Source organism: Tamandua tetradactyla, chromosome 21, assembly GCF_023851605.1.
Source record: "Tamandua tetradactyla isolate mTamTet1 chromosome 21, mTamTet1.pri, whole genome shotgun sequence".
Lineage (NCBI taxonomy): Eukaryota > Metazoa > Chordata > Mammalia > Pilosa > Myrmecophagidae > Tamandua > Tamandua tetradactyla.
Window position 1 is genome coordinate 12,632,303 of NC_135347.1, and position 60,948 is coordinate 12,693,250.

The following is a 60,948-nucleotide window of genomic DNA, read 5'->3' on the forward strand; positions in this document are numbered from 1 at the left end:
GCTTTAGGACTTCCTGTCTTCGTTTCTGATTTCCAAACTAGGGATTCACCATCGAGCATGATGTTTGTGTAGGATTTCTTTCCTTTATTAAAATGAAGATATTTTCATTGTAATTTCCATTTTGTTAGCTTTTTTTTGTTTAATTTATCAACATTCTTTCTAAATCTATCAAGAGGATGTTATGATTTTTCCCCTCTTCATTTCTGATCAAATGAGTTACATCAATAGATTTCTTAATGTTGATGTATCCTGGCATTCCAAGGCTAATCTCAACCTAGTTAAGACATATTATTCGTTTAATATACAAGTGAATTTAATTTGCTAATGTTTGGTTTAGGATTTTTGTACTTTTGTTCATAATCGAGGTTGATCTACAGTTTTCCTTCCACGCGATCCTTTGTTTAGTTTTGGTATATGGTTACACAATCCTCATTGATGAGCTGGGAAGCTTCCAAATGAATGGGTGTTCTGAAAGTTGCTATATAACCCACCAAAGTATCTGTTCTTTGGGGAGCTTGAGTTTCATGACTAACTTTGACTAACTTTTCAATGTTCCTGTAATTATTTCTCCTCAGTCAATATTAGAATTTATATTTACCTAGAAAATCACCCATTTTTTAAATCTAGAATTTCTAATTTGTTGTAATGAAATTGAACATGGTGCATCTTTATGTTTTAAATCGGCTGACAAGATATGTCTCCTTTTTATGTCTAGTTTTATCTCGTGAATTTCCTCATTTTCATAATTGGAGTTGCAAAGCCTTGATCAATTTTTTATTTTCACTTTTACTTCATTAACATCTGCATTTTAACATGATCAATAATTCTTTCTTTTTACTTTTTTTAGGGTTTACCTCATTATTTGTTATCTAGCTCCTTGAATCATAAGCTAAGTTCATGTACCTAAATAGTTCTCATTGTTTAATTAGGACATTTAAAATTCTATAATGATTCTGAGTATCATTTTGCATGTATCCCATAGATTTTTTTTGGCCTAATACTGTATTCATCTTTTCATTTATTCTCAAGCTATTTGTAATTTCAGTAAGATTTCCTCTTTAACCCAGAAGTTATTTAGAAATCTGGGTTAAAATTCCCTGGCAATATTTCTCCAAAGAAGATATATAAATAGCCAAAAAGCACATGAAAAGATGCTCAACATCATTAGCTATTAGGGAAATGTAAATCAAAACCATAATGAGATGCCCTTTCATTCCCACCAGAATGGTTACTATTTTAAAACATGGAAAATTACAAGTGTAAAATAAGTGCTAGAGAGGATGTGGAGAAAAAGGAATACAATTATTGCTGGTGGCAATGTAAAATAGTGCAGCTGCTATTGAAGACAGTTTGGCAATACCTCAGAAAATAAACTATAGAATTAACAAATGACCCCATATAGGTATATACCCAAAAGAATTGGTAGCAGGAACTTAAGCAGTTATATTTGCTCACTGCTTTTCATAGGAGCATTATTCAAAATTGCCAAAAGATGGAAGCAACCCTATTGTCCATCAACCTATGAATGGACAAACAAAATGTGATACATGCACACAATAGAATATTATTTAGCTGTAAAAAGGAATTAAATTCTGATACATGTGACAACATGGGTGAACCTTGAAGACATTGTGTTGAGTGAAATAAACCAGACACAAACGGACAGATATAGTGTGCTCTCACTGAAATGAAAGAATTAGAATAAGCAAACATGGAGTCAGAATCTAGAATACCTGGGGACAGGTTGGGGGTGGGGAATAGGGAGTTAAAGTTTAAAAACATAGAGAGTTTCTATTTGGGACAATGGAAAAGTTTTGGTAGTGATGGTAGCACAACATCATGAACATAATTAACAGCACTGAATTGTATATTTGAATGTTGTTACAAAGGGAAATTTTAGGTTATATATATGTTCTAGAATAATTTTTTTTTAAATCCATGGAATTTCACAACACAAACAATGAACCCTAAGTTAAACTGTGGGCTGCAGTTACTAGTACAATTATAAAAATGTGCTGTGACCAATTGTAACAAATGTACTACATCCATGCAAGGTGTTAAAATAGGGTGATATATGGCAACTGTAATTTATGCATGATTTTTCTATAAACACAATTTTTCTAATAACAAAAAATTCCTGGTAGATATGTCTGGAATATATAAAGAGCTTCTACAAATCAATAATGAAAAGACAAATAACCTATGATAAAATGTACAAAAATTTGAACAGGCACTTCACAAAAGATATTTGAATGGCCAATATTTGAATGTAAAAAGGTGTTCAACATTGCTAGTCATTGGGGAGATGCCAGATAAAACCATAATGAGATACCATTTGACACCCACCAAAGTGGCTGCCCTTTAAAAAATGGACGACATCAAATGTTAGCCAAGAAGTAGAGCAAAAGTACCCCTATACCCTCATTGCTGATGAAAGTTGTAAAGTGAAACAACTACTTTGGAAAATAGCTTGGCAGTGTATTTGAGCTACTGTGACAAATTCACACAAATTTGGTAGCTTAAAATAACAGAAATTTTATTTTTACAGTTTTGTAAGCTAGGAGTAAACCAAGGAGTTAGTAAGGCCATACTCCCAATGAGACCTGAAGGGGAGAAACTTTTTTTGCCTCTTCTAACTTCTTTGATGTTCCTTGGTTTACAGAACTTCCAAGTCCGCCTCAGCTGTGACATGGCTTTCTTTTCCCTGTGTCTGCCTGCATCTCTTTCCCCGTCTTATGAGGACACAGTCATATTGGATTAAAGGCCCATCCTATTCCAGTATGACCTTATTTTTTTTTATAGATTTGATTTTTTTATTTTAATTTTTATTTATTAATTAAAAAATTAACAACAAACAAAAACATTAACATATCATTCTATTCTACATATATAATCAGTAATTCTTAATATCATCACATAGTTGCATATTCATCATTTCTTAAAACATTTGCATCGATTTAGAAAAAGAAATAAAAAGACAACAGAAAAAGAAATAAAACAATAACAGAAAAAAAAAGATTATACATACCATACCCCTTACCCCTCGCTTTTATTTATCACTAGCATTTCAAACTAAATTTATTTTAACATTTGTTCCCCCTATTATTTATTTTTATTTCACATGTTCTACTCATCTGTTGATATGGTAGATAAAAGGAGTATCAGACACAAGGTTTTCACATTCACAGAGTCACATTGTGAAAGCTATATCATTGTTCAACCATCATCAAGAAACATGGCCACTGGAACACAGCTCTACACCTCCAGGCAGTTCCCTCCAGCCTCTCTATTACATCCTGGATAACAAGGTGATATCTACTTAATGCGCAAGAATAACCTCCAGGATAACCTCTCAACTCTGTTTGGAATCTCTCAGCCATTGACACTTAATCTCATTTCACTCTTCCCCCTTTTGAGTATGACCTTATTTTGATTTAACTAATTTGATCTGCTATGACCTTATTTCCAAATAAGGTCCAATTCACAGATACCAGGGATTAAGACTTCAATATATCTTTTGGGGGAACTCAGTTCAACCCATAACATGCAATTCCTAATTAAGATTAAACATTCTCCTACCTTACAACCTAGCAAGTCTATTACTAGGTGTGAACCCAAGAAAAAGGAATGCATATTTCCAGATAATCCTTGTACATAAATTGTTTATATTTGCTCTGTTTACAATAGCCCCAAACTTAAAACCATTCAAATGCCCACCAACATTTAGTTACCAAGTGGTAGTATATCCATTCAAAGAGCTACTATTCAGCAAATGAATGAATGAATGAATGCATGAATAAAGAAACTACTGCTACCCACAACAAATAGCATGGATGTATCTCAATACAATATGCTGAGCAAAAGAAGCCAGAAACAAAAGAGTGCAGCCTGTATAATGCCATTTATATAATGTTCAAGAACAGATAAAAGTGATCTGTGGTGATGGAAGACAGAATAGTGGTTGTCTCTGGTTGAAAGGGCTGGCTGGAAAGGCATGGAAGGAGGTTTTTTGGGGTGATGGGAATGTTCTAGATCTTGATCTGAGTGATGGTTACACAGGGGTGTACATCTGCCAAGATTCATTGAGTTGTATATCGAATGCTTGTGCGTTTAACTATGTAAATTATATCTTAAAGAAGAAACATAAATGTGTTCTCTGTCCTCCTTTTGTTGTTAATTTATACTGATATTGCTTTACGGCCCATAAATGTGTCTAAGTACATTGAGGATCTTAGACTTTATTAAATGTTTTTTGAATTCTAGTAGACATTGCATTTTTGTTACTGATCCACAAATGTTTGAAGGAATATATGGTATCCTGTTAGAAATAATTTTAAACATTTGTTTTAAATCCAGTGGGTAGTTTGCTACTGAAATATAGCATTCCTCTTCTCTTTTTTTTTCCCCATAATCTTTCTATTTTTGAGAAAACCATGCTAGAATTATGGATTTTTCATTCATTTCATTCTATAAGCATTGATTAAGCACCTATCTTTTGACAAAATACACATTAGGTGTTCATAGCGGACAGTGTGGAGCAGGACATCTTGATTTGAATCCTGGCTCTGACACCGATTGGCTGTGTGACAACAAAGATGGTATTGAACCTCTTTGTGCCCCAGTTTATGTCTCTAAACTGTCAATAAAAATGGTACTGACCTCATGTGTTTGTTTTGGGTAGTAAATGAGCTAATACTTGAAAGCCCTAGAACAATGCCTTCATGGACTAAGAACTTAATAAATGGTAGCTATTTATATGACAGATACTATGTTAAGTCCTAGACATATGATGATGAGAAAGAGAATAAACAAGATCTGAGACCTCATGGAGTTTATCTTCTAGGGGAGGAGCTAGACATTTCTTCAAATAATTACACAGGTAAGCATATCATTATAGCTGTGACAAGTGCAATAAAAGAGAGAACACAGTATCATAACAGCAAATATCATCAGGGATCTGATCTATTTTAAGAGGTTCAAGGTTTCCGGGAGGAAGTAACATTTGGGCTGATGATAGAAGAGAACTTTTAAACAAGATCCAGCAAATATAATCCAAAAAATTTGACTGTATTAAATTTTAACACTTCTGAAGTTCAAAAATGCTATTAACGAAATGGAAAAACAAATCAAAGATTGGAAGATGATGTTTATGATACATATGGAATGCAAAAAGTTACTATCAAAACATATAAAGGTATTCCAAAAATCAATAAGAATAAGCCAAAAATTTATCGATGTTTGGAAAGATGACATGACTAAATAATTCACACAATAAACTGGAATGACCAATACACGCATGTACAGATGCGTGTACATGCATCTAACCTAATTAGTGTACATGTACTAACCTAATTAGTAATCAGGGAAACACAAAATTAAATAGCAATTAAATAATAGCTTACATTAGTTCTATTGGCAAAAACTTTAAAGTCTAACAGTATCAAGAACTAACAATGGAAGCTCTGACACACATCAGTGTGAAGGTAAATTGATACAATTGACCTAGTAAAACCAAAGATACACACAAGCTTTGACTCAGAAATTCTTTTTATTCCTATGTATATACCCTAGAACTGGTGCTTCCTAGCTTTTTCACATCATGGCTGGCTCTGGATTTTAGCATCATACCCAATCTATGACTATCTACCTTTTAGTAGGGAAATTGAACTCATTTACATATATTGTGATTACTTTATGGTTGGATGCATTTCCACAGTCTTATTTTTTGTTTTCCATTTATCTCACTTTGTTTATCTTTGTTAATTTTTCTTTACTTCTTTTTTCCCCTCCATTTATTTAATTGATTTTAAGTTCTTTGAACATTTTTCCTCAATAGTTTGGACATTATGCATCCTACTTCTATTTTTCCGGAGACCATCTTTAAATTTTAACACATATTTAAACATAGATTTTTCTATGAATAGGTAGTAGTCATAATATCTTAATGCTTCCCCTGAAAAGTTATCTATTGATTTGCTACAATTCCAGCCCTAACCTGCTTTCAATCTCCCTTTATTCTGCTTATCCTGAAACTACTGTGGTAAGATCATCAGATCAGCTTTCTAGATTTAACTATTAATTTTACGAGTTTATTGGGTCATCACCTTCTCATTTAGCATTTAAGCTCATTTTACTTTCTGCTAGAAATACTTGACGATGTTTGCCGAGAGAGACTCTGTGGGTGGTAATCTTTCGAGTCCTTGCATGCCAGCGATTTTTGTGTTGCCCTTCAATGCTAGTTCGCCTTAGCATAAACTTGGAGTTCTCTTGCCGCCATTCTTTCCCCACAGTTGAAATCCAATGAATTCTCCTACATTGCTACCTTTCTGGTTATGCTTTTCCTTAGATTTCAATCTAACAAATACTTGCTGAGTCACCACTGTGCCCGAGCACGTCTCTAGGCACTGGGGATGCAAGGGTAACTAAGACACAGGCCTGTGCTCAGTTTGCTGAGTTCACTTCCAACGCATGGACCTGTTATTCCTGTGCTTCACCCCAGCGACTGGTCACAGGGCCACCACCCTCAAGGGTGACCAGTGGCTAGGCTGGTCAATGACAAATGGGGTGGGCTAATGTAAAAACAAAATAGGCAGATTATATTTTTCTTCTTATGTATCTATGAAGGAAAGCCCAAAGAATCCTGCTGCCCACTCTTTGGCCATCTGCCCACAGAGCTTAGGATGTCAGTTCCCTTCTGATAAATGTTCTGACCCAGCTCTGCCTGACAGACCACTTCTCACTATCACTTTCTGAGCAATGACATTTGAAGGAGGAAGGACAAGCTTCTTGGCAAAGCCATTCTCTGAAGAAAAAAATATGGCTGGTGGGGGGAAGAGACATTTATTAAATCCCCTGGGGAACTTTTTCTCAAAAATATACATCTCTGGGTCCTTACCCTCAGAAAATGGGATGATCTCTTGGGAAGGGGCAAATATGCATGTTTCAAAAAAGTGCTTCAGAAAATTTTTCATGGACTTCATGCATGGCCACCTTGACATGTCAGAGCTGAGAAACACGGATATTATCCAATCCTTTCATTTTATAGAGGGAGAAACCATGGGCCAGAGAGGAAAAGTGATTGATTTGTCTAAGGTCATGCAGTTAGTTAAAAGGAAAGCTGTAATGAGACTCAAGGACACCAGATTCTTACTTAGACTAGTGTTTCTTCTGGCATTTACCATAATTATCATCATCATTACGCCCTTTGCAGAACATTCTACGAGCCACATTACCTAACATTATTTATGATATTTGCAATAATCATCCAGGGCAAGAATGATCTCCATTTTCTCATTTCCTGTTCATGTCCCTAGACTTAACATTCTGTACCCAAAGACTCAGGATCTGTTTTCATCGAGTCCCCTGTGTTCTAGTTTGCAAGCTGTGGAGATGCATAATACCAGAAACAGAATGGTTTTTAAAAAGGAGAATTTATTATGTTGCTAGTTTACAGTTCAAAGATGTGAAAATGTCAAAAATTAAAACATGGCTATAGAAATGTCCAATCTAAGGTATCCAGGGAAAGATGTCTTGGTTCAAGAAGGCCGATGACATTCAGGGTTTCTCTCTCAATTGGAAAGACACATGGCAAACATGGTGATGTCTGCTAGCTTTCGCTCCAGGCTTCTTGTTTCATGAAGCTCCTCTGGGGGCATTTTCCTTCATCCTCAAAGGTTTCTGGTTGCGTGGGCACTCATGGTTCTCATGGCTCTGAAGTTTTTTCCAAAATATTTCCTCTTTTGAAGGATTCCTGTAAAACAATTAAGACTCACCTGGAATGGGTGCGGTCACATTCCCCTCTAACCAAAAAGGTTAATACCCATAATTGGGTGAGTCATATCTCCATGGGGATATTCTACTCAAATTTCCAACCTACAGTACTGAATAGGGATTAAAAGAAACAGCTGCCTTCATAAAATGGATCAGGATTAAAACATGACTTTTCTAGGGTACATCATCCTTTCAAACCAGCAACCTTATATGTTTTGCCTTTTTCTGTAGGCTCTCTTGACCTTGCAGAAATCTGTCTGTCCCCTGCAGATACCACTTTGCCAGTAACCACTCAAATAATCCCTTTCTTCCATCCATATTCTTCTCACATCAGAGGACCTGAGGTGGGGTAAATTTCCTATGGTACTTTCCATTTAATTCTCTCAATTCCTCTTTTAAGAAACCCATAGCTTTTGAAATTCATGCCATCGGACTTTACCACCTGCCAACCCTACTTGCTATTGTAATCTACCAACCTACTCTCCTTCATTCATCCATGTCTCTTCACCTCTGCTCCAGCCAGTATGCTTGGTGACTTCAATGACTTTGTAGAATAGAGACCTACCTAGCATCTGCTTTCTCAGTTCATTGACCTCCTCTTCAATTTCTGCTTCTCATGCTCATGCTGGTGCCTCCAACCCTACCATCATCAATAACTGTGTCACTTCCAACATATGAATTTTAATCATCCCACTCTCCAATATCAATCCATTGACCCTACCATCTTTTCACTATTTAGTCTTCCCTAATATCCTCATCTGCCCTTTTATTCTGCTAAATTCCATGGTCCACCATTATAATAACAACGTTGTGAATTCTCTTATTTCTCCTGCCTTTCTCTCTTTCCATCAATCTCATCCGGGAAAACCCCATTCAGGATTAAATCCAGATTGACATCTTTTGGGGAGGCTGAATGTTGTGGCAGAAAGCACCAAGGTGTTTTGCCGTAAACAAGTTATTTGCACACTGCAAAGTGAGCACCCAGCACACCCGGAAGTTTTACAATACTTTCCTAAATATGCTCACTTTTCCCTTCTGTGAAAAGATTGTTTCATACCTCTCCCCCCTCCTCAAACCTTATACATGACTGCCTTAACTGAGGTCCCCCTAAATACTTCATCTGAAACAGGCTTACCAATAGGGTAGTTTATATGGGAAGTATATGAGTCAAGATTCTCCAGAGAAACAAACACAGCAGTACAAACTGTACATATGCAGATATGTACAGTTCTCCCTTCCAAATCACAGTGTCAAGGTTGCGGCACCCCCACAATCCAGAAAATCCACATAATACTTTTTTGACCATCCCTTCATACCAAGGAAGAAGTCTGATGTTTTTCCTTTTTTCCTTCATGGTATGTTTACAGCACCTTATTGTAAAAGTTGGGTTAAATATTTGGTCATAGGCTACATGTAGGTCAATGTTAAGTAAAAACACTCCATCAAAAAGAAATTAAGAAAATAAAAAATAAATATGAAAATTAAAAAAGAAATTGTGTATATTTATGGTATTAAAATATAAAATATGTTGATGTTATACAATATTGTACATATGTATATTTTATGCATTTCTGACTTTTTCTATGTCATCTGTGGTTTCCACAAAACTCCCTCCAAATTTCCCATTTAATTTCTCATGGCAATCTATGACATATTGAAACTGTAAAGGGGAAAGTCGTGATGTGGGAGGGATAACTGTAAATATTAACAGACTTTTATTGTACATGGTTTATACAACTGTAGGGATTGGCAAATTCAAATTCTGGAGGGCAGGCCACAAGCTGGAAACTCCTTTGAAGGTGATGCTGAATTCCCCAGGAGAAGCAGGCTGGCTGCAGTAGAGATAGAAATTCTTCTTTTTGACTGCTGAAATTTTCTTTCTTTTTTTTGGTAAACCTTAACAAACAAACAAACATTCTTGGCATACAAACATGGTGTACAATCAGTGGCTCACAATATCATCAAATAGCTGTGTATTCATTACCATGTCATTTTTTTGAGCATTTGCATTACTCCAGAAAAAGAAAGAAAAAACTTGTATATACCATACCCCTTACCCCTCTCTCTCATTGACCACTAGTATTTCCATCTACTCAATTTATTTTAACCTTTGTTCCCCCTATTATTTGTTTATTTTTGTCCATACTTTTTACTCATCTGTCCATACCATAGATAAAAGGAGCATCAGACACAAGGTTTTCACAATCACACAGTCACACTGTAAAAATTTTATCGTTATATAATCATCTTCAAGAAACATGGCTCCTGGAAAACAGCTCTACAGTTTCAGGTACTTCCCTCCAGCCATTCTAATACACCATAAACTAAAAAGGGATATCTATACAATGCATAATAATAACCTATAGGATAACCTCTCGACTCTGTTTGGAATCTCTCAGCCACTGACACTTTATTTTGTCTCATTTCTCTCTTCCCCCTTTTGATCAGAAGTTTTTCTCAATCCCTTGATGCTGGGTCCTGGCTCATCCCAGGATTTTTGCCCCACATTGCCAGAGAGATTTACACCCCTGGGAGTCATGTCCCATGTAGGGGGTGGGGGGAGGGCCGTAGGTTCACCTGCTGGGTCTGGTAGCTGAAATCTTAGTTCTCACTTTAAGGACTCCAACTGCTAGGCTGAGGAGACTTCTCTCAGCTGAAGGCAATCTCCTTAGCAAATGCAACCAATTTACTGATGATTTAAATCCACAATCTACCTTCACAGTAACAACCAGGCCCCTGCTTGCCTGACCAAACAACTGGACATCATAACCTAGCCAAGCTGACACATGAACTTAACCATCACAGGAGGGGATTCCAGGGATTGAAAGAGAGAACTGAAGGAGTGAGATGGGAAAAGTAGGAGATGATCACTTCTGTGGAAACTTCTGCATAGCCTGATGGGCTGCATCTCAGATTTCTTCACATAGGGCATGAAATGGGCAAACATTTACCCATAGACTTCCATCCTCCATTGCTCAGAGATGGTCCCTCAGCACTCCAGGTTGTGTTTGGTGTCTAATGCGTTCTAAGGACATTCCACAAAACAGCACCAGAAATCCTCTAGGGCAGGCCCTGTCACATTTGCTAAGCAAAGTTGGTCTGAAGTTGTGCTGGTTTGAAATTGTTATGTGCCTCCCAGAAAAGTCATGCTCTTTTAATCCAATCTTGTGAGTGCAGACTTATTGTGGGTGGGACCTTTTGATTAAGTTGTTTCCATGGGGATGTGATTCCACCCATTCAAGGTGGGTCTTAATCTGCTTGCTGGAGCCCTTTAAGGGAGAGATATTTTGGAGAGAGCGCAGAGCTGAGGGAAGCTGAGAGAAAGAAAATGCCCCAGGAAGAGCCAGAAGGACCCACAGGATCACAGAGAGCAATTTTGAAACCAGAAGCCAGGAGAGAAAAACAAGCAGACGTCACCATGTGCCTCCCCATGGGACAGAGGAACCTCGGATGCCAGCTGCCTTTCCTCCAAGAAAGTATCTTCCTCTTGATGTCTTAATTTGGACATTTTCATGGCCTTAAAACTGTAAATTTGTAACCTATTAAATCCCCATTGAAAAACCCAACCTATTTCTGGTACATTGCATCCTGGTAGCTTTAACAAACCAAAACAAGCCTACATGGAAGTGGTCACTGCAACAGTTCGTAGAACAGGGAGTGAGGCTGAGAGGATTTGAATTGGGTCACAAGAGATGTCCCTTGTACCTCGCATATCTGTCACGACTCCTCTCTTAGGAAATCCCCTTCAAGGCTGCAAACTTTCATGGGACTTAATGCAAGAGGGAAGTGCAATAAGCTCTGCAGATTCCAAGACCATAATGGATTTTTATCATCTCCCTTTTCTATCACCCATTCTCCATTTCCCTCATCCTCAGACAACCCTTGGCTGGTCAAAGTTGCTTGCTTTGTGACAAAGATCTTTATCCCCCAAAAGGGGTCTGGTCTCTTGTTTGCCTTGCCTTTATCACCTCATGGCAGCCAAATTGTCCATACACTATCATTATTGGGCAAGAAAGCTCGGAGAGTCACTCTTATAGGTCCTTACTGGCTGGCCAGCTGGAACCCAGCCCCTCATGGTAACCGCAGCCTGAGGCAACAGGGGGAGTCTGAGGGCACTGGCCCTGGGGGGAGGGGGGGCGAGGGTAAGAGAGATGGTCCAAGTTTTGAGAGTGGAAGGGGTGCCTAGGACCTTCTCTGGTAGCTTCACCGAGAAGGGCCTATCATTTATTGAGTACCTACTATGTGCTGGGTAGCTTAGGTGACTCTTCCTGCTTTCTTGAGAGAATGGTATTGCTATCTCCGTTTTTGTAAGGGGAAACTGAAGTGTGGAGAAGAAAACGAAGCTGCTGAGTCAAAGCCCTTCTTCTCAGCCCTAGACAAGCTGCTTCCACCTGGGGACAGCGAGGCCCATGAGAGAACCTGCGAGAACACTCCTTGCCAGATCCAGGTAGCGCAACCTGTTTAGACTTGGGCATAAAATGCATAAAGGACTGTGTACAAAGACATCCTCAGGGAATGAGGTAGGCGAAGGCCAACCGCAGCCATGCCCCCTGCAGCCTCTCTCCCTCCCTCATGCCCTCCTTTCTTTCGTTTTCAAGTCCGTTTCTTTCCACACTTTCCTTCTGGAGTGGGGTCTGTGGGGCAGACCCATAAGTGTGATTCTTCCAAATCCCTCCAGTAAGCACACCCTTTTCCTTCGCGTCCCTGCACGATCCCCTCTCTTTCCACTCGATTCCCAGTCCACCCTCATGAACCCAGCACCCAGGGAGGTGGCCTTTCCCCAGAGCGACTGGAGTCACGGGCGGGGACGGCGGCGGCGCAGCCCTGCCCTGGGCGCTGAGCCCCGAGCAAGCGAGAGCTGTGGCTGCCTCCTTCCTCTCCGGAAACCTCGGGCCTCTACTGGAAGCAGAGACACCACGGGAGTGACAGTGTAAAGCGGGGGTGGGGTGGAGGAAGGGACCAAAATTAGAGACTCGGGCTCCCATCAAGGAGAGGCAGGATGTCTGCCAAGTCCCAGGAGTGCGCCGCTCCCACTTGAAAGCACCGGGCGGCTGTGGGAAGAGCAATCGGACGGATGAGACCTAAATCTGGAGACGTTTAGAGAAGGCAGCGGCACGCCACAAGGGCATGCTGTCGGGTCTGATCGCGCCAGCGCCTTAGAAATAGACTGAGCGGATTTCAGGGGCGCCCCCGCGGGGAGGCCTGTGTGCGGCGGCCCCGGGGTTCCCGCTGCCCCGTGCTCCTGCACGCGCGCCTCCGCGCCCCTTCCCTGACTCCGCCTCTCCTCGCGCCTCATTCCTGTACTCGTCTTGCTGGTCCCCAAGGTCACTGTCCTTCCAGGTGGGAGCCAGAATATCTCCCTGACCAGCTCTGGCATCCTTGAGGAGGTAAGAGTAAAATAGCGTGGGCCTTCTCTGCCCAGGCATGGCGCCAGGAGAGAAGTTTCTCATGGTTTGGCGAGAAGCAGGAAACACAGGGTTCCGAGGCCAGCCTCTGGACCCGGCTGATGACGTCCTGGGCTCCAGGGTTGGCTCTGCCGCTTACCAGCTGTGAGACTGTGGGCAAGTCACTGGATTTCCCTCTCTGCTCAGTTTCCTCATCCACGGAACTGGGAGGTATGTTGAGGGTGGGGACGATGATCTTTCCTTTCTCCTGCTAGGGTTGTTGTGTGGATCAAATGAAGTAATAAGTGGGGAGTCCATGGGGAGCCCTGTGCAGAGGTGCTTGGGGCAAACTTGATGTGTGTTTTGCATCATTTTCGTTTACTTCTCAGCACAATATGTTGATTTGCCAAGTTTTATAGATGGGAAAAGCTGAGGCTCCAAAGTGAACAAATGCTTGCCACATCTGGCGGGGGGTTGGGGAAGGGGGAGCTGAGATTTAGAGCCTAAACGGTGTGACCCCAAGGCCCATTCTCTTTTCCATCTCTCAGAGTCAAGGGCACAGACAGAGAGGCGGGCAGGTAAGCGGGCAGGATATCCATGTGTGGTGCTACTGCTGAGCTGGCTGTGGAACCCTGCCAGAAATGGGGATTCCAAGTGGTGCTGCTTTACTTTTACATCTACTCAGCATCCTGGAACCAGACCAGGGTCTGCAGCCAAAATTCTTACTACAGAATGAGGGGCCTGACTCTGAATTAGATGGGTGCAAGAAGAGAGACACAGGTGATTTCCTAGCCTTTCCCTTCTCACCTCTTCACAATCAGAGTCTCAGTATCCTCTGGCCATCTGCCGAGAAGCCACGGGCCTGTGGCAGAAAGATTCTTGTTCCCCTCCTGTGGTGTGGGGCACCGTGTGGCTTATACTGAAGCAGGAGCTGCAACCTAATTTCAAAATCATATCACCATCCTTCCCTCTTTCTTCCTTTGGCTGCTGAGATAACAATCTCTATCTTGGCCCTCTCACAGCTGTTTCTGGACAGAAACCAAGATGGGGTATGGAGGTTGTGGGGTTTGGACTCTGTGCAAAAACTCCAATCCCACTCTCCAAGTCCTTCCAAGTCCTTCCTGTTCTCCTCAGTTTACTTCTTGCAGCCCTGTGCCAAGCATTCAATTAACTGCCGTGCTCCTGCCCCCTCCTCACCCAAATGGGTACCAGATGCACCATGTAGGCCTTGGACAAAGTGGAAAAGAAAAACTTTACTCAGACAAATCAGCAGAGAAAATACAATTAGGCAAAGCAGACAGAACTGAGGGTGCAGAAGGCAAGCCAACTGTCCAGAAGCTCTCCTGTAACACATTTCCAGGAGCTCCTCAGAAAGCCATCCCCTTCTAACATGGGCCATATGGAAGCGCCTTTCCAGCATAAGGACACTCTGAGCGTAGCAAATCAAGACAGCCAACATGCCAGGGGCTGGGGAACTGGTAAGAGGTAAGTTTGCTTGTGTTCTACCCAACAGTCTCCAGGAAGGATGCAGGGCCTGTGACTGCTGTAAAAACAGGAGAGCTTAGTGCCAAGAAGCAACCAGAAAATTGGCCTGGCTTCTTCCTTATCTTAAAATCTAAAACTCTGGCCAGAGCTAGGAATCGCAATCACCGGAAGAGGGAAGGGCAAAGACCAGGTTTGCAATAACTTTCATTGGGAGACCTGTTCAGATCAGTGGCCTGGAAATTGCAGCAGCCTCCCTGGGGGCTTTTGCCCACAGACATGCACCACAGGCTGTCAACAGTTTGGTTCTGCCTCTCTCTGAGTAGAGCATCTAAGATGTGGTATTCATTCACTCCTCTTATCATCAGTGATACTAACGTGATAATCGAAAAGCCCCCTCTTTCCTCACAGAGCAGTGCAGTGCCAGGAGGGAATGCTGAGGGTACAACCTTTGGGATCAGACAGACATAACCTCAAATTCCTGTTCAACCACTTATAAGCTCTGTGACCTTGAACAAGTTACTGAACTTCTCTGGGTCTGTACCCTCCTTTGTAACGGGGAGATAGTACATCTTAAGTTGCTAGAGGAATGAAGTGAGATGTATGCATGTTTGGTGCTGACACACAGGCAGGCAGTGCTCAATAAATGACAGGAGCGTTGTGCTGAGCTGATCGGAAGGACTGAAACACCTATGGAAATGGGGAGGTGGGGAAGAGAGGAGTGAATATGAAGAATAAAGCTGTAGCTGAGAGGTGTGAGGAGATGAAAAAGCTACAGTTGAAAAAAACACAGCCAAGTGTCAATAGAACTACGTCATCCACACCCTCTTATAAAAGAGCAGAACTCTGTTACTTTATTAGCAAGGGAAATGTCCTATTTTAAAAACCAGTCTAGCCCCAAGTACTGCAGCTACATGATGAAAATTATCATCCAGCTCTGTTTCTTTTCCTTCTCTAAGGCCTGGCATGAAACATGAACTTCGCTTTCCCCCACTTCCCAAGCCTTTCACCCACAAGGGCTGCCTTTCTTTTTGCCTCCCTCCCTCCCTTTGTTGCAGAGCTGATGCCAGATGAAAGTGGTGAGTTCCAACTGGAAAGAAAGGTGTCCCAGGGTCCTGCAGGAGACACAGCTTTGTGATTCAGTCCCAGGAGCTCGCCTTGACAGCTCAGAGGTGTGGCTGACCTCCACAGTTGGAGCAGGGGTCACCACCTTTGCCCATGGGTTTGACACCCCCTGTTTTAGTTTCCTCGACTGCTCAGGCAAATACCACGCAATGGGTTGGCTTAAACAATGGAGATTTATTAGCGCATGGTTTTGAGGCTAGGAAAACGTCCAAATCAAGGCATCATCAAGGCATTGCTTTCTTCCTGAGAGTGGTGTGCTGGGACTGGCTACTGGAGATCCTTGGTCCCGGGCTCCTCTGTCACATGGCAGTGCACATAGCAACCTCTCTTGGCCTCTCTTCTCTTTGGTGCTCCGTTGACTTTCAACTTGCTTCCCTTGACTTTTTCTCTCTTTAAAGGACCACGGTAATAGGATTAATATTCATTCTGATTGAGTTGGGCCACATCTTAACTGAAGTAGCCTCCTCAAAAAAGTCCTACTTACAATGTGTTCATGTCCACAGGAAAGAATTACGTTTAATAGTATGTTTTGCTGGGGGATGCAGTATCTTAAAATAATTCTTTAATCACTTTAGGCAAAGGACAGCCTTTATCTCCAGTGGCTTTTCCTTTCTGCCCTACAAAAACGCCTGGACACAGAAATATTAAGGCCCTCACTCCCTGCTACCAAGGTCGGGGTGGTGGTGGGGAGAGCAGAGAATAAATACAGGGGATACACACAAACCAAACTCTCAATAAATTATCTTATCTCAGCATTTATGGAACTTTTTACTGGGTATGACCCAGTATGGTGTGGGAGAAAACAGGCTCAAACCAGGAAGTACTTGGGCTGTCTTGAGCTTCCAAAGAGGCACATTGAAGGGTGTGGGTTTGCAGGACTGGCCCAGTGGCAGGGGTGGCAGTTTATTAATTTCCCAGGGAGGTTCAAGGCAGGGAGCCAGGCAAATCCTCCTGGTTCTCACTTTGCTCATAATTCTTATAATCTGTTGTTTTGAGGAATCTAGGGCCTTTGTCCTTGGTGGGAGCTTTTCCAGGTAGATAGTGTAGAAGTGAGATACATGAATAAAAATCATAGTTAAGCCCTGCCCCTCCTCCTCTTTGACCTGTCCCTGGGGACGTATGCCTGAGATTGATATTAGGAACAAAATTCTCTCTCCCTCTGTTGCTCTCTTTCTCTGTCTGGGTCTTTATCTTTTCCTCCTTTTTGTCCTCTCTTTTTTTCTCTTGCAATCTCTCTCCTGCTCATCAACAAGTCTTCAAATTTATAGTTCCATGCCTTCAGGAAACTTGCTTAAACTTTTCACCAATCTGCTGTGCACTTAAATGATCCCATGTGGTAGTCACAGGGCAAGGGAATGGGGAGATCAAGTGAGTCGCGTGGAGGATACAAGGAGATGAGTTAAATATCAACTGGAAGCAAAGGACCAACCCCTGAGTGACAGAAGGGCAGCAGGGAGTCCAGTCTGTGTCCTTTGTATCCAAGGACAGCATCACTGGTGTGGCTGAGTGCTGGACAAAAAACAATGGCCTCTTCCTACCAAAAGAGCCCTCGTTTTGGAGTTAGCAGGCCTGAGTTTGAATTTGGGGCTAGCATCTAGTGGCTGTGTGACTTCAGGAAAGGAGCACAATTTCTTTGGCTTTCTCCCCATACTGCTAACCCAGAGGTTTCCTGTGAGGTTTAGGTGGCATAAAGTATGCAGAGCTGAGTAGAGTCTGCCTCAAGAAGGATGAGTTCTCTTGCCCTTTGGTTTGGGTCCGAAGTCCAAGCTTGCAGGGTCTAGCCATACTTGTGCTGCCTCTTCATTCCTCAAGGCCCCTTAGACGCAGTCCCTGGCCCACCCCACCAACACAAGCACACACTCAGCCCCTGCCTCTGCCCACAAATGCCTCTCTGTGGTTCCCCTGCTGTTCTAGTTTGCTAGCTGCCAGAATGTAATACTCCAGAAACGAATGGCTTTTTAAAAGGGGAATTTACTAAGTTGCTAGTTTACAGTTCTAAGGCTGTGAAATTGTCCTAAATGAAAACAAGCCTATAGAAACGTCCAACCTAAGGCATCCAAGGAAAGACACCTTGGTTCAAGAAGCTGATGAAGTGCAGCGTTTCTCTCTCAGCTGGAAGGTCACATGGAGAACAAGGCGGCATCTACTAGCTTTCTCTCCAGAATTCTTGTTTCATGAAGCTCCCTGGGAGGCATTTTCCTTCTTCATCTCTAAAAGTTGCTGGCTGGTGGTGGTTCCCTTGTCCGTCTGTGGTGGTTCTGCGGCTCTCTCCTTGTTCTCAAAAGGTCACTGGCTGGTGGATTCTCTGCTTCATGGTTCTGTGGTGTTCTCTGCTTTCTCAAAACCTCCAGCATTTGACTGTGAGAATGATAGAGGAAGGAGGCCTGGGAGCACATCTGAAACCAGAAGGAAAGAGAGATGATAAAGACTGAGACAGTATAATGTAGGAATGCTTACAGTGTACAATGATAGTGACTAAATGTACAAATTAAAAAATGTTTTTATGTGAGAAAAATATTGCAGGGTGTTGAAAATAGATGGTAATTCATATTTTAAAACTTTAATTTATGTGTGAGACTAAAGAAAAAAATGTTTATTTGGTATAAAATTTATATTTTGACTAGTGTATTTCCTAATTAACTTGTATGAACAGTTTAATTGAACACCATAAGTACATGGAACCTTGAGTAGTACTGAGATTTTGTAGGTTTGTTCAGAGTGATGCCCCGATAAATCCCAGAGTGATTTAACAGTGAATAAAAGTGTTTGCACTTTAACAGTGAATAAAAAAGTGTTTGCAAAGAAAATTCAGCTTTCCCATTTGGAGAATTCCTGATATTCTCACAAGCAGTGGGGACAACCAAATCAATAGACTGAGCCCTCAATCTTGAGGTTTGTTCATCTGAAACTTAACCCTGCAAAGGATAGACTAAGCCTACTTAAAATTAGGCCTAAGAGTCACCCCCCAGAGAACCTCTTTTGTTGCTCAGTTGTGGCCTCTCTCTCAGCCAACATGACAAGCAAACTTATGCCCTCCCCCTCTCTACGTGGGACATGACTCCCATGAACTGGGACTCAGCATCAAGGGAGTGAGAAAACCTTCTCAGCCAAAAAGGGGAAGAGAGAAGTGAGACAACATAAAGTGTCAGTGGCTGAGAGATTTCAAACAGAGTTGAGAAGTTATCCTGGAGGTTATTCTTACACATTTTATAGATAACCCCTTTTTAGTTTAAGGTGCATTAGAGAGGCTAGAAGGAAGTGCCTGAAACTGTAGAGCTGGGTTCCAGGAGCCACGTTTCTTTTTTTTTTTTTTTTGCTTATTTTTTTTTTATTAATTAAAGAAAAAAAGAAATTAACACAGCATTTAGAAAGCATTCCATTCTACATATGCAATCGGAGCCACGTTTCTTAAATATGAATGTATAATGATATAGCTTTTGCAATGTGACTGTGTGATTGCAAACCTTGTGTCTGATGTTCCTTTTATCTACTGTGTTGACAGATGAGTAAAAAATACAGATTAAAAATAAAATAAATAATAAGGGGAACAAATGTGAAAATGAATTGAGTAGATTGAAATACTAGTGAACAATGAAAGGGAGTGGTAAGGGGTGTAGAAAAAAATAGGAAAAAAAAAAGTACATGTGAATATATAGGTATCATTTAGGCCTTACCTAAGCAATGCCTGGATTATAGAAATGCAAATATGGAATTGATGGAATCAGAATCTTCAAGCAATTTACATATATTGAAAATACAATTTTGTAATAAATTTGATTTTAAATAATCACTTTTAAAAAAATCTCCAGCTTTCTCAAAAATATTTCCTGTAAACTAATCAAGATCCACCTGGAATGGGTGGAGACAAGTCTCTGCCTAATCAAGTTTAATACCCACACTTGATTGAGTCACGTCTCCATGGAGATAACCCAATTAAAGCTTCCAACATGTGGTACAGAATGGAGATGAGAAGAAATGGCTGCCTTTACAAAATGGGACTAGGATTAAAACATGGCTTTTCTAGGGTACATGCATCCTTTTAAACCAGCACACCTGTGTTCCGCAGCAATGATGCCACCGAACTGAGCTCCAGTGGATAGCCCTGATAGCTTTTCCCCTCTTCATCCCATCCCGTGTGACCCAGCAGCAGCTAACTAGGAATTAGGAAGAGAATATCTCCCGGGCAGCAGCAAAAATGTCAGAGCAATAATCTTTTTCTACAAGATGGACACGAGAGAAAAAGAGTAACATGCTGCTTTTCAGGAAGTCTCAAACATCAAACCACTCGGAGACCCAATATGGACTTCAGATCTGCCAGGCAATGACTCAGATTCAATAGGAAAGAAAGCTGAAAGGATAAATCTGCAAAGAAATGCAAGATGGCTTTTCTGATGAGCAAAAAATCCTGTGGCTCTGGCGCACTTGTTTTCTGTTTTTGCATGTCCACTCCCAGGGGCCAAGGGGGAAGACACATACTAACCTGTAGAAAAGATTTCTGCATTGGGCAAAATATGGTCCTAAATCACCCTCAGGCTCTACCATGTGTTACTTGCATTAAATTGACTGGACAGAGCACACTCCCATTTGTGGTTTCGGCTAGAACATCTATCCATATCCTTAACTTACTCTCATGCTCACAGAAGAGTTTTACCAAACTTCCTGTGAAGGCTGCCACTGTTTCAGTGCCATGGCTGATGCAAACAAGCCCCATGACAGCAGTGAGCAATTGTGTCTTGTCTAGGATCTGATCTCCTCTTTCTGCCCCAATGCCTGGCACCTAGTAGGTGCTCAGTAAGTGTTTATGAAATTGATCCAGACTCCTCTGGCTAGTGGATCTGATGTGAGTCTAACAGTTCCAAGAAAAGAGACATCACAGGTAGAGATTTTTAGCTCTGTTCCATGGGGATTCGAACCCCAGGATGACAGAGCTGTGTACAGGAAAGTAAGCAGATATAAAGGATTGCTAAAGAACAAGGAATGGAGAAGAGAACCGAGCTACTAGAGTATTCATTTATTTAGATAAGGAGAAATGCTTGAAAGCCCTATATGGGGACTTAAAAAACAAAAAGAAATAGTCATGCTTCAGACAGTGGGTTGTGAATTCTTTTCACGCAGTTGACTTTCAAAAGGGGGAAGAAGGAACACTGACTTTGAGAATTTCCAGTAGAATTACTTATTAATCCAGCCTATCAATCCAGCCTATCCTGGCCCTTCCAATCTAGCTGCTCACAACAAAGAACAGCTGCTGGCCACTTCAATACTGCCCAACACGCCATCTCCTGGGTCCTGAGAGAAAGCAGCACCCTGATACATAATGTGGCAGCCAACCCTACCCTGCTGGATATATAGCAAAGCTTCCCAACTGGCCCTCCACTTCAGTTTCTGATTTGGGCTCTAATTCTCTGATGAACAGAAATCAGCTTGGGTTCCTCCTTCATCCTTAGAATAACTGGCATTAGGACATGAGTTTGACAACAAATAGCAGAATGTGTTACAAGATGATTCTCTCTAACTAGAAACTGTAAGGTGGAATACCTTTGTTCTTTCTTTTTTTTTCAGTCTAAAACCATTGATTTATCATTATATTTCATGCATTTGCATTTTATATTCTGTAAGGAATATATGGTGAAGCTACAAACCAAAAAAAATACTGTAGTGCTGGTATATATGTTTACACATGCCATTATCCTCACTGGAGATCTTGATTTCTTCATGTGGCTTCAGTCTGTTGTCTTTTGTTCTTTTATTTCAACCTGTAGAACTCTCCATAGCATCTCTTAAGTGTCTGTCTACTGGTGATGGACTCCCTCAGGGTTTTTGTGTTTTTTTTTTTTATGGTTATGTCTTAATCTCTCCCTCTTTTTTTTTTTTTTTTTTTTCCCATAGGTAGGCACTGGGAATCAAACCTGGGTTTCCTGCATGGCAGGTGAGAACTCTGCCTGCTGAGCCACCATGGCCTGCCCTCTCCTTCACTTTTTTTTTTTAAAAATAATGTTTAAAATTTTAATTAAAAAAAGGATATTGATACTATAATGTTAAAAGCCACATGAAAACAACAATGGATTTTCTCTGGTGTAGAGAAATATTTCGTGAAAGGAAGATTTGATTGATGCAGCCAGCTTCATTGTTGTGTTATTTTAAGAAATTACACAGCCACACCAACCTTCAGCAGTCACCACCCCGATGTGCAAGTAGCCATCAACATTGAGGCAAGACCATCCACCAGCCAAAAGATTGTGACTTCTTGAAGGCTCAGATGATGGTTAGCTTTTTTTTTTTTTTTTTTAAGTTTTCAAATTGTTTATTCCTCTCCTTCACTTTTGAAAGACGTTTTTACTGGATATAGAATTCTTGGTTGGAATTTTTTTCTGTCAGCCCTTTGATTATCTCATCCCACTTCCTTCTTGCCGCCATGGTTTCAGATGAGAAATTACCATTTAACCTTACTGAGATGCCCCTGAACATGACACAGTGCTCCTCGTGGCTTTCAGAATTTTCTCTTCCTCTATGGCATTTGACAATTTGATTATGATATGCCACAGTTTGGGTCTATTTGGGTTTATCCTATTTGGAGCTCATTAAGAATCTTGGGTGTGTGTATCTATCTTTCATTAAATTTGAGAGGCTTTCAGACATTATTTCTTTGAATATTCTCTTTGCCCTTTTCTCTCTTTCTCCTCCTTTTGGGAGACCCACAATCATATATTGATATGATTGACAGTGTCCCATAGGTTCTTCAGGCTCTGCCCACTTTTTGTCCATCTTTCTTTTTACTGCTTCTTAGACTGGATAATTTCAATTTTCTTATCTTTAAGTTCACTGATACTTTCTTCTGTCAGCGCCAATCTGCTATTGGCCTTCTGTAGGGAATTTTTAATTTCTGTTATTGTGCTCTTCATCTCTGTTTGGTTCCTTTTCATAATTTCCTCATTATATTGGTATTTTTCTTTGTGTTCTATTGTTTTCCTGATTTCATTTAGGCGTTTTTCCATGTGTTCCTTTAGCCTTTTGAATATATTTAGGACCACTTTTTAAAAGTCTTTTTCTGCTATACCCATGGCCTGGTTGTCCTCACTGATGGGTTCTAATGTTTTAGTCTTCTTTTTTTTGCCTGGCCCATTGTTTCCTATGTCTTTGTATGTTCTGTAACAATTTTTTGAAACCTGAATATTTTCATATATTAATGTGTTATCACTGGAATGTAGACTCTTAGGTGCCTGTTCCTTAGGCTTGCATCCAGTTAGTAGTATGTCAGAGCTTTCTTTGAATGCCAGGAGATGCTCAGGGGAAATCTTTTTCATGATGGTAGCAAAATTAACAGTAAACTTTGGAAACTTCACTCAAGAAAGGCTGATGCTGTCTGAAACACCTCTGTCAACTGGGAAGGCACATGGCTGGCATTTGCTGGTCTCCTACCCCTGGGCTCCATCACTTTCAGCCTCTGTTCCTCTGGGGGTTCCTCACTTGGCTTCTCAGGGCTGGGGTTTCATCTCCTGGCTTTCTCTGGCTCTCTCCAGGTTCTGGCTTGCTTAGCATCTCATGGAAAGGCCCATGGAGACATCTGCTGGGTTCTGCATTTCCAAACATCTGGGTCTCATGTTGGCTCTGTCGGCTCTGTCACTTCTGTTCACCAAGCATCTGTATCTGGTCTTTGTTCTTAAAAGCTACTGAGTAATTACCACTCCAATTTGGCAGGAGAAGGCAAAGGGCAGTGATGAGGATAAAACACCTAGGCCACAAAGCTAAGATGTGGATATCATGTCTCAGCAATAAGCTCTACAAGAAAAGTCCCTGTCGAATGTCCAAATGAGCAAGTAATGCAGAGTGAGTAGCTGCTACCAGGAGGATTGAAACCTGATTTATGTCACACTTACTTCCACGCTGCATTTTCTAAATGTGACTAACTTTCTAACAACTATGATATAGATCAGGGCTGGTTTTAGTTTCTAAGCAGTGAGTGAACATGAATGTCCAGTAATATTCAAAGAACTAACAATTCATAAGTACAAATAAATGCTTTCTGACTAACTTAAGCCATTTTGCTTAATCTCTTTATGGTTTTTAATGCAACATCTCAGAAAATCTTATATTTTTAAATCCAGGCCTCTTATTTCATAATAGCTATTTACAAATAAATTGTGGCTTCAGTATCAAAAGTTGTGTGCAACACACAAAGTTTCCTTTAGCCTGCCTCTTTTGCCCTCATGAAATACAGGTAGCAAAAACACAAAACAAAAAATAAACAGAACTGGACCTCTGATCAACTCTAATACATTGTTCGAATGCTTTGACCCATCCTGATCAAGCGAGCCTCAGCTGCCTCCATTCTCCTGGCTCTGATTCTAACTTAAACAGAATCCTCAGCACTGCCTTGCCCCACTGCCTCCATAATATATTTGGAAAAACAAAAATGACATGGCTTAGGTAAAAAGGTAAAAGTTTTGGAAGGGAAGGAACAGGGCAGGTCCTCGGGGCTAATGGAACAAAGGACTTAAATGCCACCAAACGTTTCTCCATTTCCTTCTCTGCTCCCTTCTTCCTTCACATTGTTGGAAATTGACTGTTAGCCACTCCATAACTCACATCCTTTAACCAAAGAGGGATTGATCTTTTATACCAGCAGTTCAAAAAACCCTAGGGAAGGATGCTGATTGGCCTGACTTTGCTCACATGCTCATCTCCATCATTGCTGGACATTATGATTGACAGCTGCAACAAAAGCATATAGAAGAGTGGGGTATAAGTTCCCTCAAGAAGAAGGGAGATATTCCAAAATGAAAATAAGGATGATTATGGACAAAAAAAAAATACATTGCTATACCTTCCTTGACCTCATTCTGGTAACTCTAGATATGCTGCTTCAGATTGCTTTCCATTCTTCCTACTCTGCTAGGTGGCATTCTCACTGTATTGTCCCAGGCTCTAGAGAAGGACTTTATTAAGTCTCTACTTCATTATATGTGTGTGTGTGTGTTAGGAGACAGTCCAAGTGTGGTCTGCTGCCTTTCCCTGGGAACCACAAATAAACCCTGTCCTCAGTACTAAATGTGTTGTCTGGGGTCCTAGGAGAAGATACTAAACGTGAACTGATTTCTTTCTTGGGAATGCCTGGAGATAAAACTCATCCACTGACAGGAAGTGGTCTGCTGGCATCTTCCTCCCCCCTTTGCCCAAGCATTCCTAACCATTCGCTGGAGACTGCTTTGTTAGATATGCGTGTTTTATGGGACTTGTCTCCCCCAGATCCTGCTACTATATCTGTCCTGGTAGGGAGGGAGCAAGGTCCTTTGCCTGCTGCTGACCATCTTCTTGTGTCAGCCAAAGATCAAGACCTGCTAGCCATGGGGGACTGATGCCCACTATGAAGCTGACCCCGCTTTGTCTCTTCTCTATGTGAGTAAATGTTGTTCCATCCAGTGCTTGTGTCTTTCTTAGCGATCCCATACCTGTATTGGAATGGGTTGACAACTTTTTGCTATCCTTCATGTAGTAGGATTCCTCCTGTGGGGGTGGTGGCAGGTGTCTTTCCCCTGACAATGTGCACACACACACACAATTGTATTTTAATACTGTGCTATAAAAACCCCACAAGATATTATTATTATTTATTAAAATATAGTTCATTTAGAGCTACATACATATTTCCTACTTTAGTTGCTCTTAATTCCTTTTTATATCTCTTGCCTTTCATCTGGGGCTATCTTTCTGCCTAACATGCATTCTTTAACATTTTCTTTGGAATGAGTCTAATGGTGGTAAAATCTGTGCATTTTTTGTTTTGGCTCTGGATTTTATGTTTTTTCTTATTTATTCTTTATTCTTGACAAATACCTTACCTTGACAAGTATAAATATCTTGTTTTGGTAGATTTTTTCCTTATAACGCATTGGCCATATCATTCTACTGCTCAGTAGCTTCCACTGTGGCTGCTGAAGTGTCAGCTGTCAGTCTAATTTCTGCTCCTTTGATGGCAATCTTTTTTCTTTTCCTGCTTTTAAGATTGTCTCTGGAAAATTCTCAACTAATCTCTTCAAATGTGCCTGTGCTCCATTCTCTACCTCCTCTTTTAAGACTCATATAAAGGTTATTTTAGGTCTTCTTACTCTATCATTCATTTTCCTCACCCTTTCTTTGTATTTTTCTTCTTCTTTTGTTGGCGGAATTTTTCTGTGCTGTGTTTTAGATAATTTCTTTGAACTATTTTTCAATTTACAAATTCTCTCTTCAGCTGGGTTGAATTGCTAAATTAATGGTTACTAAATTCTTAATTTAACTTATACCATTGTTAGTTTTAGAAGTTCTGTTTGGTTCTTTTAAATTACTATTATATAACTTTTTATAGTTTCCCATTTTCTGAAGTTTAGCCTGACCTTTATACCAAGCTTAGCAGTTTATATAGCCTGTACTTAATAATTCCAATCTTTTAAATCTCTTATGTTATAATGTCTGTGAAATGGTTCTTGTTCAACATGTCTTATTTTCTTTTATGTCTGATTATCTTAGAATGCATGCTTGTCTTTGAAAATAAAATGTTTTTAGCAATAACATGTAGCCCAGGTGAAGTTGCCTTCCTCCAGAGAGGATTTTTTTTGTTTGCTCTTGCTGGGAACCTAGACTCATCACTAGTCTTGGACTACCTTAATTCAGCTTCAGGACTTGAAGTTCACTGGATAACCCAGGTGATATTAACCTGGGTGGTAAGTCTGAGAAAAAAATCATAATTTTAAAACAACTGAGCAAAGACTGATTTGCTTTCAGTTCACCTTTACCCTGATGATGAAGCTATTCAGAATATCAGTTTAATATATATATGAAATTATATGGAGAATGAATATCAGACTCTCACTGTGAGCTGCAAAACCCTGGGGTTTGATTTCTTCGCCCTCTCCCTCATAAACTGCACCAAAACTAAAGCTCAGTTTTACAGTTGTTTCTTATCATCACATGTCCTCAGGGTAAAGGTGGCTTTGAGTGAAGAATTTATCTATTCCTAGATTTTGGCCTGGCAATCCCTCCTTATCTAATGCTTAAAGCACTCCTTGGTATTTTATGATTGTGATTTTTATATCTCACCCAGCAAAAAAACTTTTATATTTTATCCAGAAAAAGTATTTCCTCTGCCATAAAATTTGGCCTAAGTTTCCTAGGTTGCCATTTAAGGAGTTATTATACTATATGTTAATAGAAAATATCAAACCATCATAAAATTATAACAAGAAATTTAAAATTGTCTGAAATACCATCATTAGAGATATTCAATATTAAAATAATAGTAAACGTCTTTTCAGCACTCTTTCTATGTATGCATTCACACATAAATTATTCTACATAAGTGAAAATCTTTATTACTAGCTATTATGTAACTTTTGTTCAATGTGAGCACTTTCATGCTAATAATATAGACAGACATCATAATTTATAATGTTTATATAATAATAAATATAACAATTATTGAGTGCTTCCTATGTGCTTGGACTTTCAATGTATCAACTCCTTTAATCATTGCAACAACTTTCAGAAATACATTTTATAGATTGTGAAGTTACTTTATAGATTTTATAGATTGTATAACATTTTATAGATTAGAAAATGTAGGCAAAGAGACATTAAGTAATGTGATCAAAATCACACAAGTAGTAAGTGGTTTGGTCAGATTTAAACCCAGACAGAGTGACTCCAAATCCTGCGCTTATAAGAACTACACAATACATAATGTTCTATTTTATGGATGTACTTAATTGATTAAACCACATCTCCTGCTGAATTAAATTATTCACAGTGTTGTTTTTTTTCTTGGCTATTACATGAAAATAACTTTAAAAAAAATCCCTTGCCATACATAGTTGTGCCCTTGTTTATTGATGTCCTAGAGAAAATTCCTACAAAGACAATTGCCAAGACAAGATGTACATTTAAAATTTTAAATTCTGATACAAATTTCAAACTGCAATCTAGAAAGGTTTACCAATTCACAGACTTTCCACTGATTTATAAAAATGCCCATCCATTAACACCCTTTTTAGCACTAAGTTTTGTCAAAATTTTTATTCTCTGATGCTCTGAGAAAATGATATCTCATATTATTTGTGCTTCATTTCAAACTGTGTTTATTGAACTGTTACTGTCTAATGAGCTATCTGAATTTCCATTTGTTGCATTTCTTCTGTTCAGCTTTGGCTTTGACTCTTTCTTTTTTCTCTTCATCAGTTTCTCTTCATCTGTTTGTCTGAGTTCAGCTTTTTGGTTATGTCTTGTTTCAGAACATAAAGCAGTTTCAGGATTCAGAAACATTCAGTGTCTCTCCTAAACCATGTTTTCTGGTTGTCACCTGAGTCACTAAGATACTAATTTCAGAGTTGCTGTTCTTTCCTCTCTTTATGCTCCAGAATCTGCTCATTTCTCTCCTTTCTAGTGAATGAGTCTTCTCATAAAGAAATTCCTTGATTGGCAGCATCGCTGCAGTTTTCTTCCAAACCTGTCTGTGGTATCGGGGAGTCCTAGCATGGTCTGCCTCTTTTCCCTGGGACCCGCAGATGCATCTTGTGCTCAGAACCAGCTGTACCAGCCCAGTGGGTTAAAACATAAACCCGCAGTAGATGAGGGGACTGCAGCTACCTTCCTTCCCCTATTGTCCTGAGCATATAAACATCCACTGGAGACAGTCTGACCTGGAGGGCATAACTTTACACTATCCAACTCCAATTCTGTCCTCGGTGGAGAGGGAGTGGGGCTCCACCACCGCAGTGGCGCACAAACATAGCAGAGGGCTGCTGTATGTGGAACCCTCCCTGCTTCAGCCACGGGTTGAGACCCGCTGGCTATGGAGAACCAACCACAACTACATCTGACCTTGTTCTGTCTCTTCTCTAGGTGAGTGAAATGCCTTTCCATCAGGGCCCGTGTCTTGCTTTTGCCCCTGTACTGGAGTGGGCTGACAGCTCTTTAGGTGTCTCTCCTTCTGACTGATGCTATCTTCTACAATCTTCTACTTAGGGTGTGTGAGCTTTCACATCTTTTACACTATTGCAGGTGATTCACATGGATCATCTAAGAGAAGTGGAATGATCGCAGGACTTCAGTTTAGCAAGTGAAATAGAATTTCTAAGATAACACTAATTTCTTCCTCTCTCTCTCCCTTCCTTTCTTCTTTCTTTCCCTCCTTTCTTCTTTCTTTGGCATTTTCTGAAATACCCCAAAGGCAATACACAGCCCCCAGCAACAATTCTTAAAATCCCACTCCCTCTCTTCTACTTCTCTCACATATCCTCCCTCCTTTGAATTTCTCTTTCAAACTCTCTCCACAATTCCTCCCTAAAGCTTGCTGATACTTCTCCCTGTCCCCCTTCTCCCCAGTCTACTTCACTGAAGTCCAAAGAATAGCCATGGAAACGGCAGAGCCTCCCTTGGAGAGGAAAAAGCGATCAGTCGAAACTGAAAACCCAGATCCCCCTTCTAGAGAAAATGGAAATGCTGAAAATACTTATTGCTAATAACTTTTGTCCCATCAGAAGCACAACTGCATGGTGTTTTAACGTGAGTTCAAGTTTTTCGGATATCTTTCCTTCTGACATACTGATGGAAATGATTTATCATGTGCAGGGAAATCCTGCTATGGGAGGGGAGTGATCCTGGGCAATGGAATAACCGGGTTGTGATTTCTTGTCCAGGGGAGGAGAGGAGAGAGCTGGGGCGGACGTCAGGCTGTAGCAGACACTATACCTGTCATCATAGATGTTACAATGAGCCCATGCCATAGAACTGGAGAACTTTCTCATTAGAGGTGAGAAAAAGGTATTAAACATTCCCGAGCTTTCCAGGTCCTCAATTCTGTTCTTTGGAACACTAGATCATAAGATATTTAGAAAGGGGGAAGGCAGAAGAGAGAGAAAAACTATGGGTTAAACAGTTAAACAAATTTCCATACTATAGGATTACTTAGAAACATTAAGGTGATATTAATTCAGTCTCCAAGAGGAAGAGACAGTGAAATTTAACTTTAACTTATTTAAGCGCAGGACTCTGTGGAACATCTACTTTCCACCACATAATTTGGTTAAGAGAGGATATAGCATATTATTTTTATTGTGGTAGCACACATATAAAGTAAAATTTGCCATTTTAACCCTTTTCAAATGTACAACCCAGTAGCATTAATTACATTTACAATGCTATACTGCAATCACTACCATCTGTTACCAACACTTTTTTAATCACCCCAAACAGAAACTCTGTACCAATTAAGCAATAACTCTCATTGCCTTCCCCTCCAAGCACCTGGTAATCTATAATCTACTTTCTGTCCCTATGAAACATGGAATGTATTTTTTATTCATTTTTATGCATCAGAGGTTTTATAGATCCAGATGTTTTATTCAGTAACAATGTACAATGCGATGGGCAAAAGAATGTACAATATGATGCAAGGTATTTCTTTTATATGTAAGATGTTGTAAAGCATTAAGGATTTCATTTTTTTCTAAATGCCTTTTAAGTGGACTTAAATAATAGAAAATTTGTAAAATACAGGTAATTATCAAAAGATATAGAAATTTGGTAATATTGAATCACTACCAAGAGATAATCCTCTTAAGACCTGGTGTTTGTTTTTCTGTGTTTTGCATGTGTTAAGATATTGCATGGCATCTCATTCCATGTCAGCACATAAAGGATGTCCACATATATTTTATCAGCTGCTTGGCATTTCTTTGTATAAAGTGTAGTACCACTTTTAAAACCAATCCTCTGCTGACAGACATTTGTGCTATTACAAACAAACAGAAATACCCTGCATGACATTTCACATATGTGCAAGAATATCTAGGTCATGTTCTTAGAAATAGAGTTGTTGCTTCACAAGGTATGTGCAGTCGATAACCTTGCTAGATATTAACAAAATGCTCCTTGGAGACGGAGTCTACTCTATATTCAAAACAACAATAATACGGAGGTCCTGTTTCCCCATATTCTTACCTTGTTTGTAAATGATTAACAACCTGCTTTCAGGAGGGAAAAAGCCTTGATTTGTTCATTTGCCAATTTCCATGATATAAATACTTTCACAATAGCTGATTTCATGGTACTAACATGAAGTCACTCTAGGGGATGTGGAAAGAGATGTCCACAATCAGCCCTTATCAGCTGGCTCCAGCACAATATTGTCCTAACTAATCTGCAGAGTATGTTTAGCAAACATTTCAATTTTCATCAATCTAACAGGTACAAAATGATATTGTGCATTAGACTAAGCATCCTTTCATATATTTAAGAACACTTAATTTCCTTCTCTAGGAACTGTTTTATTTTTTTTAATTGCTTTGTTCATTTTTCTGTGGGTTGGGGACCTTTACTATTTTATTTGTAGAAGCATTGTATAAAATAAAAAGATTAACTGTTTCTTATATGATTGGAATAGCCAATGATCTCCTTGGTTTATTTGTATTTTGACTTGATATATGCTGGTTTTTGCCATGAGGAGTTCTTTTTCTTACCTTTGTATAGTTGTATTTATATTTCTTTTCTTTGTACTCTTCATGTTATGTGTTATAGTAGGTTTTCTCAACTCTAAGATTAAAAACAAAATAGTTCTAACAATGTTTTTTTCTACTTTTAGAATTTTGTTTTTTACATCTAAAATCTTTTAAACATTTCTTTTCCTCTCTGTGTTTCATTTTGGTGGTACGTTCTCTCAGTGTCAATTAGGTCAAGTTAGTAGATAGTGTTGCACAAGTCTCCTATAAACTTACTGATACTTATTGAATTTTGTCTACTGATTCTGTCCACTGAAATTTTCATCCATGTCTTTGGATTTGTCTTTTTCTCTTCTCATTTCTTTCTGTTTTAGCTTTACATTTTTGCCTCTCTGTAAGGTGTATTTACATATACAGGATTGTTATTTCTCTTTGATATTTTGACCCCCTTACCATTATGTAGTGTCCCTTTTCATTCTTGGAAAAATTCCTTGTTTTGAGGTATACCCTGTCTTACATTAATATTGCCACTCTAGTTTTCTTTAATTAGGATTTATATATATATATATATTTTCCAGCATTTTACTTTTAACCTATCTCTGTCTTTATATTTAAAGTGAGTTTCTTGTAAACTGTTACAAAGTTATTGTTTTTAACCCTGAAAATCACTGTCTTTTAATTGGTTTGTGTCCTAGTTTACTAGCTGCTGGAATGCAATATACCAGAAATGGAATGGCTTTTTTAACTTTTCAATTTTTTTTTTTTGCATGGGCAGGCACCGGGAATCGAACCCAGGTCTCCAGCATGGCAGGTGAGAATTCTTCTTGCTGAGCCACCATGGCCTGCTCCGGAATGGTTTTTTTAAAAGGGGAATTTAATAAGTTGCAAGTTTACAGTTCTAAGGCTGTGAAGTTGTCCAAATTAAAATAAGCCAATAGAAATGTCCAATCTAAGGCATCCAGAGAAAGATGCTTTGGTACAAGAAGGCCAGTGACATTCAGCATTTCTCTCTAAGCTGGAAGGGCACATGGTGAACATGGCAGCATCTGCTAGCTTTCTCTCCAGGTCTCTTGCTTCATGAGCTTCCCGGGAGGCATCTTCCTTCTTCATCTCCAAAGGTAGCTGGCTAGTGGACTCTCTAGTTCTCTCATCCTTCTGTTGTGGTTTTGAGGCTTTTTCCTCATTCTCAGAATGGACTCTCTCTGAAATGTCTCCTCTTTTATAGGATTCTAGTAAACTAATCAAGACCCATGTAGAATGGGTGGAGACACATCTTCCTCTAATCAAGTTTAATACCCACTATTGATTGAGCCATATCTTCGTGGAGATAACCTAACCAAATTTCCAACCTATAGTCCTGAATAGGGATTAGAAGAAACTGTTGCTCTCATGAGACTGATTAGAATTGAAACATGACTTTCCCATGGCAAATAAATCCTTTCAAACCAGCACAGTATGTTTAGACCATTTATATTTAATGTAATTATAAACAAAATTGGGTTTATTTCTACTATATTCCTGTTTGTGATCTATTAATGAATGCTCTTTGTTTCTTTGTCCACAATCTTTACCTGGCTTCACTGGATTGAGTATTTTTCTAGTATTCTATTTTATCTCTGTTATAATCTAAAGCTTACTAGCTATACCTCATTTATTCTTATGTTTTGCCATATATATCTCTAAATTATTAAAGTCTACCTTCCCATAATAGTGTACAAATTTACATATAGTTAAACAAACTTACGATGTTATTCTTCCATTTCCTTCTTTCCATTCTTTGTGCTATTGTTGCCATAGGTTTTACTACTACATATATTCTAACCCCAACAGAGCATTGTTATTGTTTTATTTTAAACACTCAGTTACATTTACAAGACAGCAAAAATTAGAAAAAATATTAATTTTATATTTATCCACATCTTTATCATTTTTAGTGCTTTTCATTAGCATATGTGTGTGTGCATGTGTGCACACGTAGTTTCAAATTTCAAATTACGAACTATCTACTTCAGTCTGAAGAGTTTCCTTTAACATTTCCTTACAGTGCAGATCAGGTAGTAATGAATTCTTTTAGCTTTTGTTTTTCTAAAAGTTCTTTATTTTGCCCTCACTTTCCAAAGATATTTTCTTTACATGTAGAATTCTAGGTTGACAGCTTTTCCATCCTGTACTTTAAAGATTCGAGTGTGTTCTTGAGAAGTCTTCTGTCATATTGATATTTATTTCTCTATAGGCAGTGTGTATTTTTTACTCTGGATGCTTTTCAAAAAAAGATTTTTCTTTTTATCACTGATTTTCACCAATTTGATTATGATATGCTCTGATATATATTTTGTTATGCTTCCTTTGCTTGAGCTTCTTGGACCTACAGGTTTTAAGTTTTTGTCAAATTTGGACATTTTTTAGCTATTACTTCTTCATATATTTTTTCTGCCCCTCCTCATTTCCTCTCCTTCTGGAATTCCAATTACACATATGTTTGACCACTTAATTTTGTTCCAGAGTTCATTGATAGAGAGTTCATTTATTCAGTCTATTTTCTCTCTCTCATTCATTTTGGATAGTTTATTTTTCTATCACTTCAAGTTCACTGTACTTTCCTTTTGCAGTATCTAATCTGCTGTTAAATCCACTCAATGTATTTGTATATTTTTCATTGCTCAAATTTCTATTTAATTCTTCCTTGTGTCATCCATTTCTCTCCTCATTAAGTTCATGTTTTTATTTAATTCCTCATACAAACAGACTGTATTTGTAAGATCTATTTTTCCACTATCCCTGTCGCTTCTGGGTTAGTTTGGATTGATGGATTTTTTCCCCAGTAATGACTGTGTTTTCCTTATTCTTTGTATGTATAGCAAATTTTTGTTGATTATCTGGACATTGTAAATTTTGCATTCTTAACTGCTTGATTTTGTTGTATTCCTTTAAGTAGCTTGAAACCTTTTCTGGGAGGCAGGCTATTTTCAGATTAATTTGATCCTTTTCAGGTGTTTGTTTTTTTAAAAAAACAACTCATTTTAACACGGCCTTGAGTAGCCCTTGTTTTAGGGCTAGATTGCCTTACTTCTATGGGTTGGCCTTTCTACCTCTCTTATGAATGTCCGTAAATTTGATAATGTCTCTGCACTCTGGCTGTACAGTAGTCAAATGATTTCAAGTCCTGGGAGAGTTCTGAGAATTGCTTATCCTACAGTTTTCCAGAAATTCTTTTACTTGGAAATTTCTCTTGCCAACTTTGTGGATAACTTCCATTTCTGTGCTCATTATTTTCATGTTTTTCTTTAATTCCTTGAACAAAAAAAGCATATACAGATTAGTAACCAATCAAAGACTCAAGGGACCCTTATGACATGTCTATGGTGGTTAATACTTTATTTCTCATTTCTATGGTATTTAATACTTTATTGTTAGAAGCAGAAGTAGCATTATCAGTGTTTAGTTGGGAAATGGAGAGATGTGGAGATGTTGTACCAGGTCCTTGCCCTTAACTTCTTATACCCCCAAAACTCAAGGAACCAAAAGTTATTTTTAACAAATGTTCTCCAAAATATGTATATCTTAATGGTTTAGATGCTATTCCTAGAAATAATTATTCAGGACCATATTTAAGTTGTTTTTTATATATCTAACAAAATTTCAGTTCTCTGGGTTCTTGCTTGATATGAAGCAGGGAATATATGGTGAAGGAGGTTAATACCTGGGCAGAACATATGGTCCAGCTTTATAAAGTTAAATAAAATCCATTATTCCCTCCATAATTTTGTGAATAGGGCATAGATTTTAACTTCTATAATGTAGTTGAGCCATTTCCCACCACCCTGTGCCACTGTAAAAACTTAGGCATAACAAAAGAGCATTGCCCATTCTCTCTCCTTGTCTGCTATCACTCTGAACAGATGCTCAGAGAGGATATGCTATTACAAAAACCTCTGAACATATCTTCAAATGTCCCCTGGTTTATCTGACCCTTCTTCTGCCAACAACCTATCACCCCACTTCTCTTCAACCTGTGAACATCTGTAGCAGGGGCGTATCAGGATTATGGGAAGATAATTCACTGCTTGAGGGACTTCAGCAGAAATTCTCACAGCTATTTTATCTAACAAATGGCACGCATTTGAATTCTGATAGCACACTCAGTTCTGATCTCCTTTCCACTGAGATAGAGAAATTAGCAAAACAGTATGTTATGAGATAAAATAGTAGAATGGAAATAGATTGTACCTAATCGCTTTAAATGTTGGTATCTGCAGAGCTGGAAAAATCACTTGGCCAAATTCCATGGTAAAAATCTGCTAATTTTGAGGGGATTAAGTCAACTGAAAAATTTTGGTTAAGCAGATAATGGAAATAACCATTCTGACAGTTCAACCACTCTAGGGAAAGAAACTTAATTTTTAAGTCTCTGACAGTATTTGTAAGTAGAGTGTTTGTTATTTTTTAAGCTACACAATTGGGACTGTTTCTTCTGATAGAATTTACATTTCTATAATCTCTGCATGCTGGTAGTGCTAATATTTCATGCAGATACAAATATATAGCTTAATTATTACAATCTGGAACCCAATAGCTAGTAATCACTCCTAAAATTTACTCGTCAAAAAAATTTATGTGTCTTATTGGATCTGGATATTTATTTTTCCCATTTTCAACACAGTGGCAGAACTCTGAGAATAGTGGCCTGTGGGGTCAATTTCAAGCTATCGGAAACACAAAATCTTCCCAATTCTCTTGTGTACAACTTTATGCATGGTTGGCAATAGCTGGAGAGATATAAGGTTGGCAGGTGGAAACGAAGAAACAAAGACATATCTCATGGAGCACATGATTAGACTCTTCTCTTAGCCACTGCTGGTCCCTCACATGCAGAAAAGCTATTGATGAGGGGTCAGAAACTCCTCTGAGGTAGAGATTTCTGTTTCACTTTACTCTCGTGTCTGCAGTGCCCAATACACTACCGGACATAGAGCAGGTGCTTAACACGGGCCTAATGCACGAGCAGTGACAGAACCTTGGGGAGCCCCCTTTGTGGAATGTTCCTTTCCTTTTCCCTGCAGAAGCAGTGGCAAACAGAGGCAAATAAGCCCACTTGGGGCTCAGCCCACAGCTCCCCTAAAACACATCTTCCCTGAGGGATTCATCCTTAACCTTGCTGGCCAAGATGTGAGCTCTGACTGTTTTTACCTGTCCTCATAGCTTGGTTGAGTATTATGATATTCCCGGCAGAGTTAATAGCATGTGATAACTAGGGAGAGATGCGATTACATAGCATGTTTGAAGAACTATGGACTATTCTTGGAAAACTCAGGGCTACGTGTTATGGAAAATGAAGACAGAGATATAGACCCTGGACCTATGGCCTTGGCACACTCTCAGCCTTCTACCCTTTGAAATACTCTTCCCATGCCCTGCCTTTCCATGGTTAATTTATACTCATCTTTCAAGTCTCAGCCCAAATGTGTCTTCTTTAAAGAGGTCTTCCCTTATCCCACCCCATCCATGTTCCCCCTGTTAGTCCATCCTGTGCACTCTCCTTTTTGTTTTCTTTGCTACAAGTCTTTTCTCACTGTAACTACAGTTAGATATAGATTGCTAGATGAATAAATATAGATAATAGATTGAGAGATACAGAGATAGCTAGGAAATAGAGAGATAGAAGAGAGCCTGATATTGTGTTCATGCATGTTTGCATTCCCAGCACATAACACAGGTATGGAGCATAGAAAGCATTCAATAAATGTTTATAGAATAAATGGATGAGTCTGTGCACAGCTAAAGAGTATCAGAGCTGGTATTAAGGGAGGTAGGTGGGTAAGGAAAGTAGGTAGATAAGAAGAGTCATAAGGTGCAAAACACTTTCCAAAAGTCATCACATATGGGCCTTACAACACCTTTGTGAAAAGGCGAACTGATAACACATTTTAGAGAGTGTTTAGGATCTGGATAGGTCATCTCAGCATCAAATTGCGTTCCAACTCAATTACTGATTTCATGTTTGGACGTGGAAATTCCAAAATAGTGGAGTGAGAGCTCCATAAATCTGGCCTTCCATAAAAGCAGCAAAAACTCTGGCAAATATGTCGAATTCAACATTTTCAGAACTCTCAAAATTAACCAAAGGCTTGCAGCAATCTGAGGAGCATATAATCAAGCACAATGGAATTTTGGCAAGAACAGCAGGATTTGTGGCATTGTAAGTTAACCTACTCCTATGTCCCTGTTCCCTGCTCTGAGGCTGCCCTGAGAACCAGCAGGTTTGCAACCACTAGGGTGGGGAAGACCAAGTGTGGAGCACCTCAGAAAGTCCCATCCCGGGGAAGATGGCAGAACAGGATAGATCGAGTTCAGCCCTGCTCTAAGGAACACCTAGAGAAGGGACACAGGGCAACTGAGATGGCAATTCCAGAGTGTAACTGACCTGGGAGAGTCTTTTGCATCACAAGGAAGGCCCTGGTTGCAAAACCTGAGGAACTGAGAAGCAGAGAACTGGAGACCACCCGGCTGGGGCAAAAAGCCTAACATGGAAGCTTGGAGCCCCAGGAGTGCAAGGACAGGGAGACGGGGACCAGGAAGTAAGCCAAGCCATGTTCCTTGAATGCATGACCTTCACCAGTGCAGCCCTGTGACCTGCAACTCAGCTCACACCCATGCATCTGAACCCCTTTACCCACCCCTACTTCCATGCACCCAGTGCCCCTGCCCTGCCAATCCCTCATGGGCGTACCTGCCCCACACCTCCATCCCAAGTGCAGCCCAACCTACCTCTCTACCCCTCCTGAGCACTACCTCCCCTCCCTGCTCCCTGCAGGCTGTCACCAGTGTGTAATAGCTGCGGGTGCTCACCTCCATACCCAGGCTTCACAGCCCCCAGCCCATACTGTCACACAGCACCCCACCCCTGCCAGCTCTGTGCCCAGTACATCAGTTTATGACACTCTTAGACCCATGCATATGCACAGCCTCCAGTCATGCCCCCCAGCTCTGGGAAAGTGCTGACCTGGGCCGGATCACACCAGCCCATGCAGACGTAATGCCCACCCACTGCCCTACCTTTGCACATGTGTACAAAGGGCCCTGTGCCCTAGACCAGTGCACACAAAGGCCATGCCCCCCAGACCTGTGCACATACATAGTCATATCCTCCTCCACCGCTAGGTGCCCACATTCACAGGCACCAGCATAACACCCCCCCTGCACTTATTTATACCTGTGCTGTAACACATCACCTCACTGTTGTGCCTGGCCGTGGGGCAGTCTGCATCCTGCTATATATCCATCCCACAAATACAAGGCTTTAGACTACTGAAGGAAATCAACTTCTAAAGGAAATCAACTTCTAAAGTAAATCAATCAAGAAATTTACAAAACAGAAGATCACTAAGCATATCACAACACAGACAGATATAGCCCAGCCTAACAATCAAATTAAAACACCAGAGGAGACACATACGTTGGAACAACTGATCAAAGATGTTCATATAACCTACAAGATAAAATTAATGGAATGGCTAATGACATAAAGGAGATCAAGAAGACAATAGAAGTACATAAAGAGGAATTTGAAAGAATAAATAGAAAAATAGACGATACCACAGAGGTTAAAGAGTCTGTTGACCAAATAAAAACATACTAGAAAAACACAACAGCAGATTTGAAGAGGCAGAAGAAAGAATAAGTGAACTAGAGGACAGGATAACTGATTTTGGATACTTAAAACAGCAAATGGTAAAAAAGATGGAAAAATGTGAATTGGATCTCAGGGAAATGATGGACAAAACAAAGTGCACAAATATAAGATTCATTAATGTCCCAGAAGGAGAAGAGAGGAGTAAAGGGCTAAGAAGAGTAGTTGAGGATATAATGTTGGAAAACTTCCCAACCCTTATAAAGAACATAAATATATAAATCAAAGAACCTCAACGAACTCCAAACAGAATAAATCCAAATAGTCCTTCCCAAAGGCACATACTAATCAGTCAGTCAAATGTTGAAGAGAGGCAGAAAATTCTGAAAGTGGCAAGAGAAGAACAATCTACAACATACAAAGGAAACCACGTAAGATTGGGATCAGACTACTCAACTGGCACTATGGAGGCAAGAAGGCAGAAGGATATTTAAAATCCTGAAAGAGAAAGACTTCCAGCCAAGAATTCTGTACCCAGCCAAATTGTCCTTCAAAACTAAAGGAGAGATTAACATTTTCACAGACAAACAAATCCTGAAAGAATTTTTCAACAAGAGATCAGCTCTACAAGAAATACTAAAGGGAGTTCTGCCAGTTGAAAGCTAAAAGACAGGAGAGGGAGGGCTGTAGGAGGGCACAGAATTGAAGAGTACCAATAAGGGTAACTTAAAGGATAAAAAGAGAAAGAAGAAAAGAATATATAGATCTGACAAATAAAATAAAAAAAGATAAGATGGTGGATTCAAGAAATGCCTTTTCAGTAATAACTTCGAATGTTAATGGACTAAACTTACCAATTAAAGGGTAAAGATTGGCAGAATGGATTAATAAATATAATGCAGTTATGTGTTGCTTACAAGAGACTCATCTTAGACACAAGGATACAAATAGATTGGAAGTGAAAGGATGGAAAAAGATGTTCCATGCAAGCCATAACCAAAAGAAAGCAAGAGTAGCAATGCTAATATCAGACAAAATAGACTTTAAATGTAAAGACATCATAACAGACAAAGAAGGACACTCTATATTAATTAGAGGGAAAACACACCAAGAAGAAATAACAATCATAAATGTTTATGCTCTCAATCAAGGAGCTCCAAAGTACATGAGCCATACATTGACAAAACTGAAGGGAGTGATAAATCTTTCAACAATAATAGTACCACCACTACACCACTCGCCCCTATAGATAGAACAACTAGACAGAAGATCAACAAGGATATAGAGAAGTTAAACAACTTGATAAATGAATTAGATCTAACAGACATATATAGGTCATTACACCCCAAAACACCAGGATATAGATATATTCTTCTCTAGTGTTCATGGAACATTCTTCAGGATAGATCAGATGCTGGGGCACAAAACAGGTTTGCATAAATTTAAAAACACTGAAATTATTCAAAGCACTTTCTCTGATAACAATGGAATGAAGCTGGATCTCAATGACCACCAAAGAACAAGTACATTCACAAATATATGGAGATTAAATAACACAATCTTAAACAACCAGTAGGTCAAAGAAGAAATTGCTAGAGAAGTCAGTAGCTACCGGGAGATGAATGAAAATGAGAATATAACATATCAGAACTTATGGGATGTGGCAAGGGTTGTGTTGAGAGGGAAATTTATTGCCTTAAATGCCTATATTAAAAAACAAGAAAGATGGTGGGCCATGGTAGCTCAGCAGGCAGAATTCTCGCCTGCCATGCTGGAGACCTGGATTCAGTTTCCAGAGCCTGCCCATGACAAAACAAACAAACAAAACAAAACAAACAAACAAAAAACAAGAAAGAGCAAAAATTGAGGACTTAACTGCTCATGTGGCGGAACTTGAGAAAGAACAGCAAACTAACCCCAAAGCAGATAGAAGAAGAGAAATAACAAAGATTAAAGCAGAGTTAAATGAATTGAAGAACAAAGGACAATAGAAAGAATCAATAAGACCAAAAGTTGGTTCTCTGAGAAAATCAATAAAACTGATGGGCCACTAGCAAGACTGACGAAGAGAAAAAGAGAGAAAATGCAAATAAATAAAGTCAGAAATGAGAAGGGTGTATTATCACAGACCCTGAAGAAATAAAAGAAATCATAAGAGGACACTATGAACAACTATATGCCAACAAACTAGACAACTTAGATGAAATGTACAAATTCCTGGAAACACACAAACAAGCTACACTGACTCAAATAGAAGATCTCAGCAAACCAATCACAAGTAAAGAGATTCAATCAGTCATCAAAAAGCTTTCTACAAAGAAAAGCCCAGGGCCAAATGACTTCACAGGAGAATTTTATCAAACATTCCAAAAAGAACTAATACCAATCATGCTCAAACTTTTCCAAAAAAATTGAGGAAAAAGGAGCACTACCTGACTCATTTTATAATATTATTTAAATACCAAAACCAGGTAAAGATGTTATAAGAAAGGAAAACTACAGGCCAACTCCCTAATGAACTTAGATGCAAAAATTCTCAACAAAATATTAGCAAATCGAATCCAACATCACATTAAAAGAATTATATACCAACCAAGTGGGGTTTATAACAGGAATGCAAGGATCGTTCAACACAAGAAAATCAATTAATGTAATACAGCACATTAACAAATTGAAAGGGAAAAATCACATGATCATCCAATTGATGCTGAAAAAGCATTCAGCAAAACTCAATATCTTTTTCTGATAAAAACATTTCAAAAGATGGGAATCAAAGGTAACTTCCTCAATATGATAAAGGGTATATATGAAAAACCAATAGCCAGCATCATACTCAATGGAGACAGACTGAAAGCTGTTTCCCCTAAGATCAGGAATGAGACAAGGATGCCCATTATCACCACTATTATTCAACATTGTGCTAGAAGTTCTAGCTAGAGCAATTAGGCAGGACAAAGAAATAAAAGGCATCCAAATTGGAAAGGAAGAAGTAAAACTTTCATTATTTGTAGATGACATGATACAATAATTGGAAGTTCCTGAGAAATCTTCAGCAAAGATACTCGAGCTAATAAAAAAATTCAGTAAGGTGGCAGGATTTAAAATTAATGTGCAAAAATCAGTAACATTTCTATACACAAACAATGACCTAACTGAGGAGTCAGTTAAGGAAAAAATTCCATTCAAAATAGCAACTAAAAGAATTAAGTACTTAGGAATGAATTTAACTAGGGATGTAAAGGACTGGTACACAAAAAACTACATAACACTGCTAAAAGAAATCAAAGATGATCTAAATAGGTGGAAAGACAGTCCCTGCTCATGGATAGGTTAAATAAGGTGTCAATTCTACCCAAAATTCATCTACAGATTCAACACAGTACATCTACATGGGAGAAGTGGATATCAATAGCTAAAAGAATGAAAGAGGACCCTTACCTTACACTCTATACAAAAATTAGCTCAAAGTGGATTAAACACCTAAATAAAGAATTAGAACCAGAAAGCTTCTAGAAAAAAATGTAGGGAAATATCTTTAAGACCTAATAATAGGAGGTAGTTTCCTAAACTTTACACCCAAAGCTCAAGCAACAAAAGAATAAATAGATAAATGGAACTCCTCAAAATCAAATGCTTTCACAGAATAAATTTACGAAATATGTAACAACGTGGATGGACCTTAAGGACATTATGCTGTGTGAGATTAACCAGAAACAAGAGGACAAATACTGTATGGTCTCACTGATATGAACTGACATTAGTGAATGAACTTGGAGAATTTCAGTTGGTAACAGATACCATCAGGAGATAGAAATAGGGTAGATATTGGGTAATTGGAGCTGAAGGGATACAGATTGTGCAACAGGACTGATTGTAAAAATTCAGAAATGGATAGCACAATACTACCTAACTGTAATACAATAATATTAGAACACTGAATGAAGCTGAATGTGAGAATGATAGAGGGAGGAGGCCTGGGGCCACAAATGAAATCAGAAGGAAAGATAGACAATAAAGACTGAGATGGTATAATCTAGGAATGCCTAGAATGTATAATGATAGTGACTAAATGTACAAATTTAAAAATGATTTTGCATGAGGAAGAACAAAAGAATGTCAATACTGCAGGGTGTTGAAAATGGATGGTAATTAATATTTTAAAACTTTAACTTATGTGTGAGACTAAAGAAAAAAATGTTTATTTGGTACAAAATTTATATTTTGACTAGCGCATTTCCTATTATAATTATGTGGACAGCTTAATTGAACACCATAGTACATGGAACCTTGAGCAGGGCATGAGATTTTGTAGGTTTGTCCAGAGTAATGCTCCGATAAATCCCAGAGTGATTTGAACAGTGAATAAAAAAGTATTTGCAAAGTCCCCTTGAGAGAATGGTGAGAAAGGGGGAAAATTCAACTTACCCAAGTGGAAAATTCTTGATATTCTCACAAGCAGTAGGGACAACTGAACCAATAGGCTGAGCCCCCAATCTTGGGGTTGTACATATGAAACTTAACCCCACAAAGAATAGGCTAAGCCTACTTAAAATTAGGCCTTAGAGTCACTGCCAAGAGAACCTCTTTTGTCGCTCAGATGTGGCCTCTCTCTCTCAGCCAACAGGACAAGCAAACTCACTGCCCTCCCCCTCTCTATGTGGGACATGACTCCCAGGGGTGTAGACCTTCCTGGCGATGTGTGACAGAAATCCTAGAATGAGTTGGGACTCAGCATCAAGGGATTGAGAAAACCTTCTCAACCAAAAGGGGAAGAGCCAAATGAGACAAAATAAAGTGTCAATGGCTGAGAGATTCCAAACAGAGTCGAGAGGTTAGCCTGGAGGTTATTCTTACACATTAAATAGATATCACCTTTTTAGTTAGGGTGTAATGGAGAGGCTGGAGGGAACTGCCTGAAAATGTAGAGCTGTGATCCAGGAGCCATGTTTCTTGAAGATGACTGTATAATGATATAGCTTTCACAGGGTGACTGTGTGATTGTGAAAACCTTCTGTCTTGATGCTTCTTTTATCTACCTTATCGACAGACAAGTAAAACATATGGATTAAAAATAAATAAATAATAGGGGGAACAAAAGTTAAAATAAATTTAGTAGATTTAAATGCTAGTGATCAATGAAAGGGAGGGGTAAGGTGTATGGTATGCATGATTTTTTTTTGTTTTCTTTTTATTTCTTTTTCTGAATTGATGCGAATGTTCTAAGAAATGATCATGATGAATATACAACTATGTGATAATATTGTGAGTTATTGATTATATATCAAGAATGGAATAATAATGTAGTAAGAATGTTGGTGTTTGTGTGTTGTTATGTTTAATAAATGAATGAATGAATGAATAAATAAATAAATAAATAAATAAATAAAATGCTTCTGCACCTCAAAAGACTTTGTCAAGAAGGTGAAGAGGCAGCCAATTCAATGGGAAAAAATATTTGGAAATCAACATATTGGACAAAGGTTTCATATCCTGTATACATAAAGAAATCATACAGCTCAACAACAAAAGAACAAACAACCCAATTATAAAATGGGCTAAAGATATGAAAAGGCATTTTTCTGAAGAGCAAATACAGATGGCACAAAAGCACATGAAGAGATGTTCATTTTCATTGACTATAAGGGAAATGCAGATCAAGACTACAATGAGATACCACCTCATGCCTGTAAGAATGTCTGCTATTAAATAAACAGGGAACTACAAATGCTGGAGAGGATGTGGAGAAACTGGGACACTTGTGAACTGCTGGTTGGAATGTATAATGGTGCAGCCACTATAGAAGATAGTTTGGCAGTTCCTTAGGAAACTAAATATCGAGTTGCCCTATGACCCAGCAATAGCATTACTTGGTATATACCCAGAAGAGCTGAAAACAATTACACAAACAGACATTTGCACACTAATGTTCATAACAGAATTATTCACAATCGCCAAAAGATGGAAACAACCCAAATACCCATCACCCAACAAGTGGATTAACAAAATTTGGTATATAAATATGATGGAATATTATACAGCAGTAAGACAAAATGGTGTCCTGAACCACATGACAAGATGCATGAGCTTTGAGGACATAATCCTGAGTGTAATAAGCCAGACACAAAAGGATGAATATTTTTTTATTCCACTTTTATGACCATGGTAAAGGTAAAATCAGAGGCCTATAATATAGAATATAAGGGACTTAGAGATACACAGAAGGTAGAGATGGGTGAACAGTTATGGAACATGAACAAGATTGAAAGGGGTGGTATAGACCTATGTTTCCCACGGATTAACACTAGAAATACAAATTAGTTCTTGCAAGAACTACTTCAGAGGTATGATTCGTGTACAAAGAGTGTTTAAATCCAGGGTACAGGGGAGAAACTGCATTGCATGCTATGGGCTATGTTTAAGAGGACAACATCAGCACTACCACAGCAACAGCAGAAGTAAATGATGGAGGAAGGGACAAGAGTTAAAAGGAGGTTTAGATTTCCTATTTGGTTTGGGTGTGTTTATTGGTTATCTTTCTCTGGGGAACAACGAAATTATCTAAAATTGAGAGTATTGATGGACTGTGGACTTTGGGCATTATACATGATGCCTAATGAATGCAGGTGGCTGAAGGATGCACTGACTGAGAAGCAGATTAGTGAACGATGGTGGATACATATGATCGAATATTGTGCTGCTATAAAAAGGAACAAAGTTGTGAGGCATGCAACAATATTAATGAAACTGTGGGACATTCGGTGAGGCAAAATAAGCCAGAAATGAAAGAACAATTATTGTATGGTCTCCTTTAGAAAATGCTTGTAAGAAAACAGGGGCTGTTCTAGTTTGCTAGCCGCCGGGATGCAACACACCAGAGACGGATTAGCTTTTAATAAAAGGGGATTTATTTTGTTAGTTCTTCAGAGGAAAAGCAGCTAACTTTCCATTGAGGTTCTTTCTTACATGGGAAGGCACAGGATGGTCTCTGCTGGCCTTCTCTCCAGGTCTCTGGGTTCCAACAACTCTCCCTGGGGTGATTCCTTCCTGCACCTCCAAAGGCCTGGGCTGAGCTGCAAGTGCTGAGATGAGGAATGCTGAGCTGTTTGGGCTGTGCTATGTTAAGCTCTCTCATTTAAGCACCAGTCAATTAAGTCAAACATCATTCATTGCAGCAGGCACACCTCCTAGCCGACTGCAGATGTAAATCAGCAACAGATGAGGTTCACATACCACTGGCTCATGTCCACAGCAACAGAACTAGGTGCCTTCACCTGGCCAAGTTGACAAGTGAATCTAACTACCACAGGGCCTAGATTATAAACTCTTATAGCAGACACATTTAGTCAGGAGTGGTGATTGTTACTTCTGGATTTTGAGAGGCTGTTTTATGTATATCTATATCTGTACCTATATCTATATCTGTATCTGTATTTATATTTATATCTATATCTACATCTACATCTGCATTTATATCTATATCTATATCTATATCTAAATAACCTGGTATTTAGTGATAAGAATGAAGCCAATCAGATTGGGGTTAAAGTAATTCAGAACACAGGGGTAAAGAAGACACTGTCTTTATTTTAGAACCACCCATACTCTTTGAGACAGGGAAGAAAGGTTTATTTGGTCTGGAACCTAACTTTTCTGTAGCACATAATCTAACTCAACCTATCTGTATAGCTCATTTGAACAACTGAAACCAGGGAGCCCAGAATAAGAAAGAGGGCCTTTAATCCTGTATAGCTTAATATAATGCCTGAATATATCCTACGGTATATTAAGCAGATAACAAAAAAGTATTGGCAAAATTCCTTGAGGGATGGAAGAAAAAATATGGTGAACTATAAACCTTACCATCAGGGAATCCCCTGATACTGTGTCAAACATTATGGTCATCCAAATCAATAGGCCATACCCTTGATCTCAAGTCTTACTGTTGTGAAGCTTGAGTATGTAGTGGAGAAACGATAGGCATGCCTATGAGTTACTTCTGGATGACCTCTTTTGTTGCTCAGATGTTGCCTCACTCTCTCTAAGACCAATTCCATAAGTGAAATCAGTGCCCTCCCCTCTACATGGGACGACATCCAGGGGTGAAAGTCTCCCTGGCAGCATGGGATATGACTCCCAGGGATGAGTCCAGCCCTGGAACCATGGGATCAACAATTTCATCCTGACCAAAAGGGGGAAAAGAAGTGTAACTAATAAAGTATCAGTGGCAGAGAGAGTTCAAAAAGACTTGAGAGGCTACTCTGGAGGTTGCTCTTGCTACCTATCATAATCTGTCAAACCCTAACCAAAACCATTCCAGCCAATCATAAAGAACACCCAGGGAAATATATAAGAGTCTACAAAGTTTCCATGCACTAGGGTAACTTTCCAGAAACCTACAACCTTCAGATGGGTCCTTGGACTAAATAAGTCCTGAAACCTAGAGGGCTCAGCCTCTCCAGAACATCAGATATTCCATCTCCCTACTCTGTATTATTAACAGCCCCTTTCAACATGAAAAAGTTAAAATGGCATAGGCCAAATACCTCTAAAGAGAGGGACAGAAAGATCAAAGGTGTTGATGGAGTTATACAGAGAATATAGGATTTAACAGAAGAATATGATTGCTGAATCATTAAATTGATATCACTTTTGGCCTCCGGTATCCTAGAACAGCTAGAAGTAAAAACCTAAAATTGTGGAATTGTAACCCATGCCAAACTCTGAAATCTTTTCTACAACTAATTGTGGTGCTGTCTTTGAAATTTATTGCTTTTGTGTATGTATGTTATTTTTCATAAAATGGAAAAAAAAAAAAAGTCAATTGTGATGATGAAGAAAAGTATTTACTCCTTCTAGCCTCCAATGTTCTGGAGCACCTAAAAGGAAAAATCTGAGTTTGCCCATGACAGACTCTGGGATCTGTCCTGTAACTACCTGTTGAAGAGTACTTTTTAAACTATTGCTTTTTTCTTCCTTTGCTTTGTATATATGTTACATTATACAATAAACAATTAAAAAAAAAACAAGAAAAAGAAAGCCAGTTTTTGGCATATCTGAGTGGTGTGGAAATTTTTGACTCTTTGGTAATAAAACAAAATCAGAATCGAAAACAACAACAACAAAAATGTCCCATTCTCAGGAGTTAATTTATAATGGAGATAGGGTTCCTGCTTGAGGAGATTGGAAATAGAAGTGGTGAGGTTGCCACAACATTGTAAATATAAGTAATCCCACTGAATTTAGTTTGGGGGCAATTGAATGGGAAATTTTATGTTATATATGTGTTCCCACAATTAAAAAAAAAAAAAAAGAAGGAGCCACTAAAGAGATGACAATGAAATGCAATAGATGATCCTGGATGAGATCTAAAAAGGGAAGAGAAAATGCTCAAAAGGCCATTATTGATACATATGAAAAAATTGGATTATAGATGGAAGCTTTATATCAATGCTAAATTGCTTAAACTTGATAACTGTATTTAGGTAGTTACATAAGTGGATGTCCTTGTTCTTTAGGAAACATACATGGCAATATTAAGTATTCAAGAAGCATACCAAAACCATTCCTGCCAATCCTAAAGAACACCTAGGGCATTATAGAAGATCCTACAAAGCTTCCATGCACTAGGATAACTTTCCAGAAACCTACAATCTCCAGATGGGTCCCTGGAGGTTGAAATTCAGAGGGCCCAGCCTCTCCAGAACATCAATTAGTTCTATCCCCCTATCCCTTATTATCGATAGTCCCTACCAACATGAAAAAGTTAGAATAGGCATAGCCCAAATGTCCCTAAATAGTGGGAGAAAGATCAAGGGTGATGGTGGAGTTCGATTATACTGATACTTCTTTTAGTCTCCAGTATTTTAAAGCAGCTAGAAGTAAAAACATAAAATTGTGGAATTGTAATCCATACCAAACTCTGAAATCTTTTCTGCAACTAATTGTGGTGATGTACTTTGAAATTTATTGACTTTTTTTGTATATATGTTATTTCTGACAAATAAAGAAAAAAAAAGAGAAGGAGGAGTATAATAGAGAAGATAGGGCTTACCAAATGAGTATGACTGCTGAATCATTATATTGGTATTTCTTTTGGTCTGCAGTTTCTTGGAGCAGCTAGAAGAAAAAATGAAATATTGTGGAACTGGGACCCATACAAAACTTTGAAATCTGTTCTGTAACTACTGGTTAAAATGTACTTGGAAATTTATTGGGTTTTTGTATATATGTTATACTTTACAATTAAAAAAAAATTAAAAAAAGAAGACGCATACAACCTACCTCAATCCTTCCACATCACTGTCCACCCAGACTTATCACTAGTCACTGCTACAAATAGGGTAAGTTGTGTTTCTGGGCTCATCTTCATTCCCAGCAAACGAACAATAATATGTACTAATTAAAGTCCTGTTTTATTGGGGGATTTTGTCACCCTACTATCTTTCAAGGGGCTTTGACTGGAGCCATGATATTATAGCTGGCTGTTTCCTGCCTTTGCAGCTGCCAACATATCATGCAGAACCATCTGTAATTAGGCCTGGATATTAATTTTTGCCCCTTCGTGTAGCTGATTATAGGGAAATTCCCATGAGGCCTAGTGGATGTGGTAGGTCCTGATCTCATAAACATCATTTCCGTCCAATAATGGAATACACCTTGGCCTTCTCAACACTGCAGCTAGGGAGAGAGCAGGGAGCGTTCATGGTGCATGGCTTGGATCATATGATAACTCCATGTCTAAAATCCATGTTTAGAGCCAGGAGTAATGCCTCAAAGGAGTATAGTTACCTGTCAAAGCTTTCGCTTTTCTCCAAAACTTTAAAGACCTCATTACAGCTTTCATGCAACAAACTCCAGGCTGCTGCAGATCCCACAAACCCTGATGGAATCCAGCAGATCAATTAGCACTGGTGCTTGGACCCAGTGGAGAGCCTTTTCTTACCCTAAGACCCATTCAAACCTCACAGCCTTTATGTCACCTGGTTGGATTATCCAATAAGCAGAGTATGTATGTTCTTGAAGACGGGTGGGGGGCAGAGATCAATTCACCTTCAATGAACTTATCTAGATGTTCTGCAATCTGAAAAATCTAAAAAGAAATTCTTTAATTTAAATAATCATAGAAATTGTGCCTTCTTATAAACAGTAGGCTGGCAAATTGTTTCAGTACAATTTGAGGTCTTGAGTATTTGGTGAATGGGCCAAAGCAACCACCCCAAGGAGAAATATTTGGCTTCCAAATCCAAAGAAGTCCACCAGACATTTTGCCCCTTTGTTAGTGGAATAGGGCACAAGATTCTGCAATTTTTCTGGCATGTCCTGGACCACTGATCACATCACTACATATTTAACTGAAGTGAAAGTTTCCTGTATTTTCATGGATATAGCCCTTTCCTGCTGAAACATGTAGATATTTTCAGTGCTGCAAGCTGTAAGCAATCTAGTCGAGGGTTCAAAATCTCTACAGTTTACTCCAATGTGCTATACAAATATTTTCTGTGCAAACCATGTGAGAAAGAGTTCGAGAGGTACTGAGGTAAGTGATGTATGACAACAGTGAAGTTTGGTAACAAGAGTTCTTAACATTTCCTTAGGGAAATGCCTAAGTCTGTATAACATGCTTTTCTGGGTGAAAATTAAATATTTATAAGAACACATTCTGATTTCATAGTTAGAACTTCATAGAAAATGCTTATCTTTTTCCTAGGGGAGGCTTAAGTCCTGTCCCCATTTGGACACCACAGCTGCCACCATTCAGCTGACACCGCCAACAAATTCAATCCTAGTACATAGGAACAGTCAGCCTCTATTAAGCTTGTCCCCATAATTCCAAAAGGAGAAAGGAAATCTTAACAATATACCCTAAAACCACCCTGGTCATGCAGCTCTTTGTTTTGAACCCAAAGTGTATCATTACTGAATGTGAGACTAGAGTTTGGAGACAGTCCTTTTATCTCCAAACTACCAGAAAAGTGCCTGGAACCACAATGGTTTATGGAATCCATGATCAAATCATAAACAGAGTCTTTTGGCCTCTTGTCTGGGATCACTCCCTGGCTCTCTAAGGAAGGGATTCTGTTTTCAGTTATCTCACTAGCTTGGCACATAAAAGGTGTTTTTCATTCTCGAGTCCTTTCTGATGCAAAGAATTAAAGGGAGGAAAGATCACAATGAGATTCATCGTGCTAAAAAAAATACCCAGCTAAATAACGAGACCGAACACATCGCTGTTCAAAACATGGCCTCCTGGGGTATAGGAAAGACAGCCTCACAGGCCTTTTCATCCCTCTGTGTGGGTCGCACAATGACTCTAGGGATGAGCTGCTTTATGAAGGCCAGAGAAAGGCTGGCACCAAAGGGCTACTCTCAATCTCATCTTTTCCTCCCAGGTTCCCTCACAAGGGGGGAGCTGGGAAAACATTTTTTTCAAAAGTGGTACCTGTTCATGACCTAGACAATGCCAAGTGGTCACAAGGCATTGGCTCTTTTTTGAACTGGTGCCCCCAAAGATAGGACACAGTCAGCCCCGGCTGCTTGTCCCAATGGGGAACAGGCACCAGGCTCTTTTTCTACATTTAGATGAGAGCTAAGAGGCAATCTTTGAAAGTATTAAATTGTACTTAGCTGAGTTCTGGGAGGCCTCTCAGTTCTACAGAGTGGAATAAACTTGTGCAAGTCCATGAGTACAGTAAGATAAATCTCTTCTGTTAGGAGACACACTCCCCTGGCCTAAGAGTACAGGTGGAGTGGGTGCTTTACTGTTCTCTGTCTAAAATAGAAATTTCCAGAATGTCTTCATCCTAAAGTCTTTCTGTATTGAAAGAGTTACTTATTTAAATACCATTTATTAAAATAACAAGATGGTGGGATTTTAATCCAAGCATATCAAGATCACTATAAATGTGAGTGGTCTTAAAACACCAGTTAAAAGAGGATGTCAGATGGGGAAATGCCATCAATAAGAAACTCTCTTTAAATATAAAAACATAGGTTAATAGTAAAGAATGGAGAAAGATCTATCATGCAATCCCTAAGGAAAGAAACAAAAAAATTGAAGTAGCTATTTCAATTTCAGGCAAAGTCGACTCCAGAATAGGGAATAATGTCAAGGATAAGAAAAAATATTACATAATTATAAAATTCTCCAAAATTATATGACAATCCCAAATGTGTATGCACCCAACCTCAGAGTTTTCAAACAAATGAGGTAAAAACTTACAGATCTGAAAGAAGAAACAGACAAATTCAGAATTATATTTGGAGACTTTAACATACCTTGCTTAGCAATTGATAGAACAAGTAGGCAGAAAATCAGTAAGGATATAGATGCTGAATAACACTGTCAACCAACTTACCTTTTTGACACTTACAGGACAGTGCAAAAAATAATAGAATGTCCATTTTCTAAAGTATAATGGAACATTTTCCAAGATAGACAATTTTCTGGCCCATAAAACTGATCTTAACAAAAATAAAAGAATAGAAATCATGCAAAGTATATTCTTGGTCCAGGCCAGAATTCAATTAAAAAATAAAAAGATTTCTGGAAATTCTCCTAATATTTGGAAACCAAATAGCACATTTCTAAATAGCCCATGGGTCAAAGAGTAAGTCTTAAGTGAATTTTTAAAAAAATTTAAAATTTAATTTAGTGAAAATGAAAATTCAATGTATCAAATTTGGTTTCCCAAATTTGCTAAAGCACTGCTTTCAGAGGCATATATTGCATTTAATGTTTATATGAGAAAATAGGAAAGATATAAAATTAGGAAGTTAAGCTTGAGCCTAAAGAAACAAGTAAACGATGAATAGATTAAGTACAAAGAAGAGAGGGAAGGAGAAATAAAGTTTTTGTGGAAATCAATGGAATCGAAAATAGAAAAACAATAAAGAAAATAAATGAAGTCAAAAGCTTGCTATTTCAAAAGCTCAATAAAATTAAACTTCTAGCCAAACTGACCAGAAACAAAGAGAGAAAACCAATATCAGGAATAAAAGAGGGGCCATTATTACTAACTCAAGAGATATTAACAGGATAATAAGGAAATACCATGTAGAACTCTATGCCCATATATTCAACAGTGTTAACATGTAAAGAGCCAGCAAGAGGGAAAGGGGGAAAAAAACAAAGTAAAAAAGTGGTTTGTACAAAACCATCAGGCCTGGAAATTCATCAGTGTCCTTCCTCACTGATTTCACTGGGCCGGGTAATATTGTCATCCTAACTGTAGCAGATTCCCCAATGACAGAAATTTTATTTACCATGCACCTGCAACATCCAATGAGACCCTTCTTTAGCCAGAACTGGCCTGCAAAATACAGCTCTTATTGCATCAGAACTCCTTGCAGAACATCTGGTCTCTCCCAGGGTGCTCACAGTCAAGCCCATTTTCTCTGAATCCATGAGTCTCTTGCTTCCCAACACAGAAGTAGATGAGCATCCCAAATCCATTAATCAGCATGGGCTCCTTCCCAATGACAGCCAACAAAGACATTCTAAACATGGCTTGACTTTGCTCACACAGCTCAGCTCTTGTTGTATCTATACTCCTTCTTGGCTCATATGTGACCCATCTATTGATGAAAAATTAATCACACACAGTGTGCCTGTGGGTTCATCACAGATTCAATCTAGAATACATGCTTTTGGAGACGCTTCAGAGGAGTATATGGAACTAGGCTTTGCTGGCTCTCTTTACCACTTAATAAAGGATTCAATGGCTGGGGTCCCAGGAAAAACATCTGATCAGAAATAGCAAAATGTTCTGCTAAATAAAACAACATAATAAAGGAACAGTATTAGCATAAGCTGCAAATGTTGGAAAAGAGCAATGGAGAGGCTTCATGTAACACCATCTCAGAGAAACCAGGGCTGCTCTGAGGAAAGGAAGCATTTGCCTTCACCAAATGCCTGAGATGCTGTGGGTTAACAGGAAACCATTTGCCTCAAGGGGAGTCAAGCCCCAAATTCAACATATTTAACAGCTTGCTCGTTGCCTTCCAAAAGGGTAATAGCACTAGTAAGGGGATTTCTCAGATCTCCAAAATGGACTTTTTTTAGAACTATTAGGAAAGGGATAATGATGTTTTGAGGTATTTCCCCCTATTTCCTGAGATGGCAGTTGTATCACTACCCATTCTTACCTGACTCGAAGAAGCAATGCAACGTAATGGCAAGGGTGTGGATTAAAGATTATGAGACTTGCTTTCTACTAGTGGCTCTGTCAAGAAAGGGTCATGTGTCCTTGGAGAAGTCATTTATCTTCTCTGAGCCTCAAGAGTGGTTAAACCACTTGGTATTTCCTGCTTCCTTCCAGGTCTTTCCATGTTGTTTGTTCTTTGCTCCAGAGTATTCCCTTAGCTTATACTCTACCAGAAAACATGTTACTTGGCCTCCCCTTTTGGGGCCGTTGCTGCTGTTTGAACTGATTACCTTGCTACTTTCAGTTGGCATTTGATCAATGTTATTGAACAAATAACCAAATGCATGGACAAATTCCTGACTCCCTCCAGTTGACTCTCTCTCTGTGGGCTGCTATTACTTCCTGTCAAACAAGGGTGGTCAAAAGAAGTTAAATTGTGTTCAGTGAACCAGCCTTTATTCAGCATCATTTTTTGTCAGGCATCAAAGTCAGGTGCTTGAAGTGATCAAAGACGAGATCCCTACCCAAAAGAAAGTTCAACTCTTTCCTTTACCTGTGACCCCAAAAGCCAGTGAATGTATCAGTCTGGGTCCAGTCAGGAGACAGAAACCACTTAGTGATTTACTATAGGAAGTTTGACATGAGAAATTATTAAGCTACGATAAACAGTAACCATAAGACGTAAGAGAATTTTATATGGTACCCTAGGACTGAGAGAGTGTACCACAGGAAAAGTGAACATGGAAGCTGGTCTCCCCTCCCCAAGGCAAGGACTTATACCTAGTTGCAGAAGGTGTAGCTGTAGTCCATCATATGGAAGAGAAGTTCACTGCTGTGCCCAGGCCAGAGTTGGTTCACAGTCACTGGACAAGCAAGAATCAACCCTCTGGGAAGCAGCTGAACCACAGCTGGTGACCAAAAGTGCTCAGGGACACAGGGAATGTCCGTGTGGGTGGGTAGTCTGGAGTACCCAGTGTCCATGTCAGGAGGGCAAACCTTGAGGGAGAGCAGCATGTAAGCAGAGGGAATCAGGGTGCAGGTGACCACGGCCAGTGGGTGGGTGAGTGGGCATGCAGAGGAGCTGGGAGTGCTGCTCCAGCTGAGAAGCCATGTGCGCAGGGGCTGTGTTGGGAGGGCCAAAGGAAGGTGTTCCCACGCTAGGCCAGGGCTGCAAAGTGGCCCAGAGACTGCACTTTGGGCTCATGGTCTCATACACACTCTATGATGGGACGAGATGCTGGAATCTGCAAGACAAGTCCCTTCTCTCTACAGTGTCCCTCCAGTGCCCTCTACTTAGAAAGCTTAACATGGTGCTTCCTATAAAGGAAGGAGAACTTAAAGGAATTCCATCCATTATTGCAGAACAGGTATAACAGGGCCAATTTGGAGCTGAGAGGCAAATTTGATATCAAATTTGATAATTATCACAGTGAGGTTTCTAGAGCCCTATAAAGGAGTCAGAAATTCCAAGTTCTAGTATGAGTTCAGCTGCGTGATACTGAACTTAAGTGTCTCAGTTTCAGTTTGTTTATCTATAAAATGGAAATAACCAGAGTTTCCAGCTAAGGTCTTGCTTAGCATCTTTTTTTTTTTTTTATAGCATCTTGAGTATGATAATCATAAGATTACAAAAAATTTTTTTTCGTTAGATATAACAACGTCTTCAACACACACACACGTGCATGCAACAACTCTCCTCCCTTCTCTCTTTCCCTTCCTCCCTTTTCCCTTTATTTTTTTAAAAAAATAAATGACAAAACGAGTACATATGCAACTGTCAATTTATTCATTTATGTATTGTACTTTTCAGCAGAAACCTCACAGTAGAGCATGCTAGGGCTCTATTGTGGGCATCTTGGGCACTACCAGTCTCTCTTTGTGTGAAGGGTAAGCTCCTGGTGGGCTGCAGCTCCAGCCCGTCCTGGGACTGCTGCTGATTCCTGTTGGGAGGAGGCTGGGGACAAGCTGTGGGCTAAAGGGAGCAAAAAACTGAGGACATGCTGATCGTCTGGTGGAGAAACATCTTGCATCTGGCTTTCCTCCCTCACAAGGGCAGTCCTAAAGGAGAAGGTAGAGGAGCCAAGCAAATTTAATGACTTCTGAAACCTATCCTGGGGCATTTCAGAGCCCCCTGCAGGGAACTGTAATGTTGCATGTTCTTTAGAGCTAAACTTCATAACATAATGAGAAAATTCTTTTGTCCTGCTATAACAACATTTTGTAGATGAAGTTCAGCGAACAAGCACTTACTACAGATTTGGGAATGGCAGCGGTTAATTGTTTAAGGCAGAAACAATTTGGCATTGCGGAATCAGTTTCTTCTGCTTTTGATACCCACTGGGATGGGTTAAATACTTCAGGGTGAAAATAACATATGGAAGAAGGCCTTCATTCATTCATCCCCTTGCCTGGAGCAAATCCTCTGGGTTTCCTATGATGTGAATCAGCCCTACTTGCAGATGATCAAACACATAAAGCAAACAAGGCGCAGAGAGGTACTTATGATGTGGCTTGGAGCACGGAAGGGTAACTTGATGGGCCGTTAAATTCTCTCTCTTTTTTCCCCTCAGTTTCCTATTTAACTGTGTTGCATTGTAAATGCTTTCTGGATAGAGAGGAGCAGTGTTTTCTGTTGTTCTGTTCCTTCCACAATTGCAGCAAATGGCCAAAAGAAAGATTCATGTCAGGCTACCAAGGGCACATTCTGTACCTCCTTAGCTTCCCGGGAGTGATGTAGAGGTTGACACTCAGGCTCTCACTCAGAAGTGTGGAGGAAGGCGAGCCTGAGGTCAATTTCCAACCTTTCAGAAACTGGGAGCAAAGCCTCTCGCTGGTCTGTTGTGGCAGGTGGGTAACCAATGAGCCTTTGACATTGACCCAGCACTGTCTCTCCTGTTTTCAGAGAAGTGGGTATTTTGCTTATTTAGAATGGAGGTTAGATGTGTCAAGCTGGTCTCCTTCTTAGGGAGTTGGAATCATTGATTTCAAAGCCTTCTTCTCTTACTCAAGGCCCACTTGAGAGTTGAAAGGTATGAATGATGCCTTTGATATTTTTGTCCATAGCTCTTGACACATGTTTACAACTGAAAAATAAGACAGATCTGCTAAGAGGAGCTATAAGAGACAGAGGTGAAATTTTGTTTGCATTTAAAGGCACTTTACTAGAGAACCTCCAAATGCCCAAATCTTGTTCTGCCAATCACTTCTCAACCCATAAAACTCCCAAGGGAGCTGTACACAGAAAAAATTGAAAGCAAATGAGAAACCGATGCTTTATTATTACCTTTCAGAGCTTGGTAAGTCTGGGTTAGAACACATGGTTTGCTGTTAAAGTCTAAGAAAGACCCCACCCCCATTTCCAGACATACCTACACCTACCACTGCTTCACCTCAAATTTTGGTGCATTGCTAGTCCCTACCAGCAATGTGGCACGAAACTAAAGCAATTGCTCTGCTTATGCAGATCTGGAAAGATGCCAGATCCTCAAGGCTCACTGGCTCCAAGTGGAAGCAGGAAGTACAAGACGGGAGAACCTTGCACATGCTCATTTTACCATTACTCTGCCCACTAGTAAACAGGACCAACCAGGATTTTATAACTGACCAAATAAGACGGCAAATCATTCTTAATTAAAGGATGTAGGGAGCTAAAAAGGACAGCTAGGTAGTAGGTGGAGAGGCAGAAAAATATCTTTCACTGTAAAATAGTCACCTTCTTTGCAAAAAAAGTGTCCTATCTGAACACTTAGACAGAGGTGCTTATGAAATATAGCTGCCTTCCCTTTAGTAAATCATAAAACACATATTTAGTCTTAGAACCTAAGCAGATGAAATAAGGAGTAATTGTTCACATTACAGAAGTTTTTCACTTCTCAAAAATATGATACTACAGAAAGAAAAGTTGATTTGTAGTGGCCCCAACTTTTTAAGTAGACACTTCTGTAATCCTGGATTGCCCCGCATAGACTATGGAGCTAATAGAAGGATTAATTAAAATGTTTGTGAGATTATCTTGATTAGAGCTTCAACTGAAAGTATAACCTAAAGAGAAGGGAATCCAAAAGTAGAAATGCATTTATGGGAGTGGTATTAACCCGAGGGAAATGATCCAGAAAAATCAAAGAAAGGAGTGGTTACTGGAAGCCAGTATAGGAGAATCACGGCACGGCAAAACCATATATTTGGGTAAATTCTCATTGGGCTTCTTGGGGTATTATAGCCGGACAGATGGTGGTCACACTTTAAAGCTCCAATAGCTCAGGGTACCTGTCTATATATCTGAGCCTGTCAAGCAGAACTTTACAATAATGTTGAACCAAACACATAAGGTGAAGCAAAGGTGGCCACCCCCAGAGTCCTCCAAGTCTGCTGGGCGAGGAATTGCCTTGCCTGGGTAACTTGCAAGTCCAGAAAATTGCTGCACCCAACTCCAAATTGAATTTTTTAAAAATTATTCTTATTTTTTTTCTACTCTAGTCAATATTAGCTCACACAAGCATAGGCTAGAACACACTTTGCAGTAAGAAATACCTTTGACAAAGAGGGCCCTGGGTTTTAAGGGTTCACAGCGTATTCTGCCATGAGGTCAAAAAGTTAGAGGTTATAAATTGTCACTGTGTCAAGAGGAAACTGATCCCTCACACTGGCTTCTACATTTAAAAGCAGTCTTGGTTGCAAGGCTTGCTGCCTCTTGTCTGCATTCTGTACTGTGGGCTTTAAAAAAAAGTTCTTTTTTTTTGTCCAGTCTGTACATTTGTGGTCACTTGGAACACGGAGCGATGTAAAGGGAGACTAAAAAATAATTTGTCATTGAAATGTCCCACATCAGTGAGGAGAGCCTCTTTGCAGGCAGTGTATGTGTGTGCATATATATATATAAATATATGCATGTGTGTACGTGTGTCTTTAATCAAGGACCAGAATTTTCTGCAGGAAATTAAAATCTTCTGGGTAATAAGCTTATGAAATCTATACACACTTAACATGCATCTCAATATAAGAACGTTGCTTATGTCTTTGTGGAGCACTTCATTTGACCCCGTCACATAAATCACCTTTGAATTTTGTAGGAATGTAATTGTTTTTCAGTCTTTGCAGCATCAGTACCAGGAGCACGTCTAGGCCAACTTCATAACCATCATAAATCTTCTCACAGCAGTGGGAGAACTTTCTCCAGCCTTACGGACAGGAGAAATCTGGGCCTCTAGCTGGCTTATTGCTAATTATCAGCATTTTCTTCTCCTCATGTATATCTCCTGCTCTATGAATGAAGGGATCAGTGACTTCAGGGTTCCTCTCCTGAGAAGATGTGGCTATTCCTTAATATTACAATGCATTTGTGAACACAGTTTGAAAACCACTCTAGTATAGTTTGAAGTTTACAATCATTTTGCTTATTTTAAGAATTCAGTCTGTAGTATGCAAATAAAAGGAGAAGCAGAGGGACAAAAACTATTTATGTACTCCACTAATTCATTCAGCCAATATTTCCTGAGTACCCTGATGCTCCTAGGACTACTTACATCAGCATGTAATAGAGTGAGAGGTTAGACTGCGAAGTAGAGCATGTGGTCTGGGATGCATGAGTCACTACTTGATCCGATCATTTGGAAAATTACTGTGTTCCTATGCCAAAGCATAACCACATTTCTGGTTAGGGAGGGATCCTGGAGCTTTCAATGGGAAAGAGAGCAGCCTGTTTTTAGGGGCAGCTTTTTACTTTGTCCATAGGTAGCCTGGTTGAACATGCAGGAAGAATTTGAAACGTGGACTAGAAATAGATCAGAAAGAAAACCTGGAGACATGGGGAGAAACCTTGAGGAATCATTGAACTCCTTGTCTCATAGAAAATCTACATTAATTATAGATGAGAAAAGTTTATTATTGACTTTTCCTTAAACAATTCAGGAAGGATTATTGTGGTTTTAAAAATCAACTTCAAAAAGAAATGCAATTATTATATTTACTATTAACTGCCTTCCTCTTTTTTCTTTTATCTCGACTCCATTAAGGACAGATATAAACAAAAAAAGTAATTTTAAAAATGAAATTCTCATATTTTCATTAAAGATGCTAAAAATGACCGAACTCTGGTTTCACTAAGGGAACATTTTATATTCGTACCTTTTTCCTGCCTTGGAGATTGAAAGTCTCTCTAATCTTATTACACTCTCTTCCTTTAGACTAGACTGGCTTCACCTTTCTTGTCTTTGCAGACTATACTTTTAAAATAAAATTTTATTTCGAATAAAACAAGAAAAATAGGCTATGAAAATTGCCATCACTTGGATTGGGATCACAGGTGTGGTGGAGCAATGATCTAAATTCTTCAAATTCTCCAGAATTATAAATGCCATTAAGCTTTATTATAAAATCCCTCAAATTAATGCGTTCCTAATTTTAGCATTAATTGAGGCTGGTCTATTGAGTAGAACTATTTGCATAATGATGGCAAAAATCAAAGTTTTAGGGAAGCAAAATTGACTGAATTTGCAACAAATTCTAATTCCTGAGCAGCTCCTAATGTGCCTGAACAAGTCAGACTTGTCCCAGTCATCTTCTTTAACAGTGGAAAAGGGGATTATGTAAATATTTCAAAGGACATTTACAATATACACTACAGTTTCTCAAATTTTTCCTTCAAAGTAGTCACACTTAAGAAGGAGGGGTGAATATATGTTTCCCGTGGCTTACAAGGTCTAGCCTGAAGTTGCATGCTGCAAGCATAATGCTTTTTTTTTTTTTTTTTTTTTTTAGAGGGAGGAAGGGAAGGAAAGACAGAGAGAAGGAAGGAAGGATGGAAGGAAGGAAGGGAGGAAGAAAGGGAAACATCTTTAAACATTTTCTTGTTTTATTGTAGTTTGTTTGTTTGTTTGTTTTTTACATGGGCTGGGGCCGGGAATCGAACCGAGGTCCTCCGGCATAGCAGGCAAGCACTTTGCCCGCTGAGC

At 39.3% G+C, this 60,948-nt stretch overlaps 1 long non-coding RNA gene across 1 annotated transcript; it reads right to left on the reverse strand.

Moving 5' to 3' along the window:
• Positions 1-17,689: 17,689 nt before the first annotated feature.
• On the reverse strand, positions 17,690-49,395 carry LOC143665462 (uncharacterized). The gene is made up of 3 exons (XR_013166979.1): positions 48,907-49,395; positions 29,481-34,519; positions 17,690-18,157 (listed from the first exon to the last, which is right to left on the reverse strand). It is a non-coding gene; the product is annotated as an uncharacterized LOC143665462 (long non-coding RNA).
• Between the last annotated feature and the right edge of the window lie 11,553 nt (positions 49,396-60,948).